Raw genomic sequence first — 70,996 nt, 5'->3', positions numbered from 1 at the left:
GGTACCAAGCCACGGTTTCCTTGCATCCCTGGGTGTTATTTTTTGACGGCTCAAGGACTAAAACATTAGCAGGGGCAGGGATTGTTCTGGAGAACCTAACGGGCGATCGTTTCTCTTACTCTTTCCAATTGGAGTTTAAGTGCACAAACAACTAGGCAGAATATGAGGCCCTTATTATTGGCCTAGAAGTCTTACTGGAATTGGGAGTGAGGGACATTCAGATCCGCGACGACTCTCTGCTCGTGATAAATCAACTTCAAGAGAAATACAGATGTGTAAGCTGGTTGCTCGTACCATATTTTAATCGCGCCATTGAGCTTCTGGATCAATTTGATGACGCAGATCTAGAGTACATCCCTCGCGAGCACAATTTCGCGGCCAATGAACTCGCTCAACTGGCTACAGGCATTACATTGAAGTATGGGGTTCGCGAGCGCATTCTGAAAGTCGAGCGTCGCACGCTGCCTTCATGGCTCGCGCGACCTGTCCCTCCGGATGATCCGGTCATTGCGGTCCTAGAACCTATTGACATCGATTGGCGCATTCCGTTGATTGATTACCTCAAACGACCATCCTACAGCAGACAGGAAGATTCGCTTTCTTGCCTTAAATTACTTCCTCAGGGGTGACGAGCTGCGACGACGTGGGGAAGATGGCATAGACTTCCGGTGTGTCTATGGCCGCGAAGCAAAGCGATTAATGCGCGAAGCACACACAGGAATATGCGGAGCCCATCAAGCGGGACCTAAAATGCGTTGGCTCATCAGGAGGCATGGTTATTATTGGCCCAGCATCTTAAAGGACTGTATCACATTTGCCAAAGGATGCCAAGACTGTCAGGCGCATGGTCCGGTCCAGCATATCCCCAATATTCCCATGCAACCGATTATTAAACCTTGGCCTGCACGAGGCTGGGTGTTACGCCCCGTATTCGATTTATCCTTTATCTGTGTCTAAGTGAATTACTTTATGTTTTACTGTCCTTGGTTTCAGTTTTTATCATTTAGGGGGGGTGCTAGAAGTTGACTTTTGATGGGTTAACAATTTGAGAAAATTTCCTTCACGAAAGTTGTAGGGGACGTTTAATCGAGTCCGTGGACATGTAGTATGCTTAAATCGGAGTTCGTATGTAAAAGTTATGGCTTAAAACGTGAAAGTTACTGTTCATGGTATATATATATATATATATATATATATATATATAGGGAAATTACTGTTGGTAGATTTCCATTTTCGGAAATCCACCCCAGCTCGGTAACTCTCTCTTCTTCCCCGAGCTCTCTCTTCCCTTCGGCCTCTCTTTGATTTCCGGCCAATCCCCTCTTTCCGGCCACCCAAACGACGAACCCAAGGCATAGGATGACCCTCCTCCTCCCCCTTAACACGCCTACGGTGGTGATTCACAACTAGTTGGCCGAGATTTCGCAAATCGGGCTTCCAAACTTTACTGTAGCAGTCGGCTTCAATCGTTGATTTCTTCCAATTCCGGCCATCTCCGGCCACAAAACCAGGCATAGTAGAAGCGCATCGAGCCATTTGTCATTTCCCCTCAAGCTTCTAGCTTCAATTTGTGGTGTAGAGAGCGAATCGAAGAATTTCAAATCCTAGGGTTCTTGAACTTTCTGGAAATTTTCACCCGCCAAATTGGAGCTCTTCAAGGTAAAATTGGAACTTGTTGTAGTTGAGAAAGAGGTTGGGTTTGTTGAGTAGGTAGTGCTGCCAAATTTTGGTGGCCATCGGAGGTGTTTTGCCGGCGGCGCGTGTAGCTCACGTGCCGCCACTGTGGACGGCGCGTGGTAGCACGTAGGGTGGAGTTTTGGTTTCTATTTTTAGCTAGTTAAAATGTACATGAGTTGTGGAGGTTGTAAATGTGACTTTGGTGTAGTTTGGATGGAATCTGAGGTGGATTGAAGGAGTTGGGTTTAAGAGGATGTTTAGAAATTCCATTATCTAATTATCGTAAATTTAAATTCCCGTCCCGTAATTATAATTTATGCGAGTGTTATTCGTACATGACGAGAGGAGTCTCCATACGAGGAGAATACTGATCGACGACAGGACTAGTTAATACTGTGAGTGGACTTTGTTTTAAATTTTGATGCATGCACTTATTTTCCGGAATGATGAATGATTGTCTTATTTTATTTATCATATTTCTTATCAAGTATAATATTCATTTTGGATCATAATTTTAGCATTGTTCCCGTATGGTTTTCGAATATGAATTGTCATGCTCAGACTTAAACTTTGAATTGTTTGGGGAACATGATTTGGTTTTTGGGAGATTGAATTTTAAATTATATGTTTTTCGCCGATTTTTAGTCATTTATTATCGCTCGGCTATTCTTTATGAAATTGAGAATATTTTTGGCATGCGGGGTCACATCATTGAAATATGTGGGGAAGCCTTACGGATTTACTGTTTTTGAATATTTTCCTCACCATACTCGGGTCATTCGATTAGGTCTCCTCCTCACTTACTTTGTGTTTGTGAGTGGCAGTTGAGGTAGCTTATTCTCCTCCTCACCTGGGTGGTAGTCGAGGTTATTAGTTCTCCTCCTCACACAATCTATGTGTGAGTGGCAGTCAAGGGTAGGTGGAGCCTGAGGGGCTTATTTACCCGTATGGTGAAATCTCTTCCCCATATTATCTATTTATTTTCCTTAGCCAGCGGGGCTGGATTCTTTTCCTTTTCTCACGCTCCTTTGAAGTTTATGAATTGATTAAAATTTCCAAACCTTGCATGCATCGGAAAGTTATTTTTTCCAAACTGAATTGTGGGAAAGTATCAACTCTTTAATTTCTTTTCTTATGATATATCTATTTAACTTTTTGTCCACTCACGCTAACGTGTTTTCAATACTTTCCCCCTGGGCCCTTCGGTTTCAAATGCCCAGTTTACAGCGTTGCTGCTCGGCGCTTAGGAGTGAGCCATAGTGACCGCACCGGCTTCCTTTATCTCATATAGTAGGTTATCTGTTAAACCTACTGAACCTTATATCACTTTCTATTTCTTTAGACTGCTCTGATTACTATGGGAATTGTGACCCAGACTTGTAATGAATTATATTTGAGGTCTATGACCTAACTTGGTGAATTGATGTATTTTTATTTATGGAGTTTCGTGGGACTTTAAACATTTGAATACCACTTTTATCTTTGAGTTCGAGTTGGTTGGTTTATGGGAGCAGGGCGGCTCCAGGAGGATACGGTTGGGTTATTAGAAGTGTACTTGGTTTCTTACAGGTTTGGGTTGCCCATTTTTAGGGGAGGTTCTGTCGAAATTTTTCGGTAAAATCTCCTTTAAAAGTGGGTCCCGCAGGGCCACTTCGGATCTCAGGGTGAAATCCGGGGCGGTCCCTGTCACTGGGCATTAGACTTGATTGGGATGATTCACCCCCCACTCCTCTCTCCAACACAAGTTCATCATCGTAGCTATTGATTTCTTCACCAAATGGGTCGAAGCCGAGCCTTTGAAAATGGCTTCAGGTGCCACCATTCACCAATTTATTTTTCATAACATCATCTGCAGGTTTGGTATCCCTGAAGTGCTCGTTTCGGACAGGGGGGCAGCATTCATGGGAGGTGAGGTCGAGAAACTCGTAGACGACTTGGGCATCCAGTTCATCCACAACACTCCGTATTATGCTCAGTCCAACGGTCAAGCGGAGGCCAGTAACAAGATTATTATTACCCTGCTAAAGAAGATGCTGGTTGAAAACCCTCGCCAGTGGCACGACACGTTGTATGAGACACTTTGGGCTTATCGCACCTCCAAGAGGAATCCCACTGCTACAACACCCTATGCACTAATGTTTGGCCATGATGCAGTTTTACCCTTGGAAATCAACGTTCAATCCTTGCGCGTACAAGATCAGCATCACTTGATCGGTGAAGATTATGTCCAGGCGATGTGGCAAGAACACGAAGACTTGAGCGAGTAGCGTTTAGCAGCTTTGGATAATTTAGTGATGGAAAAACAGCATATCGCCCGCGCCTATGATAAGAGGATGCATGGCCGTAGTTATAAAGAGGGGGACCTTGTTTGGAAGGTTGTTTTGGCTTTTGGCGAGAAATTGACCGGTCGCGGTAAGTGGACTCCGCGATGGGAAGGACCCTTTGTCGTCCACCGTATCCTGGAGCGTGGGGCTTTTCACCTCAAAGACTTGGATGGCGACATCCATCACAACCCTATCAACGGGCGTTTCCTGAAGAAATATTACCCTAGTGTTTGGGAGTTCGAGAATCCACCGGATCAACCTTCTTCCCAGACCGGGGGGCAACCATAGCCTTCATCAGCTCGCATCATCCATCTATATTCAGGCCTTTTCCAGTGGCCTTAGTCTCATGTATTCGCTTCACCTCCAAACACTAGGGGGCAACACTCTATACATCCAGGCCTTAGTTGAGGCTTTACTTTATAGCAGTTTCAATCAATTTTTGCCAGGCCTTAGTTAAGGCTTTACTTTATAGCAATTTCAATCAATTTTTGTCAATTTCAATCAATTTTTGTTTTGTGCAATTGTTATTCATCCTTGACAATGTGTGTTAAGAATATACATGATGGCCTATACATGAGGCTTTATTTCATATTTCATAATAGATTTTTGCATTATGCTCGAAGAAACATTCATTCATAAAGTGGCTTTGCGGCCAAAGGCAGTACAAAGTGCAGATCGAACCGGTTACACTTGAAATTATAAGGCCAAATGTGGCTTAAAAAATCACAAGGATTGCAGATCTTCTAAGAGTTTCTGGGTCTTGTGGCAAGGAGGCTGTGGTATGACCACTCGGGCTCTTCCTCTCTTCACCTACATCCTCCTCTGATCTGAGTCGCAGCTGCTATCGTCTGTATCAGAGGAAGAGGGAAGGAAATAATCCATCATAACCCTTCCAGGTGATTATCCTCCGGGATGAAGATGGTCTTCAGAGAGAGCACGACTCACAACCACATCTACCTCCAGGGGAAAAACGGAAGCCTCATAGTCAGACCCCGGAGGTAGACCGCGGAAGAAGAACGGTCGGCCTCAAAGTGGCCTTCCGCCTCTCTCCCTCCTGCTCCACGCGGACAATCTGAGGAGACAGATCCTTCATAATCTGGTTCCGCCGCGTTAGGAGCGTCGCATGTTCTTCAGTCTAATTGGAACCGGATTTCCAGAGACCAAAGACATGCCACTGGACTTGAGATTAGGCCATGAGGCCTACCCAGGTTTTGAGATTAAGCCATAAAGCCTAGGAATTTGAGGCTAAGGGTTAGATCGTGGGGAGAAGATTTTAGAAACTGAAGGAAGAGAAGTAAGGCCTGCGAAATTATCTCTGGAAAAGCCATATTTGCTGGTGTTTATCACTTCTCCAAAGTACAGGTATTTATAGCTCTAGTCGCAGTAGCCTCAACCGTGCGATGGGCAGTTGAAGGATTTTCAACGCCATCAATAAGAGTATCAATGGAATTGAATGCTATGATCTCGGAAATGAGGGAAGTTGAAAACACGTGGGAAGCGGGACAGTCTTCAAGAAGGTAACTGCCCCATTTAGAGAATATCTTTTCAACAGTTTCAATATCAATAAAGGTAAATTAGAATGCTGAATTACTTGGAATTTGAAGTAAGATTTGGGCCAAGCAAGGTGGGCTAAATATTTAACTTGTTAATAATAATATTGTTCATACAAAATGGGCCTAACACTAGAGGCCTAAAGTTTTCGGCCTGCATGGGTTAGACGAAGTAAATGTTCGTCCAAGCGAAAACTGGCATCAGCAGTAGCTCGCTCCGCCTGTCGGGCTGCTTCGCGAGCTTGATGAGCTAGGTTCTGGGATAATATTTCGGAGGCTGCTAGGGGTTGCTCCAGCAAGGGTTCCTCATGCTCAAGATGGGCCGTCACAGCAGTCAATTGGGCCTGAAGATCTTAGATTTGGGACCGGAGATGATTTTGCGTGATTCGCAAGTCTCTAACAAGGGTAGCCCTATCCCTTAGAAAGTCGCGTGAGGAGTCCATTTGTTGAGCAAGGCCCCGATAGTGGGCCTGGGCTTGCCTGGCTTGCGCAGTCGCGACCGCTCTTTCATTAATCCACCGGGAGAGATTCTGTAACAGTTCGTCGATATCAATGAACTCGTTCTCAGTAATGGCTCGCTTGCGATGAAGAACCCTCAAGTATTCTAGAGCCCTGACGGATGCACCAGGCAGCAAGATATCGGGACTTAAAAGACGGTGAAGTCCGTCCCTGGCTTCATCTATAATTCCGGGAGGAGTCACCTCAAGTACACGAGCTAGCCTTTCCAATCTGGAAGGAGGCACAGGCAGTGGATTTGGGGCAGCAGTGGCAGGAACTTTAAGAGGCTCCACAACAGGAACCGCTTCCAGCACCGGTTCGACATTTATACCTTCTCCTGCCTCAGGAGCATGGGGGGCAGGTTCTTGGTTAACTACATCTTCATCAGCTGGGTCAGCAGGATTGGCACCGAGTACTTCCGCAGCAGCAGCTACTTCCTCGACAGGACCAAGATTCTGGTTTTAAGGAGGAATCGTTAGAATGCCCAAAGAGTAAAACAAGAATCAAGACATCACGCTTATTAAAGAGAAACGTACCTCTGCGGTCGGAGGCTCGCGAAGGATTGCTATCGGTGCAGGTTCTTGAGCCACCTCGCCAGGAATTGGGTCAGGCGTTATCTGTGCTAGGACAGGTGCGGCGTTTGGTTCCTTATGAGGCACATCCGAAGGAGGCATTCTCTCTTCCACTTCAAGCGAGCTATTATCTATGACCTGCACTGGGATTGGGGCCAGTTGCATATCGCTCGCAACGCTGGCAGGAGGTGGAGGATTATCGGAACCAATGGGTGCTTGGGCCTGTGATACATATGTGCCTTCACCAGCAACTAAGGAGCCTTCCCTAGTTTGTCTTGAGGACATATGACGAACCTGCAAGCGAGGATTGTTATATGGTTGCACGGAACGAGAAATAGATTCCAATATACGCTTTTAGTTTCTTACCAGTCGATCAGCGATTGGTTCATCTTCCTCCCACGGATCAGTTCGAGGGTCAGAGCGACTGAGCTTGCGGGCCAAGACATCGGCAATCTACCAGGGTCAAAGGATTAGACTTGACTTGGGAAGAAAGCATTGTTTTAAAACAAGAAGGTTCTTACCGTCTGCGGATTATCATCGTCGGAAGAGGAATCTTCAACTTCAGGCTCCGTTATTACTGTCTTCTGCTTTCCTGACTGGCCAGTGACTAGAGAAGCATTATAACTGCACGACTACCAGAAGGTGGCACATTTCCCTGATGCAGCAAAGATTGAGTTAAAAGGGAAGAGTGAAGGAAGGAATAAAATATAAACCAAGATACTTACCTCTTGGGGGGGGCTCGCGAATTACGATACCAGCCTGGGCCTGGTGTGGGGCTCGCACCGGTTGCGTTGCCGGTTCGAGAGGAGGCAGAGATCGTGCAGCATCCTCAGAAAAGCGAGCAAGCAGCTCGATGTCAGTAGCATAGGGATTTTTCAGTTCCCCAAAGATGGTCGCGAAGAGTTCGTCATCCCGTTGACTCCAGCAATTGACGGAAACTTCTGCCCACCATTCCTCGTATCCTTCCTCAGTCCCATCCATGGCGTCGATGACCTTAGTCCAACGGGAAGATCAACCAGTGCGAGCATGCTTTGTACCGGCAAAGGCCCTGATGGGGGCCCGAATCTACGCCAAGAGGTGTTGTAATTCCAGGCATCATATAGTGGGAATGGCACTAATTGGACGAGGCCGAATTGGCGAGCGAAGTGGTTAGGAGCGTAAAGCTCATAACTAAGTTCTTCGGCGGCAATCCTAATGTCTGAACAAGAGATCGCGCGGCGAAAAGCCAAGCGCGCACGATCACTGTAGCGAGGAGTGCCAGGGAGGAATCCTTTTTCAAGCGGAGCTGGGAATCTTCTACCCAGTACTAAATCGCAGTAGGGCATCTCATCCAGAAGGTACAGATATGTGAAGCATTCGGAGTAAGGAGGAGATGAGTACCTTTCCTCGCGGCTGAACCATTGACCCAAGAGTTGGTCAGCCGGTGGAAGCAGCAGGATGTCATCGCGACGAAAAAATGGAAAATAAGTTTGGATCCAGAAGTCCAGGATCCAAAAGGGGCCAGAGATGCTAGTCTCAAAAGGATGCATAGTGGCCTGGTACAGAGTGCGATAAAGGGTTCCTAACACAGGTTGCCCAAGCTTGACACTGCGGCCGTTGTAGAGGGCTGTTGCCAGAAGAGTCCAAGCGCCAGTGGGCTTACAGGAGGAAGTACAGAAGATGAATTTACAGAGCTAGTTCTCCAAGAAAGCAATTCCGCCAGTCGCATTGTGCTCCCGGCTGTAATAAGATAGCCACCGTGGATAGGAGCCGCTGTGAGCGCTACGACCATGTTGGGCCATGGTCGAAGTGAAAGTGACAGAGTCGAATTGACCATGCAAGTAAGGCTCGCCATCAATGGGTAGGCCAGTGATGGTGAGAATATCCAGCAAGGTGATACTCATTTGGCCAAATTGAAAATCAAAGGTGTTTGTGGCGGTATTCCAAAAACAAAGAAAGGCAGCGAGCGGTGAACGATTGCCACCGCGTGGAAGACTAAAACAGAGATCAATAGTATGAGTGATACCTGCCGCGTTCCAGCGAGCCAGATCTCGTGCTCGTGCTTCGCGATACCAAGAGAGCTCCGCCGGACTGATAGAGGATGGCCAATGCCCTATTTTGGCTCAGTGATTCTGGGCACCCCAACTATTGAAGTCCCCAGGAGTCCTTCGGAGGACTGGAATGGGCCGACGAGCGGGCAAGCTGTAGAAAATGATGGCGTCAGCAGAGATAGAGTCTCGCGGCGCTGGGCCCAGTCCGACATGATGGTTTGGGAACTGGAGGAGTAGGGGTATATGGATAGTGGTGTGAAGACGAATGCGGGCACCAATACCGGTTCCCCAAGAGTGGGCAACCTGTTCGTTCAGTTCTTCTTCTTGATCGATGACTATTTTATTTGGGGGAGCCATTTCTGGGTTTCTGCAAGGAAGATGTTGGAAGTAAGGGGGTTTCTGGGTTTAGGAGACTAAAAGAGTTTCTGATGTGACATGTCCGAAGAGGCTGCAGGTTTAAATAAGAAATTTTGTGAGGGAAACGATGCGACAGAAAGGCGTTTTCGCAAGCGAAAGGACGCGACCCTCATTAATGATATCGTCTCAAGCAATCGACGCGTCGTTTTAGTCCCCTTTAATCAATTACATCTTCGCGGGCCTGGGGGGCAATGTTTGAGCCCAAAAGTAATTTTGGCAAGATCCTTTAGTGGATTTAGCATAGCGGGCCGATACCTGCGGCCCAAAAATAAGCCTACTTGGGTTTGGGGTGTAGCTTCGCCTATTCCGTAATCCGTAAGGAAAATGAAACCTTATTGGAATCAAGTAGCAGAGATTGAATAGGAAACCTCAATCAATAATCCTTCTACAGCAAGGAACAATCGAAACCCTAGGTGTATAAATAAAGAGTTTAAAGGACAAACGAAGGACCTCTCTCGAATCAATGAATCCCAGCGATTACAAAGCCTCCCCGGAGCAAACCTTCAACTTCGTTGAAACCCGGTGACCGTGCTTCCAGTCTTAGTCTTTCCAAGAGTCTACTGTCAGCATCACCAGATCAAGCCGACGACCGTGCTTCCAGTCCTAGCCTCTCCAAGAGCCGACTGCCAGTGCTACTGCCACCGACACCACCAGCGAAGCAAGGGTAACGCCCTCGCAACCCAGCGAAGCTAAAGTCACGCTTTAGCAAAACCCGTGCTTTTTCCAAACTTCCCAGTGATTGCTCTGCTCAGCCTACAACGTTGAGTATCGATTCGGTGACGCGAAAAGATCACATCCAAAGTCCTTATCTGTAAGGCAAAAGTCCTTTTTCAGAAGGCTAGAGAAGAACCTCGTGGCGAGGTTGGTGCTCTCCTCGTCCACAACGCTTGAAGAAGAAGTCAGGTTAATGGACTCCCCTGACGACTGCATCCCACGGTGCTGGCACGCCCGCGCACACGCTCAAAAGAGACAGTTTGCACGCCAACTGATTTTGGAGCCAAACAATAACATTTATAAATATTAGTTAAGATGGTTATATTCAATTAACTATCTCTCTAAATCTCCGAAAATTAATTGTTGTTTTAACAAAGGAAACAAAAATTAAAGAAAATAAATCTTAGGAAATCAATTACAAAAATAGATAAGTTGTATGTTATAGACTAAAGAAAAACATATTTAAAAAATAGAAGAAAAAAAATTATAGGGCTTAATTGGGGGGGCTTGGCCCTAAAGGGCTCAAACGGGCAGGGCCGTAGGGTAGAGTCGGGCTTCATTTGCATGACCCTTACCCTACCCTATTTGAGAAAGGGTAGGGCCGGGTAGGGCTTCGGCCCTACGGGCCGGGCTTAGGGCCAAAGGGCTAAATGATGAGGCCTAACCGGCTCAGGGCGCCTCAACTGACCCAATTTGGTGGTCGGAAATGGTCGGAGACGGCAGAATCGTCGGAAAAGCTCAAACTGCCCCCGTAGACTTCCTTGATTCGATTCGAGGTTTTCTGGCCAAATTGCCGAAATCCAAGGGCACCAGCGTGGAAAGGGGGAAGAGGCGACCTCGTGGTGGCCGGCTGTCCACCGGTTGATGGCCGGACAGCTGCAAATCGAAGGGGAGAAGGAACTGCCCGAAGAGGAAAAGGGGAGAGATCGAGGGAGAGGAGAGAGAAAGGTAGGTTTCTGGATTTGGAAACCTACCACAGTAAATTTTGAATATTTATACAATTTCCACCATAAACAGTAACTTTCTTAAATCACTCATAACTTTCGCATACGAACTCCGATTTAAGTGTACCAAATGTCTACGGACTCGGTTTAACGCCGCTTACAACTTTCATGAAGAAAAATTTCTCAAATTTTGACCCGAACAAAAAGTCAACTTCTAGCCCCCCTAAAAGGTAAAACTATAACTGCGAATGGTAAAACATACAGTAATTCATGTAACATAGTAAAAGGGGTAAATCGGATGTGGGGCGTAACAATTCACCCCCCCTTATAAAAAATTTCGCCCTCGAAATTTACATACCTGTTAGAACTGATGGGGGTACTGTCTTCTCATCAGGTCCTCAGATTCCCAAGTAGCTTCTTCCACCAAATGATTACTCCACAATACCTTAACCAAAGGTATGGTCTTGTTCCTAAGTACCTGCTCCCTTCTATCGAGTATCTGGATGGGTTTCTCCTCATAAGTCAAATCCTCCTTCAACTGAATAGGCTGCTTCTCTAAAACATGAGAAGGATCAGCAATATACTTACGGAGCATGGACAGGTGGAAGACATCATGAATTTTTGATAATCTTGGAGGTAGTGTTAACTTTTAAGCAACTGGGCCAACTCGCTCTTTTATCTTAAAAGGTCCAATATAACGAGGACTGAGCTTCCCTCGCTTACCAAATCTCACAACGCCCTTCCAAGGGGATAATTTTAAGAATACCCAATCACCTTTTTGAAACTCCAAGTCTTTCCTGCGATTGTCCGCATAACTCTTCTGTCTACTTCGAGCTGCCCTGAGTTTCTCCTTGATTAACTTAACTTTTTCAGTGGTAATCTGCACGATCTCTAGACCTATGAGCTTTCTTTCTCCTACTTCATTCCAACACAGAGGAGTACGACACTGTTTCCCATAGAGAGCTTCATAAGGAGCCATGCCAATACTGGAATGGTAACTATTATTGTAAGCAAACTCTATCAATGCCAAATGGTTATCCCAGCTTCCTTTGAACTGCATAACATAGGATCTCAACATGTTCTCCAAAGTTTGGATAGTTCTCTCTGATTGTCCATCAGTTTGAGGATGAAATGCAGTGCTAAAACTTAGTCCAGTACCCAATGCCTCATGAAGACTCCTCCAAAATTTTGAAGTGAAACGGGGATCTCGATCAAAGACAATAGAAACAGGTGGCCCATGCAGTTTTACTATTTCATTCACATAAAGTTCTGCCAACTTGTCCACCCTATAAGTCTTGTTGATTTGTAAGAAATGAGCTGACTTAGTGAGTCGTTCCACAATCACCCAAATACTATCATGACCATTACGAGATCGCAGAAGGCCAGAGACAAAATCCATGGTGACATGCTCCCACTTCCACTGCGGAATTGGCAACGGCTGCAGCAATCCCGAAGGCTTCTGTCTTTCGGCTTTTACCTGTTGGCACACCAAGCACCTACTCACATACGCTGCAATTTCCCTCTTCATATTTGGCCACCAATAGCATTCCCTTAAAGTTCGGTACATTTTTATTCCACCGGGATGCATGGCATAAGCGGAACTATGAGCCTCTTCTAAAATTTCCTGTTTAATATCATCAAAATTAGGAACACATATTCTATTCCCAGACATTAAGGCTCCATCCCTTCTGATATATATATATATATATATATATATAGTAAAATCCACTCTAGTGCCGCTACTCACTGCTTCTTTCAATTGGTTCAAGTATTCATAATCATCTTGTGCCTCCTGCACTCGGTCAATGAGAATCGGCCTCACATGGAAGCTAGCTATCAATGTTCCAGATCCTTTCTCAATTGCCAAATTAACCCCCGTAGATCGCAATTCATAAAGTAAGGGAACTCGAACTGCCTTCAAATGGGCTAAAGAGCTAAAGGGTTTTCGACTAAGTGCATCAGCTACCATATTGGCCCTTCCTGGATGATACTCAATAGTGCAATCATAATTTTTAAACTCCAACCACCTCCTTTGCCTTAAATTTAAGTCACTTTGAGTAAATAAATGTTGGAGACTTTTATGATCTGTGAAAATCTGGCATCGAGCCCCATAAAGATAGTGTCTCCACAACTTAAGTACAAGCACCACAGCAGCAAGCTCAAGGTCATGAGTCGGGTAGTTCATTTCAAGAGGTTTCAGCTGCCTAGATGCATAGGCAATCACATTTCCATGCTGCATCAACACACAACCTAAGCCTTGTCTGGAGGCATCACTGTAAATTACATCACTACTAGAAATTTGTTCATTTACATCACGTCATTTAAATCGGTCAGACTTGCACATAATGTAAAAAAGTAAGTTAACATCGTTTTAGAAAAATACCGATTTAAATGTATACCATTAACATCGGTTCTTAAAATGATCGGTGTTAAAAGTTTTGTTTGAAAATTTGCGGGAACCTCTTTTTCGTGGACGCGCTAAGTGTTTTAATGAATTCAAGTACGCGGGGAGAAAAACTTAAAATTTTCACACTTAGAAAAAGAAATTGCGCCCGACCCCAAAACTGAAACTTCTCGCTCGACTCCTTCATTCTGAACTCACCCCAAACTGGATCTCCTCCCAAACTCGACCTCCATTCTGGACCCTAAGCTCACTCGAACTCGCCGCCATTCTGAGGTCCTCACTCTAAATCCAACCCCCATTTTTCTTTTTCGCTCTTCGACGTTTTCTTCTAGTTGCTTTTATTCTATGGATTTGTGGGCTAGAGCCCGGCCTCACATATAAGGAGAATGAGTTATGGATCAGTCTTAGTTTCCTGCTCTTCTTCCACCATGATCGATAAAGCTGAATCGTCCGACCCGTAGTCCCTTAGATCCAATTCCTCTTCTTTTTGATTTTGACCTAACTTTTTTGGTTTTCTGAAATTTTTATTTTTTAGGGATTTTGATTTCTGATGCGATTGCTTTGAAAATTGTTGCAATAAGGGGACCAAGAGGGATTTCAGCACTGCGATTCTCGAGCGGAAGAAGGCAGTAAATGTCCTCGTCGTCGATGAGGCCATCTACGATGACAACTCCGTCGTCACTCTCCACCCTGAGACCATGGAGAAGCATTAGCTCTTTAGGGGCGACACAATCCTCATCAAGGTGCGATTTTGATGTGGTTTTGTTGGTTTATTTGGAATATTGTTGAAGAAAATTGATGGAATTTTGCTTAATTAGGTTTTGGGTAGTGAGTGAAGGATGGATTTATAGTTGGGTTGATGGGTTTTGTGTGTTTTGTTTGAGATCTGGTGACTGGGTGTATTTGGGTGTCCGGAAGTTGGGATTTTGATGTAAAGTTTTATGCTTTTCTGCTGGCTCTGAACCCCTATACTATTTTTTAATTGTCTTAATCACCTTGTTTAAGTTGCACTCTTGTGATTCCTAATTCTGACATTGCATTGGATGATAGAAAGATAGGGTGGACAGTCATTAATGGTAAAATGTGAATTATGCAGGATGTCTCAAAGAGTGTGACAAAACTTGCCGTGAGAGAATCACAAGCTCAGGATTTAAGGAATGAAATTCTCACCTCTAAAAAGTGACAAGGTTCTGAGCAAGAAGCCCCCTACTCCTCACCTGCGAGTTGTGCCTGATTATCTGTTGGATGCAACAACTAAAGAAGCCAACGAGAAAGTTAAGCTTGCGAGAGCTGCAATGGGTAACAACAACCCTGGTCGCCGTGGATTCAAGAAAGATAAGGACCCCCTTAAGTCACTCAGTGCTCAGGTATATTTTAGCTTCCTTTTTGGACTTATTTCTTCATGATTATACTTCATGTTGGTAGGCTGAGACCAGAAGTTGCTAATTGATTTGTTATAATCTAATGCCAGGGACCCAAGAAAGGAAGACGGGAAAGAAAAGATGGCAGTGACAACCATAAGCAAAAAAGGCAAAAGACTTAATTTATCTATTTATCTCATCCATGTGTTGTATAGACAGAGGGTTTATTAGCCACCTCCCAATTTGTTTCAATCTTTAGTGTTGGTATTTGGCTTTAAAGTAGCTCATGTATCATTCATTGATTAACAACAGAAACAAAGGTGAGATACAAAACAATGAGACAGAAATGATCATATCATCATCCTCATGTGGACGGACTACTTGCGTCAAATGGTGGCGGCAAGCAGAGAAGATTGGTATGTTAGTTGTATGATACTCATTTTTAGCTATTCAGTTTCTGTTCTTGTGTTTTACAAATTATGGTAATGAATTTATAGAAAAAAATTTTAGATACTCCGATCGTTTTTTTTTCCTGGCATTCACTTCTGGTCAGGATTTGTATTCAGGCACCATGAATGATAGACTAATTGGACTGTTTGTTTATGACTGGATGTTTTATCCTCTGGTTCAACAGTTCTAGTACTTGTGCCCCTTGGTTCAATTTCTACTAGTATATGCTATAACTTTCTAGTCACTAGCATTGTTTATAAACCCAAGTCCTGGTTTTGCCTTATTAAATTTATATGTTGCAAAAATTAAAGGCTAGAATTTTCTTTAAAAGAATTATTGGCACTGTTGTGCGATCTACGCAAGCGGATCAAAAGGAGCAAGGTTGGTATCTTTATGTTTTTCCTTAGAATAGAATACGTACTGCATATTTTTCTTGTAGAATTTGATCGTTTCTAATTTTTATACTTTTATAGCCAAGTTACTTGCATGCATCTAAAACAATCAAAATATGTTGTTGTATTATTAAATTTTCAGAGGATCATCATTATTTCATTTCTATATAATGAATTTCCATAGTCGTTTTATTCAGTTTATCTCCCTGATACTCTCTCTCTCTCTCTCTCTCTCTCTCTCTCTCTATATATATATATATATATATATATATATATATAACATGGTAGCAGAGGTGCAATCGTTAGAAGAGCTTCCAAAGCAGCTATTCCTGGAAATATATGAGCTTTCTCAAGCAAAGGTTTGTTTATATGCGTGTGTGTGTTTTTGGTGATATTGTTTAATTTCATGGAACTTAGCTGTCAGATATGCAGACGTTATCAATTCTGTTGTGCTTCAGGCAAGTTCTAATCTTTTCCTTTCAACTTTTGACTCAGTAGAAAGAACTTTTGCAATTAGTTTACATGACTGTGCAGCTTGCATGGCCTGACGTTATCAATTATGGAGAGGATACAGAATCGAACCAAGGAGAAGAAGTATTGCTTTGATCATGCATTCGATCCTGACTGTACTAATTTGGTAAATTGATTCTTGAAATTTAGCGTAAACCACAGAAGATGTAGTTTTTGATTTCTGGTAGCTGTGATTGGAGTTATTCGTCTGACTGTGTTTTATATATGTATACAGGATGTCTACACAAAATGCATATCGTCCATGATCTCTGGGGTTGTTCATGGTCTCAATGCAACTGTGTTTGCGTATGGTTCTACCGGAAGGTACTAAGAACATGTATTGTTGTGTTTCATTTTCATCTTTATGCTCTCCATATGAGCTGAGGTAGTTTGCGTTTATGCTCAAATAACTGTTCATGCATGTGTGACTAATTTACTTTTTAGGAGTGTTGTCTGAGTTCTGAGGTCAATGTCCAATGTGCAAGTATTCTTCTGATTTTGTGATTTCACCACGCTTTTTTGTCATTTGCATTGTCGATCACTTGATAAATATTCTCCATTATGTCTTACATCTTTGTCTTTCTGGTTTCAGTGGTAAAACATATACAATGGTGGGGACACAAAATGATCCCGGGCTCATGGTTCTCAGTTTGCATACAATATTTGATCTGATAAAAAAGGACAAGAGCTCTGATGAATTTGAAGTTACCTGCTCCTATCTTGAAGTCTATAACGAAGTGGGTCATGCAATGTGTTATGAAAATTTAATTTATTATGCTTTACCTCTATTCTCGTAGAAAAATGTGTAAATATTCTAATTTCATCAAATATAGGTTATCTATGATTTGCTTGAAAAGTCATCCGGCCATTTGGAACTTAGAGAGGATCCAGAGCAAGGAATCATTGTTGCTGGCCTCAGGTGTATAAAGGTCCACACTTGGCCACTTAGTTGCATCCCATTTAACTTTCCACAAGTGTTGTCAATCTGCCATTCTGCCTTATATATCAAATGTTTTTCTTAAAATAATTTGGTTTTTATATTACAGTAAGCAACAGTATGTGTTAATTCAAGGGCAACTATGTCTGTACTATGGGCAGAATTTTCGCTGATCCTTTATGACATGTGCCACTAATTCAGGTTCAGTCAGCTGATAAGATCCTTGAACTCTTAAACGTGGGGAACAGCCGACGGAAAACTGAAAGCACGGAGGCTAATGCAACATCTTCTCGGTAGGTACTATATACTCGTTACCTTTGGAAATATTGATGGTTACCTGCATCTAGGAGTATGAAATAAGAATTTGTAGGTGATGTTCATGCATTTTGGATTGAATATATAGCTGGTAATGCTTTGTAGAGTTAGGAAATTATATAGATTGCTGAGAATTTGATTATTAATGTTAGTGAGCCTTTGAATCATTTGGAACTTGCTTGTGGCTGAGAAGTTGAAACTTTGAACTGGGGGTATATTTGCTAATTAGCTATATTGTCGTGCTGATTAGCTTTCCTTTGATAGTTTAGTGGCATATGCATTATTATGAAGAACATTTTGGTTTAATTAAGTATTAGCTTGTTTAGCGCCATTGTGACTTATGTTCTTTAATACATTTCTAGTGGGCGGTAAAGACGCTCAAATCATATAGCCAATTTCAAATTGACGAGGTGCGCATTGAAGTGGCTGATTATATACAGAGTTGGGTGTAGGACTTGTGGCTACGAAGAAATTTTTGAGTAAGGCTAGCTAGTTTTTGCTTTGAAGGAAAGTTTGGTGTATATATGTAGAACTGATATAGTTGGTTGCTATTATGTTTATGGGCTAGCCTTTGTAGGTTTTGGGGTTTTATTTTGTGAATTATGTAGAATCATGAATGAAGATGAGAAAATTAATGGAAAGCCCCAATTTTTGGATGATGAGAAATGTATTTCTAGATCTTTTCCAACCACCACTAGCTAGATGATTATTTGCACATCATTCTTATATATATGAACTAATGTATATAAATGGGAAACAAAACACTAATGTCAAAGAAAACGATGTCAATTCAGAGATTACAAATCAGTACCTAAAACTGGACTGATGTCTCATGATTATGAACATATCGAAATGTCACCTAAAAATGATGTCTACAAAACTACTAGACATCGTTTCAACAAACGAAAAGCGATGTTCCTAGTAACATAAAACATCACTCTTAGTAGATTAACTGATGTTGCCTAAAAGTACATACATCGTTCTCAGGAGAATAAGACGGCAAGATGCACGTAAAAATAGACACGAACAAACAAAATTTTTCGAAGACTGATGTCTACGAGTGTATTAGACATCAATTCTGAAATTGTAATCGATTTAAATGTTCACTTAGGTATTGTTTGAGATATACTTTATAAAGCATAAAATGTGAAAATTTGAAGAATTAAATAAAGTTAACATATAAGATTATGATGATTATAATGATTATACATCGATTTGTTTTTTAGAATCGATGTTGGTTGTTGTTTGGGACATCAGTTAAAAACGCGCTTATACTGATGTCTATATCTTTTACATCAGCCACAAAGACATCGGTCAAAATTTAGTTTTACATCGGTTCTGGACTGATGTAAATGAACAGAATTCTAGTAGTGCATACTTCCCGCTATCATCAGGCAATGCCGGAACTGGGGCACTAGTTAAACGTCTTTTGAGTTCTTGGAAACTTTGTTCACAGTCCTCTGACCAAAAAAATTTAGCACCCTTCCTGGTCAATTTAGTGAGAGGAGCCGCAAGTCTAGAGAAATCCTGAACGAACCGCCGATAATAACCAGCTAAACCCAAGAAACTACGAATTTCTGTCACAGTGGTGGGTCTTTCCCAGTTCAAAACCGCTTCCACCTTTTGAGGATCCACACTAATACCTTCAACTGACACCACATGACCCAAGAATCCTATGCTGTTAAGCCAGAATTCACACTTACTCAACTTGGCATATAGCTTAGCCTCCCTCAAAGTCCGAAGCACTAGCTTCAAATGCTTAATATGAAGCTCATCACTCTCGGAGTAAACCAGAATGTCATCAATAAACACAATCACAAAACGGTCCAAGTATGGGCAGAATACTCGATTCCTGAGCTCCATAAAAGCTGCAGGAGCATTGATTAATCTGAAAGGCATCACCACAAACTAGTAGTGACCATAACGTGATCGGAAAGCAGTCTTGGGTACGTCGGACTCTCTTATCCGTAACTGGTGATAACCTGTCCTCAAATCAATCTTAGAAAAGACTTTGGCACCCCGCAATTGATCAAATAAATCATCAATTCGTGGTAATGGATAATTGTTCTTCACTGTGACCTTGTTCAATTTTCTATAATCAATTAATACACAATCTCAAGGTGCCATCCTTCTTCTTAACAAAAAGCACCGGAGCACCCCAAGGAGATACACTTGGCTGAATGAAACCTTTATCCAACAACTCCTGTAACTGAGTCTTTAACTCTTTTAATTCTGCTGGGGCCATTCTGTAAGGTGCCTGAGATATTGGTGTAGTACCAGGGAGCAATTCAATGGTGAAATCTATTTCTCTTACTGGAGGCAAACCAGGTAGTTCATCAGGAAACACATCCGGAAACTTCCTGACCACAGGAATATCCTCAATATTTAACACCTCCCTCTTTGTATCCACAATGTGTGCCAAATAAGCTTAACAACCTTTATTCAAAAGCTTTTCAGCTGTTATGGCCGAAATTAGGCAAGAGGAGAGAATATTCCGTTCACCACGGAAAGTAATTTCCGGTTTTCCTAGACTTCGAAACACAACTTCCTTACGGAAATATTCAACCAACGCACCGTGTGCCCCTAGAAAATCCATTCCTAGTATTACATCAAACTCAACCAGATTCAAAGGGATAAGGTTGGCCTCCAAGCAAAAACCATCAACCATTACACAATTATTGAAAACCCATTCTATCTTAAGGGCTTCTCCCGCAGGTAAGGAAACATATCACTCGCCTAAAAGAGGTGATGACGGTACATTTGCAAAACATGCGAATCTACTTGACATAAATGAGTGCGTAGTACCAGGATCAATTAAGGTTAAAGCAGGTTGATTAAAAATAAACAACGTACCAACGATAACCTTCGGTGAATCACGGCCCTCCTGCTGTGTCATGGCGTGCAGTCTAGCATGTGTCACCGAACAACCTCGCTGACCCCTGCCCTGCTGAGAACCAGGTCGGCCTACCGAACTAGTACGGCCACCACTAGTAGAACCGCCAGCAGAGGACTGGCCAACAGTCTGAGTGGGGGTAGATCTGGCTCCCTGAGTCAAAAGAGGGCAGTCCTTCCTGAAGTGATCCTGCTGACCACACATGAAACACCCCACTGTCTGGTACTGCCCAAACTGAGCTGACTGACTAGTAGAAGCCCACTCAAACCACTATGATAACTCTTGGACTTCTCAAGTTGTCCAGACGATTGTCCACTAAACTGACCGCGAGATAATCTCCTGTCACGTCCCCTGAATCTAGTACAGGACCACGAACTGGAACCACTGCTCTTTCCATTACCCACGGAAGATCCAGAACCGGATGTGGAAGTAGCCTTCTTAGATGGACCCTGGCTAGGGCCACCAGGATCCCTAGGGTGAAAACCGGCAGGTGAGTCCGACTCAATGTCCATGGCATAAGATACTGCCTCACCAAAACTCCGGTACGGTGTGCCTAACATCTTATCCTTAATCTTTCCTCCAAGTCCCTGGACAAATCTACGAATCTTACTCTGCTCAGTACAAACCAAATCAGGCACGTGGTGAGCCAAGGAGAGAAACTCTTGCTCAAACTCCAACACTGACTGATCATCTCTCTTCTCCAAACTCAAGAACTGATCCTACATCCGATTAAGGTGGGCATCACTAAAGTACCGTCCATAGAAATGGGCCTTAAACATATCCCAGGTCATTGGGCCAGCATTTGTAGGGTCATTGACAACACCAGTACACCAATGCCTGGCGGTATCCTCGAGGAACTGTACTGCCAAATTCACTTTCCTGTCCTCTGGAAGCTCCATCTGGGAGAAAACTCTCTCCATCCTATCAAGCCACCGCTGAGCCTCTATAGTTGAGGCGGCGGAAGTAAAAGTCTGAGCCCCGTGCCTCCTACACTATGCCAAAAAAGAATCAGACGACAGTTTTTCACTGTCGTCTGATAGTGAAAATTACTGTTGTTAATACTCCTGCCATCTGATGCAGGTATCAGACGACATCGCGAAACTGTTGTCTGAATCCAATTTAGACAAGCGCTAGCATTAATATGCATGTTGTCTGAATACCAGAAAGGACGACATACGGCTGTGTAGAGTCCGTTGTGCAAGTCATATTAAGTCGGCAGCAATCTCATGGAAAGTAACTTTTGAAGCAAAGTTCGACAAGATCAGTTGTGTAGAAACGGTTGTCTCTTTAAATGTTCTACATCATTTACTGAATGGAGTACCAATTTACCAAAGGCATTCGATGATGCAGATTTAGTCGGTTAATTTTCTCAAATGAATGCCTATGTCCAGAATGGAGTACCAATCATAATCTAGCACTACAGAGTTCAGTTTGTTCAGTCACAACATAAGTTAGTGGCTTGGTCTCTTTATCTGCGACATTACTTTCCTTTCTATTTGTTCCTTGTTCTAATCCTCTCTGTGAAGAATGTTTGTCGAAGCTATTCTTACACCCTGACATTCAGAATTGTATTCATGATAAAGAAACTATCTTCTATATCATGTTGTACTAAAGAGTAGTTTTGAGCCGAACCTATATTTATATCATGCCATCTCTTATATTTATATCATGCTGTACTAAAACCATCTTTAAGAGCTGTATACCTTAGAGCTGGTTTATCATATGTGTCCATGTCTTCTCTTTGTAGTATGATTGTGCTTAATTTGCTAAGAAAATCTGAATATTATTGTTTTTTTTTCCCTAGTCATTTCCTAGATTTGATAGCCTTAAATCAAAACCAGGCATCTACTGCTACATTGTGATTCAGATATATACATCCATCTCTATTGAATGAAGCCAATTAGGGTTGCCTTTATATCTGTCCAATTTCACTAATAGGAATTATAGAGTCGATGGCATTCATTAGAGCAACTATTTTTTGTATCATCCTGTACTGAAAGTTGTTCATTATAGCAACGTAAGGGTTAGAAATGTCATTTTGTACCGATGAAAGGAATGCTGAACCTCCACCTCGATTCCCTTCATATTCTCATAGAAGCATTGCAGACCCATCGACCATGGCTGCAGTGCTTTAGCTGAGTCCTTTGGTCTAGCCACCCCAAGTTTCATAGCTCCCGCTAATCAAAACGAACCCAAATCCATAGCCAAGGACACATCCCCAACTGGGTCACTCAAAAACTGTAAAACCATAAACCAAATGAAGCAACTTCACTGTCACATCACTAAGAAAGGCCTCAGCCAGAGACCCTCTAATGTCACCAAGCTTATTAGCACATGCGCCAAAACGGGCACCTTCGAAAGCTTAGACTATGCCCGAAAGAAGAAGAAGAAGAAGAAACAAAGGGTGTATTGTTCATGTACAATTCTCTGATAAAATGGTTACTCTGGTCCTGGGCTTAGTTACGAGGCTATTGGGCTTTATGTTCAGATATTGCATTGAGCGCGTGCTTGAAGATTGTGGCTTTCTATGAAGGGGTTCAGCTCCATTATGGGTTCGGAGGAAGATGTGTTTATTGGGAATTCTTTGATTCATTTCTATGCAGAATGTGGGGACTTGGATTATGCCCGGAAGTTGTTTAATGAACAGTTTGCAGTGGTCTAGTGGGGTGGTTGATCAACAGTTTGCAGCAGACGTAGCCATAGGCAAGTGGCATTTCATACATCACCTTCAAAACCGAACAGTTTCAGAGCAGCCAAAGTTTGTGTATCCTATACCTTGTTTTACTCCTACACTCTCCATCTGACCAAAGCTAAGCTCTACGAAAACAAATGGGTTTGGGAAGCGAGGTGAAAACGTCGTCGTTCAAGAGCGATTTTCTGGAGAAGTGCAGTGGCTGTGCCGTTCTGGACGGCGGGTTTGCGACGGAGCTGGAACGACATGGAGCTGATCTCAATGATCCTCTCTGGAGTGCCAAATGCCTCGTCAGTTCTCACCTCGTCCGAAGGGTACGTACGTAACTTCAGTGATTTCTTTACTCAATCTAATCTCTAAGATTTAGAGTTCTCTACATGTCCAAACAGATTATTCCTATTCTTTTGCTGGCTATATATGAACCCAGAAAGGTGAAGATCTTGAAGAGAATAAGAAAAATGGTCAAAAAAAAAGCTTTAACTTTGAATATGTATGAATGAAAACAAGGCGATTTATGGGGTGAATTCATTGCATTTTCTTGGGGTATAATATGGACAAAAATGCTAAACTGGAAGTTACAGGGATTTTCATTGACACCTGTCTTTTTCATGCAACAATGAACTAGAAAATAGTAGGGTTGTGCAGCGGCAAATGGGCCTTCTGAGTGTCCAAATCTGCTGAAGAAATGGTTGGGCCCAATAGCAGAGCATGAATGAGACAATTTTTATTTTATTTTTGATTTTGATATAGGTACATTTAGACTACCTTGATGCTGGAGCAAACATCATAATAACCGCATCTTATCAGGTAATTAATTTTGTTCATGGTTCATTACACCCTTTTTTGTTTATGATTTGGTGATTTACTATCAGTTTTCTTGAGGATGTTAAACTGTTAACCTTGTTGTTCTGTCTGATATAGGCCACAATTCAGGGTTTTGGGGCCAAAGGTTTCTCTAAAGAAGAGGCCAAACCTCTGGTCAGGAAAAGTGTAGAAATTGCAATCGAGGCACGAGAAATTTACTATGACAAATGCACCAAAGGTTCTTGGGCTTTTGTGGACACAGGAAAGCCTTCAAGACATCCAGTTCTAGTTGCAGCATCTGTGGGAAGCTATGAAGCCTATTTGGCTGATGGTTCCGAGTATAGGTGAGTTAACTCAACATATGACATGTGTATGTTTATTGTATATGATTTGGAAATGGAACAAGAAAATGGTGACATCTCTGCATATTAATTTCTTGTACATTGTTTATAACTTTATACGAGCATCATTGATACTCGGGTTCTGATTCTTTGTGGGTTATTTCCTTTGTAGTGGCAACTATGGCGATGCAGTGACTCTAGAAACGTTGAAAGATTTCCACAGGGAAAGGGTTCAGATTCTGGCCAACTCTGGTGCTGATCTAATTGCATTTGTGACGACACCGAATAAGCTAGAGGCCAAGGTAATATGCTTTATTCGCCTTAATGTGTAAGGCCTTTATGCACTATAATGGACATGGATTAAGCAAATGGAATGAAGTTCATTGCCTTAGGCAGAATCTTCCTAGCATATATGACAGATATGATTCACATGCCATGTGCATCAGAAAGTGTTAGGACTATACAAAATAGTGTCAGAAATTCTAGGATGAGGGTGTTTCAGTCATCTTCTTTAGATTAATTGTGCCAACAAATTCCACTCTGGCTTCCACTCTGGCTCTGGCTAAATACCTTGCTTAAATGTGATGCTGCAGGCATATGCTGAACTTCTTGAGGAAGAAGCAATAGATATTCCAGCATGGTTTACTTTTGCTTCTAAAGATGGAATCAATGTGGTGAGTGGTGATTCCATCTTTGAGTGTGCCTCTATTGCTAATGCATGCAAGCAAGTTGTTGCTGTTGGAATCAACTGCACACCACCTAGATTTATCCAGGGGTTGATTTCATCTATTCGGAAGGTTCGATCTTTGGTTAATTGGAATAAATTAGCATATGTAACTTAGCCCCTTAACATTTTCGTATAATTGATATTCCCTTGCCTATCAAATTTGCAGGTAACAAGCAAACCAATAGTGATATACCCCAACAGTGGTGAGACCTATGATGGTCAGAGCAAGCAATGGATTGTAAGTGTCCTCCTATATGAATACACAGTGCTTGTTGCCCTACTCTTTCAGCCATAGCCTCTGGATTTAGATCATTATAATTCACAAAGTAATGTTCTTTTTTTTGGATATAATGTTATATTACCAAATGGTGAATCTTCTACCATTTGTTGGTAAAAATACGAAACCAATCTTCCTTGAATTGTATATAATACTGTTCCATGGATGATGAAAATGTTGAATTAGCATGTTTATGAAAAAGCCTTGACTGCATGTGCTTTCCATTGCAGCCATCGAGTGTGCGGGTTGATGAAGAGTTTGCAGAAATAGTCATAGAGAAGTGGCGTGAGGCAGGGGCTTCTCTGTTTGGAGGCTGCTGCAGAATAACTCCAAATACCATAAGGGCAATATCTAAGGCTCTTTCTAACAAGTCTTTTGCGGTTAACATCGCTTAGTGTAGTTCTGAAAATGAGATGTAAATATTTGTAATCTGATGCTAAGAATAACGCATGTGTCATTTCCTTGTTTAATTTGTAACTCCAAGGAAGTAGCAAATTACTATCACCATGGTGCTGCTGCTGTATGGTGACTGGAGAGGTCGTTTCACATTGAATAACAGTGTTTTTGTTACCTTTTGAAGTTACATTTTACTAGCATTCCGTAGTGTCCTTGAGATTAAATGCGATCTCTTCCATAGAAAATACATGGAACCCAAACAAAGTGCACACAGTAGACTAGATAATTTCCTTGTTCCAGCAAGCATTGAACTAATGACTTTCAAGTCGTTAAAGTCATCGCCTCTGAAAAAAGAAAAAGAAACAAAGAGTCTTCCACGAAATTTTCGTCCAAGTCTCAAAAGAAAAAGTGGAAGGACAAACTCCTTGGCAAGTGCGCCTCGTGGGTGTACAGTAAAAGAGAAACTGCAAAGAAGGAACAAGGTAGGGCTGGGCATTTTAGCCCCAAAGCCCGAAAACCCGGACCGAATCGATCCGGACCGTCAGGTCCGGGCCGGGCTTTGAAGAAAAAAAAACACACAAAAAAAAAAGCCCGGACCATTTATGTATAAATGGGCCAGTCCCGGGCCCTGGTGTCCATAATCCCCAAAGCCTGAAGATAAGCCTGATTAATATAACCCTTTAAAGCCTGTCTTTGTGGTGACTTCAGTCAACATTCAGACGCAAACTTTCGCAGCCATCCTTGAGACCTCGACCCTTTCCCAAACACGAGTCTTGTCGGCTTGACCTCAGTTCTTCGAACCCAGTCGAATCTAGTCGAACCCAATCGCAATCAGTCGAACCCAGTCGATCCCAGTCGAAGCCTCAAAGTCTCGAACCCAGTCGAAGCCTCGAAGTCTCGAACCCAGTCGAAGCCTCGAACCTAGTCGTAATCAGTCGAACCCAGTCGAAGCTTCGAAGTCTCGAACCCAGTTGCAATCAGTCGATCCCAGTCGAAGCTTCGAAGTCTCGAACCCAATCGAAGCCTCGAACCCAGTCGCAATCAGTCGAACCCAGTCGATCCCAATCGAAGCCTCGAACCCAGTCGCAATCAATCGATCCCAGTCGAATCCCTCATCAGTCAATCGATTTCTACTCCTTCTAGCTTTCCAGATTTCGAAATCTATTGAGAAATCTAATTTTCATAAACCCAGCAACAATCCATTCTGCCTTCCTTCGATAACCCAGCAACAATCCATTCAGCAACAATCAAATCCGTGTCAATCGACAATTCTCTAGTATGGTGGTACCTCCCCGAAAGTCTCAGTAAGTCTCTCTCTCTCTCAAACTAGGTAGCTTCTGATCTGGGTCGTAATTGATTTGGCCATTTGGGGTTATCTGATTCCAATTTGTTTCTAGGTACAAGGATTCTAGAATCGATTTTGATAATGCCCGAAGTAGCAATGGAACCCGAAGCAGCTGCAGTTACATGCACGCATCTTTTTCAAACTATAGTATGGAAGCTGCCTTCATTTTACATACATTTTTATTTTACCATGGAACAGGTTCCAGTATCAATAGCTGATCTTGGTGGTACGGAGATCGACCTAAGATTATTGTGATCTGTTGTATTGAAATGGAACTTTTAATGTGATCAGCTAGCTAGTTTTTCTGCCAAAAACTTCTTCTATTGTAAGCTTTTAATGTGATGTGTGTTGTAAACTAATAATGTGATCTGCATAATGTGAAATGGTTGTAGGATGACATGGTTTGCTGGACACCATTTGATGGCAGTAGCAGGAGGCTTGGAAGCAAATTATTGTGGTTTGAAACTGCTAGTTTACTAGGTCCGTACTATTTTTTGACTATTTGGTTTGGAATTTTATTTGGTCTGTAACTTTGATATGTTTGAAACTTCAATTCTTCATTTGTTTGTACTTTGTAACTTCATTTGTTTGTACTTTGTTTACCTTCATTTTTCTTCAAATTGAAACTTCATTTGTTCGTACTTTGTAACTTTGAAGAAGCTATGAATGGATGTTATTCTCTTCGTTTGGGCCCGAAAACCCGGCAGGACCGGCCCTGGCCTATTTGGTCCGGTCCTTTACGGTCCCTATAACTGAAAATCTTTATTTGAGCCCGGCCCGAAATAAATGGGCTTGGTCCCGGGCCTAGCTAATTGACACGCAGTCCCGGCCCGTGCCCAGGCCTAGAACAAGGTTCATAGAGGTTTTGATTTAATCATTTTCAACCTCACATTCACCATTCACATTGCAGCAGGCACCAAGAAACTATCTACTTGAGAGTTGAGAGTTGAGAGTTGAGTTCCACGAAATTTTCGTCGAAGTCTAAAAAGAAAAGGTGAAAGGTGAAACTCCTTGGCAAGTGCGCCTCGTGAGTGTACAGTAAAAGTGAAATTGCAAAGAAAGAACAGGGCTCACCGAGGCTCTGATTCAGTCATTTCCAACCTCACATTCACCATTCACATTGCAGCAGGCACCAAGAAACTATCTACTTAGAGGGTTGAGATCTCAGATCTACAATACAAAAGCACTCCAGGAAGGCAACATTCAACAGATCGGGCAAAAGCAAATCAAAGCAAAATATGGCTTCTCCGATTAATGCAGAAGCCAGTTCTTCATCCTCTTCTCTCCCACGTTCTTCTACTGATCACCAAAGTCATTACACATACGACGTCTTCCTGAGTTTTCGAGGCAAGGATACGCGCTATAATTTTACAGATCATTTGTACAAGGCTTTGTGTGAGAGGGGAATTGAGACCTTCAGAGATGATAAGCTGACCAGAGGAGAAGACATATCACAAGAGCTCCTCAATGCAATTGAGGAGTCCAGAATTTCAATCATCGTCTTCTCTCAAAATTATGCTTCCTCAAGGTGGTGCTTAGATGAACTGGCCAAGATACTTGAATGCAGAGAAAAAGGCCAGGAGTTTAGAGCTGTTTTCTATAAGGTGGCTCCCTCAGATGTACGGCACCAAACAGGTGATTTCGGTGACGCATTTGCTGAAATTGATGAATGCAAATACGAGGATGGCATCGGCAAATGGAGGAAGGCTCTTGAGAAAGCAGCAAATTTGTCTGGATGGACTTTCGAGGAGGGCCGGTATGTTTTTAACCCAACACCACTAGCTAGTTGATTAGTTAGCCTATTTTTTATTTATATTTGAAAATCCGTAATTAATCTTCTACTTTATTCGATTTCCTAAATATGCTTTTAAATTCATAGGTACGAGACTGAATTTATCAATGGAATTGTTGAGGATTTGTTCGCCGAAGTAATAAACTCTTCATGTGAGCTGCACGTTACTGATCATCCAATTGGCTTAGAGTCTTGTAGAGAAGAGGTCAACAAACTTTTAGATGCCGAGGAGAATAACATGGTTGGCATATGGGGGCCCGGTGGAATAGGAAAGACCACAATTGCAAAAGCTGTGTTTAATTCAATTCGCCGTAAGTTTGAAGGTAGCTGTTTCTTGGCGGATGTTAGAGCAAAAAGCATAACCCAACTGCAAGAGACATTTTTGTTTAATATTTTAGGGAAAAATTTGAAGGTGAACAGTGTTGATGAAGGGGTCGGTTTGATAAAGACAATGATGCGACGTAAAAAGGTCTCGTAATCCTCGATGACGTGAGTGATTCTAGCCAATTAAAGAAGTTAGTTCCATCCCTTGATTGTTTAGGTCGGGCAGTAGAATTCTCATAACAACAAGAGATAAACGTTGGCTAATTGCTCATGCAGTTAATGAAGTATATGAGGTCAAGATGTTAGATGATTGTCATGCTTTGAAGTTGTTTAGCTTGCATGCATTCAAAAGAAATGGACCTCCAAGCGATTATCTGGAACTTGCAAGCCGTGCAGTAAGCTATGCCAGAGGCCTTCCATTAGCTTTGACAGTTTTAGGCTCTCATCTATTTGGTAGAAGTAGAGAGGAGTGGGAAGCTACATTAGATAGTTGTAGGGGAGAAGATCCCCACAGAGAGATAAGAGACATTCTCAAAATAAGTTATGATGCTCTGAGAGGAGATTTACAAGGATATTTTCTTGATATCGCTTGTTTCTTTAAAGGGGAGCTTTTAGACAATGTGAAACCAATACTAGAAGCTTGCTACGACCTAAAATCAGTGATTGGTATTGCACAACTCCAAGAAAAGGCCTTAATAAGAATTGACAATCAGAATTACTATGGTGGTAGGATTTGGATGCATGATTTGATAGAGGAAATGGGTAAAGACATAGTGCATCAAGAGTCACCTGAGGAACCCGGGAAACGCAGAAGAGTGTGGAGTGAAGAAGGTGTCGACGACGTTCTAACAAATAATACAGTAAGTATATTAATGATGTTTTGTGTTTATCAATCTGGAAATCATTTTATATTGAAGATAATTTCTTATTTAAATCTTGAAGAAAGCTGTATTGAAACAGTCCTTGTGCTTCCAATCGAAATTGCTATGTTGTTTTGTTTCTTTGTTTGGTCTAAATAGAAATTACAACTATAAATGTTGCTAGATTATTAATTTGCTTGCCTTCTTTTAATGTAGGGAACAGATAAAGTGATAGGCATCCGGGTCTCGAGGCGATCTTCTACTTTATCTTTGAAAAGCTTTTCAAAGATGAAGAGGCTTAGATATATTTCTATGAGCAGAATGATGAAATATGAATCCTTTTCTGGAGACATTGATTATCTCTCACACCAGTTGAGGTGGCTTGATTGGCCAGAATGTCCGTTGCAGTCTTTTCCATCCGATTTTTACGCAAACAGACTTGTAAAGTTCAATATTCCTAACAGCCGCAAAATCACACAATTGTGGGAGGGACGTAAGGTACTTTTATCTAATAATCTATTTTATTTAAAGACTTATTTGATTAAATAATAAGGAATATATAACTGTGTTGTAAATTACTACCTCCACTTGGTTGATCTTTTTCTTTTTCTTTTGCCATACAGAATTTTTCAAGGCTAACATGTATGAATTTAAGGGGTTGTGAATCTCTAGCAGAACTCCCAGACTTCAGTGGAATGCCCAACTTGAAAGAGTTGGATCTATCTGACTGCACTAGTTTAGTTAAGGTTCCTGATTCCCTTGGATTGCTTGATAAGCTTGTTACCTTGAAAGTTGACCACTGCAGGAACCTTATTATGTTTCCAAGAAAACTCAACTTGAAATCTGTTGAAATAATCTCTATTAGGTATTGCAAGCTTGAGGAATTTTCAGAAGTTGGGGAAGAGATGGGTTCATTGATAAAATTGGATCTATCAGGTACTTGCATTAAAGAATTGCATCCGTCCATTACAAGGCTTATTAGGCTGGAAAAGTTGGACCTAGCGAACAATCAAAATCTTACAACCCTGCCGTATAATATTTATGAGTTGCACGATCTAAAGACTCTTGATGCGAGAGGATGCTCAAAACTGGCTACATTTCCAAAAATTCCAGTAAAGATGGATTCCTTGAGACAACTCTTTCTTAAAGGCAGTGACATAAGAGAATTGGATGAGTCAATTGGAAATCTCATTGGGCTTGAAGAGTTGGATCTTAGTTATTGCAAAAATCTCACAACTCTACCGTGCAGCATTTATGGGTTGCAAAATTTAAGGGTCCTTCATCTTGGTGAATGCTCAAAACTTGTCAGATTTCCGACAAATACCAAAATTTTGAATGTCGATGGTTGCTCACTATCACTTCCCAAGCTACAAGCGTTCAGTATCGCAGGATGCAGTTTATTATCAGATTGTGATTTCCTCATGACTCTTGATTGCTGGGAAACATTAGAGGCGCTTGATCTGTCAAGAAACAATTTTGTTAGACTTCCTGCTTGCCTCACCAAATTTGTCAACTTGGGGATGCTTGACTTGGTGGGTTGCTGGAGACTCCGAGGAGTTCCGCCAAGAGTTGCTGACCTAAGGGTGGATTCCTTGAGACGATTCTATCTTGAAGGCAGTGACATAAGAGAATTGGAATTGGATGAGTCAATTGAAGATCTCATTGGGCTGGAAAAGATGGATCTATGGAATTGTGAAAATCTTACAACTCTGCCGTATAATATTTATGAGTTGCACAGTCTAGAAAGTCTTGAAGTGATTGGATGCTCAAAACTGGCTACATTTCCAAAAATTCCAGTAAAGATGGATTCTTTGAGACAACTCTCTCTTAAAGGCAGTGACATAAGAGAATTGGATGAGTCAATTGGAAATCTCATTGGGCTTGAAGAGTTGGATCTTAGTTATTGCAAAAATCTCACAACTCTACCGTGCAGCATTTATGGGTTGCACAATCTAAAGCTTTATGCGAGTGGATGCTCAAAACTGGTTACATTGCCAAAAATTCCAGTAAAGATGGATTCCTTGAGACGATTCTCTCTTGAGGGCAGTGACATAAGAGAATTGGATGAGTCAATTGAAAATCTCATTGGGCTTGAAGAGTTGGACCTGACTGATTGCAAAAATCTCACAACTCTACCGTGCAGCATTTATAGGTTGCACAATCTAAAAAGTCTTGAAGCGAGTGGATGCTCAAAACTGGCTACATTTCCAAAAATTCCAGTAAACATGGATTCCTTGAGACGACTCTCTCTTAAAGGCAGTGACATAAGAGAATTGGATGAGTCAATTGGAAATCTCATTGGGCTTGAAGAGTTGGATCTTAGTGATTGCAAAAATCTCACAACTCTACCGTGCAGCATTTATGGGTTGCAACATTTAGCGTGGCTTTATCTTGATGAATGCTCAAAACTTGTCAGATTTCCAACAAATACCAAAATTTTGAATCTTGATGAATGCTCACTATCACTTCCCAAGCTACAGTACTTGACTATCGCAGGATGCAGTTTATTATCAGATTGTGATTTCCTGATGACTCTTGATTGCTGGGAAACATTAAAGCGGCTTGATCTGTCAAGAAACAATTTTGTTAGTCTTCCTGGCCTCACCAAATTTGTCAAGTTGGGGGCGCTTAACTTGCGGGATTGCAAGAGACTCCGAGGAATTCCGGAGCTTCCACCAAACGTTTCAATTAGTCTGCAGTTTCAACCAACAGTGGAACAACTAACTGAGTTGTTAAGGCCTTCTCTGTCTTCAAAACCAACAGTGGCTTTCTTTGAACTCTAAAGCATCCACTTCAGAGTTTAGACAATAATATCATTTAGTTGAGACACAGAGGGTTTGAAATCCCACCTCCTATTTAGAAAGATTTAAACATTTCTCAGATTTGGGTATGGCCCTGTTTTGAGGCTGTCTTCATCTGCTATTTACTCATCAATCTGTAAGTTCATATATCCATCTTTTTCTTTTAGCGCAGATCTATCTTGTTTGTTACTGCATTAGAATTTCGGACTTTGTAACCATGTGCATCATGTACAATTAACTGTGGCCTATTTTGACTTGCAACTGTTATTCCAGAATTGAACAAATGGCCCAGTCAAGTTACTCACTATAAGCACTACATGGTACATTCAAAGTGATGTATGCATTGGCAGTCAGAAATATGTATAGTCCATGCACTCTTTTTAGGCAGTAACTAGTGGTTACAGCACACGAAGCACTGACATTGATTTTGATACTCTGAAACTGTGAATATAAGAAAAGAGAGGACAATGCATCACTTTAAGAAAAATCTTCCTAGTATATTTGCATGCCACAATCACGTTAAATCTTCCTCTACAGATTACAACTTGAAATTTCATAAATAAGTATTGCCAATAATTTTGCCAAACTCATATACAACAATTTTTTGGTATCAGGAGTTCTAGCCTGGCTTTGTCTAAGTATCTTGCTTCAAGGTGATGCGGCAGGTGTGTGCTGACCTTCTTGAGGAAAATGAAATTGGTTTTCATTATTTCTAAGGATGGAATTGATACTGTTAGAGTGGTATGCCGATTCGAATTCCGAGCAATAAGCTACCGAAAGGCAGGCATTTAATTGGGGATAGCATGGTTTACGATGCGGGTGTTTGGTTGCCCGGGGAGTTTCAGCCGCAGCTAGAAGTTACGCCCATAGCTAAGTATGGTTCGGATCCTTAGCTGGTGTTGGGCTGCCAAATTGCGGTGAATAAGTCATATATATGCTATGGATTGAAGCAGGGGAATAGTCGGGTTTTGAATATACACACTGCATTGAGATCGTTGTTTCGAGCTCATACACAGGTAAATGGAATATTCTATATATATGCACTCTGTTTGGATTAGCAAAATGCAGTGTGATGATCACTAATGTAATTTGACTCAATCATAGCGATGTAGGTGCTGATGCTTTGATTAGTTTCTTAATAAAAAGTTATAATGCACTTTATTGATGGCTGCAAAATTTAGTAGAGTTTTTGCTTTATCTCGTGTATACTCCTAAGCGATGTCTTGTTCTGTCAGAGGGTCACAGACATGGCTTTCTTTGCCGAGGATGTTCACCTTTTGGCTAGGCAGCTCTTTTTCATTCCATGCTTAATACTTTTCTTCCTCTGGTTTGTTTTTGCAATATCTGACATCATTTTCTGCAGTGTCAGTGTAGAAGGACGGCTTTTTGTGTGGAAAATTTCTGAAGGTCCAGATGAAGAAGGTACGCCACAAATCACAGGAAAGATTGTTAGTGTCATTCAAATAATTGGTGAGGGGGAAGCTGTTCATCCACGAGTTTGTTGGCACTGTATAAACAAGTAAATGATTCTGTTAATACTATTTTCACTATTTTCAGTCGAAGAGTTATATCTAAATGCTTTTGATGTCCATGATCGTTGTCTGTTATTCTTGAAGTGGTTGATTGATCTATCTTTTGCTTGTATACTCTCAGAAGGTTTTGGCTGTTGGGGTTGGGAAGTGTGTACTACGAATTGATACTACTAAAGTTGCAAAGGGTGAAGTCCCTTCTGCTAAGGATCCTATTAAGTGTCCTGTTGAAAAGCTTATTGATGGGCTCCAATTTGTTGGTAAAAATGATGGAGAGGTGACAGATTTATCAATGTGCCAATGGATGACCACCTGGCTGGTTTCTGCTTCTATGGATGGAACTGTAAGTATGTTCACGATTTTGCTGACTTTGTTACATATTTCCTTTTAGTGGAATAAGTAGTGAAACTTAAAGTGCATTTTCATCAGGGTTGGTGGGAACACTTTGGCTCCAGCTTGACCTTCTACATCTTCATAGATTTTTTTCCCTTTTCTTTTGGTGAATTAAAATAATGTTTTGGTTACAAAAAAAAATCTGTTGGCTATTCCTGCTTCAGGGAATTTTGTATGAATTAGGATAAATTATTGTTCTTGGTCCCGCCGAAGCCCTTTTATATGATACAGCACAAGAACTGGATATGGCAGATGAACTTTATTTTGCTAAAGTATAAGGAAAAATCACCAGTGCTGAAAGAGATTGTAAGAGTGTAAGCTGTACTATATTTAAGGAGATTGGCAATTTTTCTAAACTTAGTACATAGTATGATACTATTAGGAATGGAATAGTGGTTCATGCAATTTCAAATTCATTCAAGAGGCCATCTTCTTTATGAACAATACAAATATTGTTTCTGAACAAGGTTAAGTAGGTGATCAACTAGTTTATGATTCCTAATTGACTGTGAGTTATATGGATTTAGTATAGGTTTGAATAAGATTTTTATATACATGTGAAACTTTTCTTCCTAATTTCTTGTGGCCAAGTTCTGCCAATTGACACCTTTTGGGTAAACGTGTTGTGTTTCTACAAAATTTGGGTTTGTAAAATCATTTCCTGCACCATAGCATTTTGAGTTCTTCGAAGGTAATACATCATTTATGGGGCAACTAGGGTGCCTGTTATATTTAATTTTAATTTTGTTAGAGTTGGTCATGGGTTCTAATACATGAGCATGTTATGGCACGTATATTTTATTTATACACAATATGCATAAACATTTTTTCCCAATATTCTTGATTGATATAAGTTTTGTGACTCATACATTTGGTCATATCCTGATACAGATAAAGATCTGGGAAGATTGCAAGTCACAACCACTTGTAGTACTGAGACCCTATGATGGCCTTCCTGTTTATTCGTCTATATTTGTATCGTAAGGTTCTGTCTGTGATTCTGTTGCCTAATGATGATGGCTATGCATGTCCTAGTGCATTGAAGTGTAATTGCATGAATCCATTTTACAGGGCCCACTTAATCGGGAAGTGAAGATCTGGTCCTCAGCGAGTGAAGAAGGCGGGCTGCTTCCCAGTGATGCTGAGTCATGGAAGTGTACCCAGACCTTAGATTTAAAGAGCTCTGCTCAATCTCGAGTTGAGGATGCATTCTTTAATCAAGTCATAGCATTGTCACAAGCTGGCCTTCTTTTACTTGCAAATGCTAAGAAGAATGCTATATATGCCATGCACTTAGACTTTGGTGGTGAGCCAGCATTTACAATGCCTATTATGAGGTTTACTGGGACAAATATATTACCTCATGGTGAAATCGTTCAGGTTTGTTGTGTCCAAACACAAGCCATTCAACGGTATGCTTTGGACTTATCCAAGTGGTTACCTCCCCCATTGGAGAATTCAGGTTTAGAAAAGTCAGATTCCAGTGTTTCACATGATGCAACTGAGGCGGTGTCAACTAATTCAGCATCGGAACCAACCATACAAGCTACTAGTTTTGAGGGTGCAGTTGCGTTGAGGTATCCTGTGTGCACTGGTTCGGTTGGTGCTGCCAATTCAAAAGATATTAGCATTTCGTCTATGGAATCAAAACCTGTTGCATCGCCACCGGAGACTAGTGATGCTGATGCTGGAGAGGAAGACCACTAGCCCAGGTGATGGTGATGGTGCCAGCATGTCAGAACCACTAGCCCTGCCTCTTTCTGGAGAGGAAGACCAGGATCCCTCTACAAAAGATGTATCAGGGTCAGCTACTGCCAGAACCACGTCACAACTACAAAGACCAAATGCAAAGTCGAGAAAACAGAAATGGAAAAATATGCAAGCATCAGGTCCATCTTCCCCATCACCAGGTGTGCTCAACTCAATGGAGCCCTCCAATGAAGCAGGTGGCACTGTGGCAGTTCAAGTCCCCACTCCGGAGAAGCTGCATACCTGCATTTCCTCAAATTATAGCCAGGCAGGATATGATGAATCAGGTGAGTGCTGAAGAATTTGGAAATTCAATTAACTTGCATGTCTATGACGTACCAAGTATTTTCAGCTTAGCCTTAGTAAAGCAGGCTTAGTAGCCTTTCCAAAGTTAAGCTACTACCATTTGAGTCCGTCTTCAAGTCTTTTATTATTTGGTGAAACGGCATATTAATATGAATTTTCTTGTTCCATTTCACCTGTCTATATCTTGGCAAGAGCAAAAGGTTCTATGTTTGTGTATGTTATGGTTGTGTTTTGTGCAATCAAACTTGTTTTTATGTCCATTATCCTTTCTATTAAGTATGGCTTTTGGTTTATGCGCAGCTAATGACTATGCAAAAAGATTTGCAAAAGCATGATCAGGATCGGGGGTTATGAAGGCTGCCTCTAATGCCTAACTTCATTGTCCAAGACATCATTGATGATGCTAATGGCCTTGTAAGGCCTAGAGCTGTTGCCACAGCTATTTCTTAGTTTCTTTCTGTTTTTTGCTTTCCTTTCTGGGTCTTTGACCCCCATTGTACCAAAAAAAAAAAGATTTGCAAAAGCAGATGACAATGATGGTTACCGTCCCAATTACAAAGGAAGGCAAACAAATACAGGCGGCTCTCGGTCAGAGTATGGAGAAGGCTGTAAAGGCCAATAATGTTGCTCTGTGGGCTCAGTTTCAAGAAGAGAATGCAAAGAATGAGAAATTATTGCGAGACTTAGTCGTTTGATCAATAACTTTGTGAACAAGGACTTTCTGGTCATGTTAGAGAAAATCGTGAAAAAAAATTATAGCTGCTGTTGGACCAGCTGTTGTTCGTGCAATCACTCCAGCTATGGAGAAAACAATACCTTTGGCTATATCTGATTGGTTTCAGGTAAGAATTTTGATGATCTGGCTTGTTCCTTTTATAAAGCTGGCTTTTGTTATCTAATTGATGCTTTTGCTGCAGAGAGAAGTGGGAGATAAAGCAGTTAATCAATTGGAAAAATCAGTTAATTCAAAACTTGAAGATACTGTATCCAGTCAAATCGAGGCGCAGTTTCAAACATTGGGTAAACAAGCTCTTCAGGTATGTCTAAATGTCATAGTGACTTAATTTCTTTGCATTTCTGATTTGAATATCTAATAATGTTTGATTTCCAATGCTTAATCAATTGGAAAAATCAGTTAATTCAAAACTTGAAGACACTGTATCCAGGCAAATCAAGGCACAGTTTCAAACATCTGGTAAACAAGCTCTTCGGGTATGTCTAAATGTCATAGTGATTGATTTCTTTGCATTTGTGATTTGAATATCTAACAATGTTTGATTTGCTTCAGTAAACCTTTTAACTAATGATATATATGACCTTTTCACATAGGATGCTCTCAAGTCTAGCATGGAAGCTTCAGTGGTACCTGCCTTTGAGAAGTCATGTAAATCCATGTTTGAGCAAGTAGATGCCACGTTCCAGAAAGGAATGGTGGCTCAGCAGCATTTTGTGTCTGCACATTCGCCATTGGCCCATGCTTTAAGGGTGTGTGTGCTTGTACTCTGTCCAGCTTCTTCTCTTTTAATAATTTATTTATTGACAAATTTTCTTTGCTTATGCTTTCAAGAATTATAATGTTTGTGGTCTTTGATTCTATATGAGAAAATGGGGAATGAAGATTGGTAGCTCATTAGGAATTATTATCTGCTCACAATGACTGTAGAACTTCTTGTGGGGTGCGCTAGTATTTATGTAACTGGTTATAGGTTGATACAGCAGAACTTGAATGTGTAATGCTGTTTCACTAGTGTTTATGTTTTGAATCTCAAAAGATTAATGTTCTCCACCTGCAAGAGTAGTATTTTTGAGTTGATGACTGAAAGGATGAGTCTGTGATGGGTTCCAGAGACAAGGTTTTCTTTTGGTCGGTCAAGATCCCACTGGTTGATATCTTTCTAGGAATGAGAAATTTGTTGGCTTTGCTTTTGCTTTCGTATGTGGGTCTTCTGGGTTCACTATGGTGTACAGTTACATCTGCATGTATTTATGTTTGACTCTGCATTGTGATGTTAATTGCAGGAAGCTATTAGCTCTGCATCATCAGTGACTCAAACCCTAAGCGGAGAACTGGCTGATGGTCAACGTAAGTTAGTAGCTCTTGCAGCTGCACGGGGAAACTCAAGTGCAGTAAATCCTGATTGTTGTTTCACCCTGTATAATGCATTGTTGTAGTCAGCATTCATATCAGAATAGGGCAATCTATATGGACTGTTACTGCATTAGAATCTGACACCTTGTTACTCCCATGCATTACGATGTAATGTCATGTGCATACAATCTACTCTGGTCTATTTTGAGGTGCATTAGCAGAAGCAAATTTCACTGAGATGTATTCTTTTAGAGTGGTTCAAAGCAACAACTTGAAACGATGCTGCTCAACTTCAAGTTTCAAACTGTTAGAATCAAGAGTTTTTATGAGTATTCCTTCCTTCAAGATATTCCAATTTAGGGTTTTTCTCTTTGTTCTGAAAATTGCAGTAGTAAGCATATTAGGGTTGACATTTCTAGACATAAGTTTTTCCTCCCCTTCTTTCTGTGCCATTTGTTTTCATTCATGTACTGAAGGACAAACATTCTCATGTTAATCTTTTCACTATTTTAATTTTCAAACCTAAGGCTTGTATTATATAATTAGTGTACTTGCAAGCAGTGAAGAATATGCTAAAAGTTCTAGTCTGACTTGGCTAAATTCCGCTTCAAGGTGATGTGGCGGGCATGTGCTGACCCTTCTTGAGGGAAGAAGGTTTTCTTTGTTTCTAATGATGGGGTTGATGCTTTCGGTAGTTATTGCTTGTTGGAGTTTGCCGATGTTGTAGATTCCTGCAAGCAAGTTGTTGCTGTTGAAATCAACAGAACACGACCTAGATTCCTTCACTGGTAGATTTTACCTATTTAAAAGGTACAATCTCTAGTTAAGTACTTTAAATTAAACATGCATGATTAGCTCTTAAACCTTTCCGTATAATGTTCCTTTGCTTATGTAGTTGGAAGGTTACCAGCAAACATGCACTGATATACCTTGATAGTGGCGAGACTCTTCTGATGGTCAGAGCAAGCAAGGGATGGTGAGTCCCCTGCTTTATATAAATGATATTCTGTTCATTCTTTTCCTCCAACACGCTTCTGCCGAAATAAGATACGATTCAAATGAATGCATTGTACTTTGAGCACATGAAAACAGAAGGTAATGGCAATTTAGATTTCTCATCTGTTCTTAAAAAAGTCTGACTGCATGTCTTTTGCATTGCACTGATAGTGATCTAATGGGGTGGTTGATCAAGAGTTCGCGCCAAAGGTAGCCATAGGAAGTGGCATGATGCTGGAGCTATAAGCATATATGGTGCTGGTGTTGTATGCTGAGGTTATTTCAGAATAGCAGTGCTTATTAAGGTTTGTTCAAGCATATTAAATTTTTCTCTATAGGTTACAACTTGAAATTTCAATATTTCATAAGTATGACCAATAATTTTTCAAACTCATATGCAACAATTTTTTGGTATCAGAAGTTCTAGCCTGGCTTTGGCAAAGTATCGTGCTTCAAGGTGATGCGGCAGGTGTGCTGAACTTCTTGAGGAAGAAGGAATTGGTTTCCATTGTTTCTAAGGATGGAATTGATGCTGTGAGTAGTTACTCCTTCTTGGAGTGTGGCAGTTTGCCTCTGTTGTAGATTCATGCAAGCAAGCATTTATCTGCATCAATTCAGCAGCACATATTTAGTAGCTAGAGCCAATCTGGATTACTATTCACAAGGTCTAGTGGCACCGTAAGAAAGAGAAACAACTACTACTTAGTACTTCTATTATGAAAAACTTGGATCTTAATATACGGTTGCATTAACTGATGGCAATTTTGTGTTCTTCAAACAGTCTTGACTGCCTGTGTCCCAATGTAGCGATCTTATGTAGTGGTTGATGAGGGTTTTCAGAGTCATAGGCAAGTGGCGTGAGTGTATTTAGAGGCTGCTGCAGGATCAAGCTCTCTCCAACAAGTATATCTATTCATCAAAACAGATCAATGAGTACGTGTATATGAGTAATCCTCTTAGAATAAATACCTTTCCTTTTTCATTTTTTTGTAAGTTAGAGGAAGTATAAAAACTATTCAGTTTCAGATTAATAGTGTATACATGTTAAGCTTTGTATTTAGGTTTTTAATTGAACATAATTTTGCAATCAGAAACCGGTTTAATGAAATGAACAGAACATTGGACGAATAGCTCATTTTCTTAGGTTAACTGGAATAAATTAGCATTTGTAACTTAGCCCCTTTAACATTTTCATCTAATTAATGTTCCTTGCCGATCAAATCTGCAGGTAACAAGTGAACCAATAGTGATATACACCAACAGTGGTGAGACCATTTGTTGGTCAGAGCAAGCAATGGGTGGTAAGTCTCCTTCTATATGAATGCACAGTGCTTGCCCTACTCTTTCAGCTATAGCATCCGGGTTTGGATCATTTTATTCATGGTATAATTGTTCTTTTGTCAGATTTAATGTTTTATTACCAGATGGTGAATCTTGTACCATTTGTTGGTAAAAATATGAAACCGATCTTCCTTATATATGATGAACTATTCCATGGATGATGAAAATGTTGAATTAACATGTTTGTGAAAAAGTCTTGACTGCATGTGCTTTCCATTGCAGCCATCGAGTGGGCAGGTTGATGAAGAATTTGCAGACATAGTCATAGACAAGTGGCGTGAGGCTGGGGCTTCCCTCTTTGGAGGCTGCTACAGAACAACTCCAAATACCATCACGGCAATATCTAAGGCTCTTTCTAACAAGCTGGTCTTTTGCAGTTAACAACGCTTAGTTGAGTTATGAAAATGAGATGTAAATATTTGTAATCCCGATGTAAATATTTGTGATCCGATGCTAAGAATAAGGCCACATGTCTTTTTCATTTCCTTGTTTTGTAACTCAGAGGAAGTATAGTGCTGCTGCTGTATGATGACAGGTGAGGTTGTTTCATATCCAATAACAGTGCTTGTTACCTTTCAAAATGAAATATTACTAACATTCCGTCGTATGTACTAAACGAGCCTCCGAAATCAGATTGGCAACCCACTAGTCACATTGACAGAAAATCTTGAAAAGTTAGCTCAGTTTTCACGTCCAATAACAGGGCTTGTATCTTTTGCTTTATATGTTTCATAATGTTTGAAAGCAACAGATGTGTTGCTGCAGTGTTTTCCTTTACCTATAGAAAATGAAGCGAATTAGCATTGCCTTGATATCTATCAAGCTCAATGGACTCACATTTTGAACTGTAATTCATGATATAGAAAACCATCTTTTGTGAGGCACTTGGAGGTTAGAAATGTCATTTTGCACCTCAACTCTCATTTCCACTCAAATGTTACTCCCCTCTAATTCGTAAAACAGAGTAGGGAAAAACAGAGTGTATTGTTCATGTACAATTCTTTGATTAGTGACGAGGCTATTGTTCAGATGTTTCATTGAGCGCGTGCTCGAAGATTGTGGCTTTCTGTGAAGGGGTTCAGCTCCATGGTTCGCTTGTGAAGATGGGTTTGGAGGAGCACGTGTTTATTGGGAACTGGATCATGCCCGGAAGGTGTTTGATGAAATGCCTGAGAGAAATACTGTGTCGTGGACTAGTTCGTTTTGTGCTTATGGTGACTATGGTGTCTGTCATTTCTTCTTGTGCAAAGTTGAAGGATGTTGCGTTGAGTGACAGGGTGTGTGCTTGCATCGGGAAGTCTGGACTGAAGAGTAATATGCTTATGGTGAATTCACTTGTTGATGTGTTTATGAAATTTGGGGATACTAGTGCTGCAAAGTGGCTTTTTGATGAATGTGTGGATAAAAACTTGCGTTTTTACAGTGCGGTTTTGTCAAATTATGTGCGCCAGGGACTGGCTGGTGAAGCAGTTTCGGTGATGGGTGAAATGCTACAACAGGGCCTAAGACCAGACAAGGTTACCATGTTATCTGCAATCTCAGCTTGCGCACAACTGAGTGATTCTCTCACTGGAAAGTGTTGCCATGGTTATGTTCTAAGGAATGGACTAGAAGGTTGGGATACCATTTGCAATGCCATGATTGACATGTACATGAAGTGCGGCCTACAAGAGATGGCCTGAAGAAATTTTGACAATATGTCGAATAAGAGGGTAGTATCATGGAACTCGTTGATTTCTGGTTTCAAAAGAAGTGGTGATGTGAAGTCAGCTTGGAAAGTGTTCAATGAGATGCCAAAGAGTTGATCTTGTCTCTTGGAAGTTGGAACACTATGATTGGTGCTCTGTTCCAAGAGAGCAAGTTTGGGGAAGCAATTGAACTTTTCCGGGTGATGCTTAAAAGGAGATAGGGTGACCATAGTGGAGGTTGCTTGTGCCTGCGGATATCTAGGAGCTCTTGATCTTGCAAAGTGGACTCATGCTTATATTGAAGAAAATGAAATTAACTGTGACATGCAGCTTGGGACAGCTTTAGTTGACATGTTTGCTAGATGTGGCGACCCTCAAAGTGCAATGAAGGTGTTCGATAACATGGCAAGAAGAGATGTTTCTGCTTGGACAACAGCCATTGGAGCAATGGCCGTGCAAAGAAATGGGGAGTGAGCTCTAGAGCTTTTCAATGACATGCTTAAGCAAGGGGTGAAACCAGATTAAGTAGTCTTTGTGGCAGTACTAACAGCATGCAGCCATGTTGGTCTTTTGGAACAAGGGCGGAACATTTTCATGTCAATGCTCGGTCCATGGCAGTTCCCCTCATATCGTTCATTACGGTTGCATGGTTGATCTACTTGGCCAAGCAGGGCGCTTGGAAGAAGCTGTTGATCTGATAAAGCACATGTCCATGGAACCCAATGATGTCATTTGGGGTAGTCTCTTGGCTGAGTGTCGAACACACAAAAACATCGAAGTGGCAGCATATGCAGCTGAACAGATATCAAAGTTGACTACTTAGAGGACTGGTATTCATCTGCTTATATCGAACATATATGCATCAGCTGGGAAATGGGCATACATTGCAAAAGTGAGGCTACAATTGAAAGAGAAAGGGATTCAGAAGGTACCGGATCCAGTTCCATTGAAACTAATGGAGTGATTCATGAGTTTATCTCCGGTGGTGATACTGATTTTTTTTTTTTTTTTTAAATGGGGCTGGTGCGGCTGCTCTCAAACCTTGATTAATGAAACTGCAGAATACAGGGGGGGGGACGTAAAGCCTGAACCCCAAATTACAATAAGCATAGAGAGAACATCCTGAAATAAGACCAAGAGTCCCTACAAAATCTATGTATTCTAACATGCACCAACTAGCAAAGAGTGCACGAATGGCTACTCTATTTGCTTTGACATAGCGGTGACATACCGGAAAGATAACTCTATGACGAAGAAGCATCAGTACAAATAGCACAGCTTTCCCACTATGTTGCCGCACGGAAACAAATCGGACGACACTTCGTTTCATTCTGCAACTAGGAGGTTGCGTCCATTTGATTAAACAAATAGCTAGCCACCTCCCTAGGCCTGACAAGACACACTGAGTGTGCATACCGGGACAAAGCCCATATCGCCCTACCCAAAAGAGATAGGGAATTATTGCTGGCATTGAGCCATAGCTAATTAAATTTAGGGGCCGTGACCACTTACCCAATTTCAACTCAAAAATTGCCCACTTACTCCACTAAGAGTTTTTTTAACTCCATTTACCCAATCTAATATCTATTGACAATTTTGCCCCTATTAATTAACTCTCTCTCTCTCTCTCTCTCTCTCTCTCTCTCTCTCTCTCTCGGATCTGGATTGGAAATTTTCGGCAGCGAAACCCCAAATACTCAGCAGAAAACCTCTCCATTTCCTCACCTCCTCTCTCCCTACACCACCCCCTCCTCCATCTTCGCCACGACGTCGTTCCAGTAGTCCCTCCCAAACCCGCCGCCGCACCCACCCCAGAACCCCTCCACGTCTTCCTGAACAATCGCGTCCACGATCTCCTGCAGCCCCACGATCCGACGACTCACCTTCCTCCTTGCCTCCCTCATCGTGGGGTCCACCCCGGGCACAGAGTCCAAACTCAGTAGCAACTTCATCAGCGCCTCGTTCATCCTCAGCTTCTCCCACACGCTGCTCCTCACGGCGTCGACCGTCTCCTGTCGTTGGATCAGGCGCTGGAACTCGTCGGCCTCGGAATGGACGGCCGCGATTGTCTTGTAGAGGTCGCAAACCATTTCACTTGGGGTTTCACTTGATGTTGAAATGGTTTGTGCTGAGTATTTAGGGTTTCAGTTGGACGACGAAGAGAGTAGCATTTTTTGTCTGTAGCCGGAGTTGATGAAATGACATTCTCCACAGTTTTTTTTTTTTTGCCTGAGTCCCAATTACGTTCTCCACTGCCATTCTCTATCTCTCTCTCACTCTCTCTTTCTCTTTGAGGCGGAGTTCAATATGGGATGTTACTAGGGGCAATAATATGTCTATTGCCCCCCAATAGACCAACATAGTACACTACATTTCCACATTATAAACACAAATAAACGTATCAGCTATCAAAAACATAATTCTCACAAATAATAACATAGAGTCAATAGATTATTGGGGGAATAACATAGAGTCAATAGATTATCGGGGGGCAATAATATGTCTATTGCCCCCAATAGACCAACATAGTTGTGACGACCTGAATTTTTAATTTTTAATTTTTAAAGTCGAAAGTTATTATTGAGAAATTTTTTCGATTTTACTAATTTTAAAGCTCTTGAAAAATATGTGAATTTTGAAATTGGTCAAATTTTATTTTTAAGGTTGAAAGTGGAAAGTAGTGGTCTCCACGAGTTCACAGCATTTTTCGATGAATTTTTCGGATCCTCCAACTATTTTTAATGATTTTTTGAAGTTATATGAAATTAATTAGATTTAGTGACGTGTTGCAATATTACTAACTTAGGAGACATTTGGCAGTGATCTAATCGTGGTTCATGGCCAAAGTGGCTGCTGGTCTCTTTAATAGGTTGACAAGTGGCTGCAATAGTGCAATGAATTTGTTATTGATTTGCTTGCCAACACGTGTCCAACACTTGTCATAATTTTGTTAGTAACTTGCACATGTTGCTAGACCACTTGTTCACACTTTACAGCCGACCCAATTGCGTCGGTTATTCAGCCCTATAAATAGGACCCAACCAGATTAGGGGTCGTCAACGGGTCGGGCCCGGCCCGGCCCGGCCCATTCATAGCGGACTTGGGCCGGGCCTTGCTATATTTTTAAATAATTGCGGGCCGGGCCGGGCCGGGCTTTATTAAAAATCAAAGGATCCAAGCCCGTCCATATAAAGCGGGCCTTGCGGGCTTTTTCGGGCCGGGCCGGGCTTGGCCTTGCGGGCTTTTTTGGGCCGGGCCTTGAGGGCTTTATTTATAAATAAATATTTAAAGACACAAGTATTTTTTTTTTAATCAAGCTTTGGAAATTCAATGGATAATGATCAAATACAACCAAAGATAACATATCTATATAACTATATTGTACCCAAAAAATCTATATTTATATATAGATACTAATTTATTGATAAATAAATTTTTAAAGACACTAATTTTTTATAAATCTATATTTATATATCATACACTCCAAAGAGCAACCCCTATCAATTCAAAGAAAATGAAAAACCGACCGTTGGATGAGTTTATTACAATAAATTATGAGTGTGGTAAAAAATTTAGCCAATTTCACCATATTTTCGAATCCGATCGGATTAGTCAACCGTAGACACTTATATGCTTTATTGGTTGACCGATGCCGTGACAACCTCGAAACGTGCTTATTTTTTCACATCACATTTGTATATATTCCATCAATGGATGTGCGTGGACATAAGATAAAAAAAAAAAAAATTTAATTACAAACACATTGGTCTATACCAATTTTCCTCCTAAAGTTGTATGACATATTCATTGTATTTAAATTGTTTAGGTTCATTCTAAAGCAATCATGAAGTGGAAAATGAATTCAGAGAAACCAACCGCTCGATTGAGAGATTGTAATGTTTTATGGTGGTTGTAGAAAATCCAGCCAATTTGGTTATCGTTTCGAATTCGATCAACTAGGTCAAACTTAGTTACTCTTATAAACCTATATTTATATATCATATACTCCAAAGAGCAACCCATATCAATTCAAAGAAAATGGAAAAACCGACCGTTGGATGAGTTTATTACAATAAATTATGAGTGTGGTACAAAATTTAGCCAATTTCACCATATTTTCGAATCCGATCGGATTAGTCAACCGTAGACACTTATATGTTTTATTGGTTGACCGATGCCGTGACAACCTCGAAACGTGCTTATTTTTTCACATCACGTTTGTATATATTCCATCAATGGATGTGCGTGGACATAAGATAAAAAAAATTAATTTTAATTACAAACACATTGGTCTATACCAATTTTTCTCCTAAAGTAGTATGATATATTCATTGTATTTAAATTGTTTAGGTTCATTCTAAAGCAATCATGAAGTGGAAAATGAATTCAGAGAAACCAACCGCTCGATTGAGAGATTGTAATGTTTTATGGTGGTTGTAGAAAATCCAGCCAATTTGGTTATCGTTTCGAATTCGATCAACTAGGTCAAACTTAGTTACTCTTATAAACCTATATTTATATATCATATACTCCAAAGAGCAACCCATATCAATTCAAAGAAAATGGAAAAACCGACCGTTGGATGAGTTTATTACAATAAATTATGAGTGTGGTACAAAATTTAGCCAATTTCACCATATTTTCGAATCCGATCGGATTAGTCAACCGTAGACACTTATATGTTTTATTGGTTGACCGATGCCGTGACAACCTCGAAACGTGCTTATTTTTTCACATCACGTTTGTATATATTCCATCAATGGATGTGCGTGGACATAAGATAAAAAAAATTAATTTTAATTACAAACACATTGGTCTATACCAATTTTTCTCCTAAAGTTGTATGATATATTCATTGTATTTAAATTGTTTAGGTTCATTCTAAAGCAATCATGAAGTGGAAAATGAATTCAGAGAAACCAACCGCTCGATTGAGAGATTGTAATGTTTTATGGTGGTTGTAGAAAATCCAGCCAATTTGGTTATCGTTTCGAATTCGATCAACTAGGTCAAACTTAGTTACTCTTATAAACCTATATTTATATATCATATACTCCAAAGAGCAACCCATATCAATTCAAAGAAAATGGAAAAACCGACCGTTGGATGAGTTTATTACAATAAATTATGAGTGTGGTACAAAATTTAGCCAATTTCACCATATTTTCGAATCCGATCGAATTGGTCAACCGATATGTAGAATATATATATATGCACATATTCTATATAGAATAATAGAAGTATAAGAACTTCCACACACACACATATATATATATATATATAAACACACACACACACACATATATATATATATATATATATCTATATATATATATATAAACACACACACACACACACACACACACACATATATATATATATATATCTATATATATAATTATATATATATATATATATATATAAACACACACACACACACATATAAATATATATACATATATATAAACACACACACACATATAATATATATCTATATATATATATATTTATTATGCGGTAATGCATATATATCTTTTCTATATATATAACACACACACACACACACACATATCTACACACACACACACACACATATATATATATATATATAAAATATTTTACGGGCTTTTACGGGCCGGGCCTAGCGGGCTTTTAAGGGCCGGCCCTAGCGGGCCTTTGGCGGGCCGGGCCTACGGGCCGGGCCGGGTTTTTGCGGGCTTTTGGCGGGCCGGCCCTTCGCCCACCGAGGCGGGCTTTTGCGGGTTTTTTGAAGGGCCGGGCCGGGCTAAAAGCCCTCAGGGCCGGCAGGCCTCCATCGGCCCACTTGATCCGCGGGCTTTTTGATGAGGCCTAAACCAGATCATTATTTCCCCACAATTTTCGGAGTTTCTCTCTCCTACATTTCTCTCTCTCTCTAAAATTTGTTTTTGGCATAACTTTTGAACCGTAAGTCAGATTCAGGATCCGCGAAAAGCTACGGATTCGTCTTGACGAGCTCTTTTTATTGGTGGAAAGAAAATTCAGATTTGGTGAAACTATTTTTTGACGACCTAGGAGGCTTGATTTTATTTTGTATTGTCCACGATTATCAGAAATAAGGTAGGGGGATCTTGGGGAAACTTTTTATGATTGGATGTTGATTTTATGTGCTTCGTGTATATGTTATTCTTGTTAATATTATTTTTGAATGATTTCTTTGATAGTATTTGAATTACATGTATTAAATATACGTTGATCGATGTATGTGCATGTTTTCATGGAGGTTGTTATTTATCAAGTGTAAGGAGTTGGGGGAAAATTATGGCTATTTGGTGATTGTGGGAATTATCTTTTGTGTAGTTGAATCTAAACATTGTAGGGATCAAGCTCAGGCGAGCCCGTGTGCACAATTAGGTTTAGAATATCGGCGGTATAATTGTTGATATATTTGGGTGATTTGGGCTTGGAGATCAATGTTTCGGACAAGATGACTAGCAAAAGGGGTTTTGGGGGATTTGATTGAGTCAGAGGATTAATTTATATGTTTGGATATTCAAGTCACAGTTGCAAAACTGTAAAGTACACAGTATGGGACGTGTAGGCTTGCGTATTCTGGTATATGAATTAACGGGTATATAAATGGATTTGGATTGCATTATTGTTTGATATGCATGTTATAATTGAAATACATGATTATGTTATTTTTGGTCAATTATCCATGAAGAGGTTTTATGTCCCTATACTGAGCCGCGGGTTGAGCTCACCCCTTAACAGATTTTGCAGGTATGGAATCAAGATACTAGAGCAAGAAGTTCCGATATGTATATAATGTCAAATGGGTTGTGAAATTTGTGTTTTCTTTATGTTTGTTTGGAATAAAGAATGAGTACTAGTGTACTATGTGATAAAGACTATGTAATATATGCTTCTGCTGGAATTTTGAGATCTTGTTATCTAGTTGTTAGTCCACAATTTATTTATTTATTTATTGTCACATTTTGATTATAGAGATTTTAGTTCTATAATTAAGATGTGATTCACACCTTAACTCGAGATTATAAGAATAGCTCGAGTCAGGGCGTGACAATAGTACACTACAATTCCACTCTATAAACACAAATAAACGTATTAGCTATCAAAAACATAATTCCCACAAATAATAACAGAGTCAATAGATTATTGGGGGGCAATAATCTGTCTATTGGGGGCAATAATATAATTACTTGGGGGCAATAATATGGTTACTGAGTATTATTGAGGAGCAATAAATTCATACGCCGGAATCCTGACATCAGTCCTGTAGCCGGATTCCGGTCACCAGTCGCCGGATTCAGGTCAACGGTCGGCGGCCGGCCACTGGTCACCGGAGTCGGGCAAGGTGGAGGATGATTTCTCCCTCTAAGTGAGAAACAAGGAGAGGGCAAAAAAGTCCCAAAAATTAATAAAAAATAATTAATTGGGTATTAGGGAAATAATCCCTTAGAGTGTTTTAGGTAAACGAGGTTAAAAAACAGTTAGTGGAGCAAGTGGGCAATTTTTAAGCAGAAATTGGGTAAATGATCATTTCCCCTTAAATTTAAATGAAAATAAGACAAAACAAAACATATAACCGGGTCAAGGGTCAAAGCCCAGACCCACAGTCCAACAGGCCCAAGTCGAAAATGGGTGCAGAAATCACGAAGCCTCCATCCCGCCGGCGCCACCCATGCAGTCCCAACCCCGGTAGCATCGCCACCGCAACCTTCCTCGAGCCATCTAGCCTCGCCGCCCCTCCTCAGATCAGCGCCAAACCACCCAAACCAAATTGGGTCAGACCGATCCGATCTGAACCCAGTGGCTCCTGTCGCGCGGCCATCTCCAGTACCTCGCATTTGAACTGAACCCGCGGATCTCCGGAAACACGCCAGCAATTCGAATCCATCAGGTCGTTCGCGCTCCTCCCTAGGGCAAGGCGACGTCGACCTTGCCTTCCAGTCATCACCCTGCCTCGGTCCTTCGCCGTCAAAACTGTTGGCGTTAGTTTGTTAGTTTCCTGTTTTCTTGTTTCCTAAGTTTTCGTTCAACAGGTTTGTTAATAAAGCCCTATTCTTTAGGGATTTGCAGATAGGGTTTAGACTTCTTCTTTTAATTAGCCACCACGTTGTAGGCCGTGAAAAACGTGGTTCTTTTACTGATTTGTTTTCCTCGTATTGTAAGGCTATAAAGCCAACAGCTTGTTTTGAATTCAATAAGTGATTCCTTCAGTAAATCAGTTTTGTGTGTGATAGTGTCTCTGGAGTTCAACAATTGGTATCAGAGCCCCGAATAGGGGCCTGATAAGGAGTGTGCAAGAGGTGTTTGAGTGAAACACTAGAGATTGAGAGGGAGAGAGACATAGAGTGATTGTGTGTGCAAAACGTGGTAGAGTTTTGAAATGTCGACCTCATCAACAGAGAAGTTTGTGCAGGCATCCATTCCTAGATTTGATGGTCATTATGACCATTGGTCTATGTTAATGGAAAATTTCTTAAGGAGCAAGGAGTATTGGAGCCTGGTAGATGAGGGAATTCCAGCGCTAGCTCGAGGGGCAACAGCAACTGAGGCACAACGAAAAATAGTGGATGAAGCAAAGCTAAAAGACTTGAAGGTCAAGAATTTTCTGTTCCAAGCAATCGACAGAGAGATTATGGAGACTATTCTTGACAAAGAAACATCCAAAGCCATCTGGGAGTCAATGAGACAGAAGTATTAAGGTTCAACAAAGGTGAGAAGAGCGCAGCTACAGGCTTTAAGAAGGGAGTTCGAGCTACTAGGCATGAAAGAGGGTGAGAAGGTGGACAACTATGTCTCAAGAACCTTAACCGTGGTGAACAAAATGAAGGTACATGGAGAACGAATGGAGCAGAATGTGGTGGTTGAAAAAATCCTGAGGTCTATGACATCCAAATTTAATTATGTTGTGTGTTCGATAGAAGAGTCAAATGATCTTAGCACCATGAGCATTGATGAACTTCATGGGAGTCTGTTAGTTCATGAACAACGGATGCAAGGGTATCAAGAGGAAGAGCAGGCGTTGAAGATCACCTATGAAGATAAGGCAGGAAGAGGAAGGGGTACATCAGTGTTTAGAGGAGGTCGAGGCAGAGGAATGGGAAGACAGCCCTTGAATAAGGCTATCATCGAATGCTTCAAGTGTCATAAGTTGGGACACTATCAGTATGAGTGTCCGGACTAGGAGAAAAAGGCTAACTATGCTGAGTTAAATGATGAAGAAGAGCTCTTACTAATGTCCTATGTCGAGCTGCATCAAACTAAGAGGGAAGAAGTTTGGTTTCTCGATTCGGGCTGCAGCAATCACATGACAGGAAATAGAGAATGGTTCTCGGAGCTAACTACGGGCTTTCGGCAGACAGTAAAACTCGGCAATGACACCAGAATGGCTGTTGTGGGAAAAGGAAGCATTCGCTTGCAAGTAAATGGTTTCACTCAGGTAATATCAGATGTTTATTATATTCCTGAGCTTAAGAACAACTTGTTGAGCATAGGACAACTTCAAGAAAAAGGGTTAGCCATTCTGATTCAACATGGAACTTGCAAAGTATATCATCCTAGGAGAGGATTAATTATGCACATTGATATGAGTGGGAATAGAATGTTTTATTTGTTAGCTTCTATGGCACCAAAAGCTTCTGCATGTTTTCAAGCTGAGACAGAAAATGAGTCATACCTTTGGCACTGTCGATTTGGGCATTTGAATTATAAGTGTTAATGTCTAAAAGTCTAGCGGTAGCAGGACTTTAGCTAACGCTGATCCGATGGGCGGATCGATACTTGTGTTGTTGTAGTTCCCGTTACCTGTCAAGTGAAATACAAAGGGGCGTCAGAGGGAGACCGCGCTGGGCGGTCTTCAGCTCTCCGATGCCTAAGTTAGTCGATGTATTTATGTTGACAAAGTAACCGTAAGCAAGTATTGAATGCGTAATAAATGAGGAGAGAGGAGAGGACCTTTTATAGGTGAGGAAGAGGATGATCTTCTCCTTGTTTTCGATGTGGGACTGATGTGCTTCAGTTCCCAGTTTCAGTAGCTTCTGATGCTAACTTGACACGGCGCGTGGCGGCGCGTCTGCGGTGCTTTGGGGTTGCTCCGGGGCTCAGGCGGTAACCTGGCTAGCTGTCTTTACGCCAGTCACTTATATGGTGGGCGTTGGTACCCCTGGCGGTACAATGAGCGTGGCTCATTATAGCTAATTATGCTTGCAAATGCACATATATGTACAAGTCCCCCAAATCCCCAGTCAAGGAGGGCAATCTTGGTTGGGGAGTTGATCGGCGGTTTGAATCGTTTCTCCCGCTAGACTTTGCAGAAGCATAATTAGCGTCAGTGCGTCGTCAACCATGGATTTACTGAGCAAATGCTTTGTGCCCTTTCGGGTGGGCCCCTGCTAGGCCCCCCAGGGAGTCCCCCACTCCCCGGCTAAGATGGACCTCCGGATGGTCGTTATTATTGTTTGTTGAGGGGGAGCTGCATGGAGCAGCGCTGCACGGAGCAGAGGGTGTTGGGTTGCGAGCCCAATCTTAGCACCCAAGTGACGGGGGTCAACGTACCTGATCAGGGCTGTCGTAGACTGTTGACTAGTCCCCGTGTCCCGTAGGGACATTCTGACCGTAACTCCGCGTGGCGGCGTTGTCAGAGAGGCGTGGCCTCGGGATCCGCCGCTGGCGGAAGTCCCCCTGCTAGATGTAGCAGGAAGCAGCGTCAAGTAGACGTGCTTGGTGGTATTTTATTGAGCGGTATTGCGCTGAATAAAGTACGCAGCTTGTCAGATGAGAAAGGGGGTCCGCTAGCGGTGTGCTGTGTAGCGGAGGACGCCCCGTTTACCGAATGACGAAGGAAGTTCCGGTGGAGACTTCGATGGTGACAAGAAAAGTTCCGCTGGCGGGGTGTCGCTCAGTGGACTGTCACCTGAGATGACAAGTGAGAAAATCCTCTGGCGGGGTTTCGCTCAGCGGAGACTCCGTCACTTGGAGAATGGCAAGTGAAGGTCCGCTGGCGGGGTTTCGCTCAGCGGAGACTCCGTCACTTGGAGAATGGCAAGTGAAGGTCCGCTGGCGGGGTTTCGCTCAGCGGGGACTCCGTCACTTGGAGAATGGCAAGTGAAGGTCCGCTGGCGGGGTTTCGCTCAGCGGAGACTCCGTCACTTGGAGAATGGCAAGTGAAGGTCCGCTGACGGGGTTTCGCTCAGCGGAGACTCCGTCACTTGGAGAATGGCAAGTGAAGGTCCGCTGGCGGGGTTTCGCTCAGCGGGGACTCCGTCACTTGGAGAATGGCAAGTGAAGGTCCGCTGGCGGGGTTTCGCTCAGCGGAGACTCCGTCACTTGGAGAATGGCAAGTGAAGGTCCGCTGGCAGGGTTTCGCTCAGCGGGGACTCCGTCACTTGGAGAATGGCAAGTGAAGGTCCGCTGGCGGGGTTTCGCTCAGCGGGGACTCCGTCACTTGGAGTTTCTTCTCAAGTGGTGACTTCCCTTGGAAGCTGAAGAAGACGACGGTTGACACGTGGCCAACTCCTAGAGGGTTAGCGTGTGGAGGTTTGTCTGCTAAGCCTAGCCGTCTTCTCGTCATTAATGTGAGTAATGATGGATTTCGTAACCGAGGCGACACCTCGGCTAATCCAGGGAGTTAGTGAAGACGTGGGACACGTGTACGGTTGCTACGTGATGTCGTTTTGTAGCGGACGGCTCCGGATTACTTGATGTTGACATAAAAAGGGGGGAACTGAGCGAGTTTCGACACTTCTGGAAAATCTTCAAATCTGAGTTGCCTCCTTCGAGCCTTGTTCGTCTGCGAATTGCGAAGGAGATCCCCGGGTTTGCGTGGAGTAGTCGGACTGGAGAGGACGAAATCTGTCAGTGAAGACGAGCTGCACTCCAAAGTCTTCGGCGTGAGGTTGGTATTTCGGATCCTTTTCCTGTTTCATTGAATCTGCAATGGTGGTTTCTGGGTTTTGGTATTTCTGTTAATGGTATGATATTGCTTCTGTGTTATTCTCGGAGGGTGTAGGGAGAGATTTGAGGGAGGTTACGGTGTTTGACAGAAAGTTGGGGTTTTGGGTTTTGCTAGACGGTCCAATCTGGGTTGAGTGCGTGGTTGTTTTTGTTTTGGTATTTTTGTGGGTAATTGTTCTTGACATCTTTGGCTATATCTGATGTGAGAGTAGGTTAGATCTGTATTTGTGCTGACTGATGTGGCTTTTAGGGTTTGGGATGGCCAACGTCATAGAGATTTCGAGCAGTGAGGATTCCGGGTCTGACGTGTCGTTCAGCGTGGCGGATATGACTTTTATTGACTCGTTGCGTCCGTCTGCCCATGCAGGAACCTCACTGCCAGAACCGCTTGAAGTTGAGCCACTTCAGACCATCCCCTGGGAAGTAGCTATGGATCGTGGTTCGCGTCCAGAGAGCTCTAGGGCGGGTGAGGTTGCTGGGCGCGACGAGCGTTTGGCGAGCAATAGCGCTGCTAGCGGCTCCGCTGGTGAAGGGGAAGTGCCGGGCCATAATGTCGAGTCGGCGTGGTACCTCTCAAACGGCACCGCCTTCGACGAGGCAGGTGGGCGGATGGATGCCGCCGCTGTTAACCGGATGAAGCGGACGTTCCGGTTGCCGGGCTCGGTGAAGCTGCGCCCGCCGACAGCGGATGAGAAGGCCTCGATGCTCTCAGCGGGATGTGCTGCTGTGCACGAGGCTATATTCCGCCAAGGAGTGACATTCCCGCTGGTGCCCAATCTCCAAATTCTTGTGTGCGAGTTTGGCCTTGCCTTTGGTCAGATCTGTCCCAACATGTGGCGGTTGATGTTGGCGATGAACTCCTTGTGGCGCTTGTCGGGGTGCGAGGGGCCTACCGTGGCGGAAGTGCTTCATTTCTACGAGCTAGTGTATGTGAAGCGCCGAGGTTGCAGAGGGTGTGTGAACCTGAGCCGCCGCCAGGGAGCGCCCAAGTTGATTGAGAATCTAAGGGACTCAATGTCCTACTGGCGGGGGACCTTCTGCGTCGCCACAGATGGCTGGGAATACCACACCAGGTCGAATGTGGAGGGGCCGACGTTTAAGACTAAGTCGGAATTCCAGCCCATCCGAGGTTGGCAACTGGTTTCCGCTAAAAATAACTGGCGGGTTCAAACTTTTGCAAACCTGCGCTTTTTGTTAATGACTATTGTGTTTGTGCAGCGGGACTGAGGTACATTTTGACGCGCGAAGAGGAGTGTCGCGTGGCGAGGATCCGTGGCTGCTGGCGGAACCGCAATTTGCTTGACTTCCGTCTTCTGACCGGTTGGGAATTGCTGGTCGACCTGCGGCTAACTCGTTCTATTGGTGAGAACATTTCCGCCACACCTCTCTTTTTTTTGTAAGTGATCCGGACTGACGGGTGTTTGTGTTTTTCTTTGCAAAAACCCCGCCCGGTAACAAATCTAGTCGCGACGCTTTCGAAAAAGCAATGGATCGTGCCGAGATAGAAAATTTTCTGGAGGCTATGTATGCCGAGGGGCTGGCGGCCCAGCAGACGGTGGTGAACCCGGAGACGCTGGTGCTGAGCCAGTCCGAGGTTGCGGTGGAGCTGCCGATGCCGCACCACTCCCATCTGGGTGAGGATGGTCTGCCGGTAGTACAGGCGGATACTCAAGCGGGCGGCGGGGATAGGGGATTGTTGCTACCGGGCCGCGGGAGCGGATGCCTACCACCCGGCGCGGTCCTCAAAAGAAGACGGTGCAGCCGACGGAGACTGCCACCGAGTCCAGGGGTGAGCCGCCGGTGCGGGTGACGAGGACCGCTGCTGGGACACAAAGGGCGCTGGAGAAAAAACGCCGGCAGCCTGACTCCCCCGTCGAGGAAGAGGAAGAAGGGGTGGTGATCGGAGTCCGCCAACAAAAGAAGGCCCGGCAAGCTGCGTCGAAGGTTGCAGTGGCGGAGGGAGAGTCGGCAGCCGCCAGTGATCTGGACTCCTTCGCCGAGTATGCGCCATTCATGACAGAAGGGGAGCGGGCGTTCCTTTTCCATTTGTGCGAGCGGCTGGGGTTCGGGGGTCTGGCGGGCCTATCGCGCCCGACGGCAATTGACCAATCGCCCTTCAGCTCGGCGTTTGGTCAAATATCTGCGGGATTACATGGTATGTTCGAGGCGGCGTCTAAGCAGCCCCGGATTGAGGAAGAGCTCAGGGGAGAAATCGGAGGTCTCCAGAGGGAGTTGGCGGAGGCCAAGGAGAGACTGGCGGAGGTCGAGCGGGGACTGGTCAAGGCGGAGTGTGATTATGCGGACGCTCGTGGCAAGCTTAATGCGGCCATCCGGCGGGATCTGGAGAGGAATGAGCGCGTCTCCAAGTTGGAGCAGGAGATCGCGCTGCTGCAGGAGCGGATAGCCGCTAAAGATAAGAAGCTCATTATTGTGCAGCGGGAGTCTGCCGCCAGACTGGATGAGGTGCAGCGGCTGGACGGAGAGGTTAACCGCCTGAAAAATGAACAGAGTTCCTCTGCGGCCGCCGCCGTTGAAGCGTTCAAGCTGTCGGCGGAGTATAAAAGACATTGACCGAAGCGGCGAAGTCTGGGGCCCGGGCCAATATAGACATGTTGACGCGGAAGGGCGCCATTGACTTTGCAAAGGCGTCACAGCCCGACGTGCCGGTGGTCGAGAGTGTCCCGCCGGAGACAGAAGTCGTGCCTGACCCTGCGGCGGGTACTCATTCGGGCAGCGGGGAAAGTGGCTCCCATCCGCCGGAAAGGTCCCGGCAGACTCCCCAGCAGACCCCGTCGGAGGTGTCACGTGCCGGTTTTCTGGAGGCACACACCCGGGCGGATGGTACTATAGAGACTCCCAGTCCGACAGCTCGAGGGTCCGATCAGGCGAGCCGATCGGTCGTGCCGCCGCCTGTTGAAGCCGTAGAAGCTGAAGACAACCGCTGAAGCTAGCTGAGACTTCCATAGTTTTTTTTTTTTTTTTTTTTTTTTTGACACTTTGTAATAATGAACTACTTTGGGTGGGGAGTCCCAGCCCTGAAATGAAATTTCAGAGTTTGACGTTTGTCATGATGTGCTTGTACCGCTAGAGTTTTGACGTAGAGATTTTTCTTTTGCCAAGCAATGAAACATTAAAGGAATTAAAATTGGTCCAAGTGCACCACGTAGCGGACGTGGTCCGCTGACGATTCCTGGCGTTGCCAGTTGCCCTCAGTGCTAGACTTGGTAACAATGGTTTGAATAATTCCTCGTTTCATTGATAGCTGACTGATCAGCGTTTACAAAAGAGGGGTAGTACCCGTTGGGTAGCTTCCCTTAGCTAAATATTGAACAAAAATTTAGCTAAGTCAAGATGCTCTTGGGTAGCGGTATGACTATTTGTAATAATACCGAAGGTGTTTGGTATTCCAAGGGTGGGTCGTTGTGACGCCATCCTTGTCCATTAAGTAGAAGGTGCCTGGGCTAACGACTTCCACAATTTTGTATGGACCTTCCCAAGTTGGGCGAAGCTTTGTTGGCGGTGGAATGACTTCCTTCATTACCCAGTCCCCCAGTTGGAGGTTCCGGGCCTTGACTCTGGCGTTGTAGAAACGCGATACCCGCTGCTTGTTTTGCAGGTTGCATAGGTGGGCCTTGTGTCGCTTTTCCTCCAGGAGGTCCTTGTCCAGGTTGATGCCGTCAGTGTTGGTCTCTGGGCGGTAGCCCTCGACTCTGGCGGTAGGTTGAGAGACCTCAATAGGCAGGACAGCCTCCGTTCCGAACATCATGCAAAAAGGAGTTTCACCAGTTGCGGAAGTTGGGGTTGTTCTGATGGCCCATAGAACTTCCGGGAGTTTCTCCGCCCATAGACCCTTTGCTTTGTCGAGTTTTTTCTTCAGCAGCTTTTTGATTATCTTGTTTGCTGCTTCGACCTGACCGTTGGTTTGGGGGTGGGCGACAGATGCAAAACTCATCTTAGTACCCAAGTTGGCGGTGAAAGAGATGAGCTCCTGGTTGTTGAATTGTGTGCCATTGTCGGTGATTATCGTGTGTGGGACACCGTAACGGCAGTAGATGTTCTTCCAGAGGAAGTGAATTACCTTGGCGGTAGTTATTGCTGTTAGTGGTTCCGCCTCTATCCACTTGCTGTCGTAGTCGATAGCCACTATGATGTACTTGAACTGGCCCTTGGCGGTTTGAAATTTTCCCATCAGATCCAGGCCCCAAGTTGAGTGGATCCATGGAGCGACGATGACTGATAGTGGCTCCGCCGGTGCATGCGGGATGTCAGCAAATTGTTGGCACTTGTGGCATGATCTTGATACCTGGCGGGCATCGTCGCCAAGAGTAGGCCAAAAATAGCCTTGTCGCATTGTGCGATTGGCTAAGGATCTGGCGCCTGAGTGGTTTCCGCATTCTCCGCTATGAATTGCTGCCAGAACGACCTTTCCCTCCTCTGGGGTTAGGCAGCGGAGGTTGGGATGGGTGAATCCCTGGCGGTACAGCTTGCCGTTCTGGATGTTGTAGCGGGTTGCCCTCCGCTGGAGTTGTCGCGCCTTAACTTTGTCTTCCGGCAATGTGCCGTTGCGCTTGTACTCAATGACTTCGTCCATCCAGCTGGTATTGACCTCAATGTTGAAGATCTCCGCCAGGGTTTTTGTGATACTTGGCTTGTCAAGACACTCCACTCTTGTGTCCGCTGGACTCTGATGTGGCTGGGCGGTTGCCAGTCTTGCCAGTGAATCAGCCTTGGTGTTCTTTTCCCTGGGGATTTGTGTGATGTTATGAAATTTGAATTTCTTGAGGAGTGTCTTAACGTACCCCAAGTATGCCGCTAACTGTTGGTCCTTGGCCTGGAAGCTGTCATTGACCTGGTTAACGACCAACTGGGAATCACTGAAGATGTTGACACTGTCAGCCCCTGAATCGATGGCGAGGAGTAAGCCGGCAATGAGTGCTTCGTACTCCGCCATATTGTTGGAGGCTTTGAAGTTGAATTTTAGCGCGTATTCCACATTCAGCCCCCCAGGTCCTGTGAGGATGACTCCGGCGCCGCTGGCCTTGGCGCTGGCGGAGCCGTCCACATGCAGGTTCCAATCTGATTGTAGGGGAGCTGGCTCCTTAGCGGTGACCATTTCCGTCCCGGGCTCATTCTCCGTGCTGGGATTGGGCTGACGCTCAGTGAGCTCGGCGATGAAGTCCGCTACCGCCTGGCCCTTCATGGCGGTTCTTGGCTTGTAATCTATGTCAAATTCACTGAGCTCGATGGCCCACTTGCTGAGGCGCCCTGAATGTTCAGGGTTCTGCATCACCTGTTTTAGTGGTTGATTGGTCAGCACGTGGATTGTGTGCGCTTGAAAATACTGGCGGAGGCGTCTGGCGGCAACGATGAGTGCAAGAGCTAGCTGTTCTAAGGGTGGATACCTTATTTCTGCCCCGTTCATGCCTCTGCCGGCGTAGAAAACTGGGAGCTCGTCCTGTCCCTCCCGCCGGACAATGGCGCAACTCACCGCTGATACCGATACCGCTAGGTATATGAACAGCGTCTCTCCTTGCACAGGGATAGAGAGTAGTGGGACTGCCGCTAGGTAATCCTTCAAGCCCTGAAACGCCGTCTGACACTCTGGGTTCCAGTTGATGACTTTCTTGTGAGTCGTTTTGAGGAGCTTGAAAAATGGGGCACACCTGTCAGAGAGCCTGGAGATGAATCGAGAAAGGGCGGTTAACTTGCCCTGGAGGCACTGGACGTGTATCTTATACTCAGGGTCCGCCAGGTCGAGTATGGCCTGTACCTTGTCCGGGTTAGCCTCGATTCCTCGTTCACTGACAATATAACCCAGAAATTTGCTGGCGGTGACGCCAAAGAAGCATTTTTCTGGGTTGAGGCGCATGCCATAGGCCAGGAGGATGGTAACTATGATCTTGAGATTTGCCACATGTCCGCTGGCCTTTATACTCTTGACCAACATGTCGTCCACGTAGACCTCGATTATCTTGCCCAAATGTTCAGCGAACATAGCATTCATCAACCGCTGATAAGTTGCACCGGCGTTCTTCAGACCGAAAGGCATAACATTGTAGCAGTACAGGCCTTTGTCGGTGGTGAAGGTGGTACACTCCTGATCGCTAGGATGCATCTGGATCTGATTGTAGCCGGAGAAAGCGTCCATCATGCTGAGGAGTTCATGCCCGGCGGTTGCGTCAACCAGCTGATCAATGCGTGGCAGAGGGAAACTGTCCTTTGGGCATGCCTTGTTGAGATTTTTGAAGTCGACACACATCCGCCATTTGCCGCTAGGTTTCTTGACCATGACCAGGTTGGAGATCCACTGGGGATAAACTACCTGGCGGATGAATCCAATGCCCTGGAGCTTGGCGACCTCCTCTCCTATGGCGCGGTACTTCTCCTCGTCAAAGGCCCTTCGCTTCTGCTTGATGGGATAGAAGGATGGCTTGATGGTTAGCTTGTGTGTGATGATTTCAGGAGAGATACCTGGCATGTCTGCATATGACCATGCGAAGACGGCGGCGTTGTCCCGTAGGAATTGAGTGAGTTCTGCCGCCACCTCTGGGTCTAGCTGAGCTCCTATGCGGACTGTCCGCTCTGGGTGCTCGTCAGAGATGCTGATAACCTTCAACGATGTTTCCGGATTGACCGGTTCCTTCTTCACATATTTCTTCTCCTCATCCCTAGGATCTTCGAAGATATCTGGTGGCGGTGCCTGATTTCCTACCGTTAGGATTTCGTGGTGGCGGGTTGACCGCGCAATGGTGGTTGAATAGCACTCTCGTGCCAATTGCTGACTTCCCCTGACACAGCCCGTGCCGTTGGGTGTGGGGAACTTCATGAGAAGCATGTATCCGGCGATGATGCATTTGAACTTGTTGAGTGACGGCCGTCCTATGATGGCGTTGTACGAACTGAAACAAGCCACAATTATAAATTCAGTATGTACCTCCGCCATACAGGGACTGGAGCCGATGGTTAACCGCATGTAGTCAGAACCCAGCGGTTGAGTGATATCGCCGGAGAAGCTAAGCAATGGCTCATGGTCTTGTAGTAGTTTCTTGTTCCGCTTAAGGTTGTTGTAACAACCGCTGAATATGACATTGACAGCAGATCCGCTATCCACCAGGATTCTTCCTACTGACCATCTGTCGAGAATGGCATCGATCAGAAATGGGTCGTCATGGGGTAGATGTACTCCGCGCTCCTCCTCCTCTGAGAAGGTGATGGGCTCCCAACCAGACTTTGGGAGTTTGGCGGATCTCTCGTAGCGGATGTTACAGACTTCCTTTGGGTGATTGGCGCGTGCGTAACGCTTTCTTGCCCTGTGAGACATGTTGGTGATTGGAGCCCCGCCATCGATGGTGTTGATGCGGCCCAGTGGCTCAATGTTGGCAATCACAGGTGGCGGTTGGCGCACTTTGAACTGATCCATCTTGCCGTCACGGTACAGGGTCTCAATGGCCGTTTTGAGAGCGTTGCAACTGTTGGTATTGTGACCGCTGTCCTCGTGGTACTTGCACCACATGCCGGTGTTTCTTGGCTTGCCCTTTTTGGGGAATTTCGGTGAGGGTGGCGGTGGTATCTGATCCTTACACTGATTGTAAATTTCCTCGTACGAGGCTGTGAGGACCGTGAATACCGCATACCGCTGAGAGGACTCCGTCAGCTTGTTGCGATTGTCCCCATGGGATGGGCGGTTGCCCTTGTAGTGGTTGTCTTTCTGCCTCTTGCTTTGATAACTGCCTTGTTGCCACTCCCTCTTCTTGTCAGCTGGCGGTGCAGTGGGGGCCTTGCTGGCGGTCTCCTGATGGCTGGAGGAGGGCTGAGATGATTTTGTTGGTGTTGCTGGTGGCGGTGGGGTTTCTCCATATGTGATAAACTCTGCCTGGGCATGAATGACCGCCTCACTCATGAGGTGATCATACGCCGCGTTTGGATGATTGTAGTTGAGGTGATAGAGGAATGGTCCCTTGAGGAGTCCCTGCTTCAAAGCCGCCGAAGCCATTGTTTTGTCGAGATCGCGGCACTGAGATGCTGCCGCCCGCCATCTTGTGACGAATGCCTTCAATGATTCGTCCTCTCCCTGCCGGACGCCAAACAACTGGCTCGTATTGTGATGACCGGCGGACAACAAGATGAATCGAGAGAGGAAAGCATGAGATAATGCCTGGAATGAGCCGATGGACCCTGGCGGACACTCGAAAAACCAACTCATTGCCTCACTATCCAGCGTTTCGCTGAACAAGTGGCACAGGGTGGCGTCATCAAATCCCTTGTTGTTGGTGACCTTCTTGAACGTGTCCATGTGGACGAAGGGATCGGTCTTACCGCTATAATGTGACATTTTTGGGGTCTTTGCAAACGCTGGTCTGACGGCTTGCAAAATTGTAGCGGTGAATGGTCCTGGCCTGGACGCGAAGAGTGGGTTTGGGGCTGGCGCCGGGGTGCCTGCCTCCGCCAGGATTAGCCTCTCTTCTAACTGTTGTATCCTTTCCAAAATTTGGGCGGTTGTGCTGCCAGCGGGGCCTGCTCGAGCGCTCCGCGGAACTGACCCCCGCCCGGGAATGGGTAGATTGCCCTCAGTGCCTGCTCTAGTCCTCGAGGGGTGGGTGCGCAGCGATGACTCCGCCTCCTGCTCCAACAGTTGGGGGACAGGGGGTGGTCCCATTCCTGCCAGCTCAGGTGGGTTTAGCGGTACCTGCATTTGCACAATGGGTCCCATACCAGCGGTAGGCCGGCTGTGCCTGGTGCTGTGTGACTGCTCACTTCGTGCTGGGTTGGCGTTTGCGTCCAGCGCCCGCTTTAGCTCGTCGAAACGTGTCATCAGCGTGGCCACCTGCTCTTGGGCCTCAGCCTTTTCCTTGCGTTCCCGCTCGCGCTCTCTGTTTGCTTTGTGGAGGTCCGCCAGCGCCAGCTCATACAAGGCGGTGAGGTCCTGACCTGGGGGACGGCTGCTACTTGGATTTGTTTCACCGCCTGGGTTGACCGGGGTGTTGAATAGTGCGCGGTTGATGTTTACCGCTGGGTGGGCGGGTTGGGGAACGGCGGACTGGTCTGCCTGCTCCTCGACATTTCCCCCGCTACCGTTAGTCATGGTAATTGTGATGGGATGACCTTCTGTTCAAGGATTCCCACAGACGGCGCCAATGTTAATGTCTAAAAGTCTAGCGGTAGCAGGACTTTAGCTAACGCTGATCCGATGGGCGGATCGATACTTGTGTTGTTGTAGTTCCCGTTACCTGTCAAGTGAAATACAAAGGGGCGTCAGAGGGAGACCGCGCTGGGCGGTCTTCAGCTCTCCGATGCCTAAGTTAGTCGATGTATTTATGTTGACAAAGTAACCGTAAGCAAGTATTGAATGCGTAATAAATGAGGAGAGAGGAGAGGACCTTTTATAGGTGAGGAAGAGGATGATCTTCTCCTTGTTTTCGATGTGGGACTGATGTGCTTCAGTTCCCAGTTTCAGTAGCTTCTGATGCTAACTTGACACGGCGCGTGGCGGCGCGTCTGCGGTGCTTTGGGGTTGCTCCGGGGCTCAGGCGGTAACCTGGCTAGCTGTCTTTACGCCAGTCACTTATATGGTGGGCGTTGGTACCCCTGGCGGTACAATGAGCGTGGCTCATTATAGCTAATTATGCTTGCAAATGCACATGTATGTACAATAAGGGACTGAGAACACTCTTTTATAAGAAGATGGTCGATGGATTGCCTCTCCTCAAGACACAAGAAAAACTATGCACTGATTGCTTAACCGGCAAGCAACACAGACGAACCATGCCGAAAAAGAGTTTGTGGAGAGCATCAAATAGGCTTCAACTTGTGCACGCAGACATATGTGGGCCTATCAAACCATCTTCAAACAGTGACAAGAGGTATATCTTAAGTTTTATCGATGACTTTACTCGTAAAACTTGGATTTACTTCTTACATGAAAAATCAGAGGCATTTGCTATGTTTAAAAGTTTTAAAGTTTGTGTTGAAAAAGAAATTGGTGTGTATATAACCTGCCTGAGAACATATAGAGGTGGTGAGTTTACCTCAAACGAGTTTGGAGAGTTTTGCAAGGCTCAAGGCATATGTAGACAGTTGACTACAACTTACACTCCTCAGCAAAACGGAGTTACTGAGAGGAAGAACAGGACGATAATGAACATGGTACAATCTATGTTGGCTGAGAAGCAGGTTCCCAAAGTGTTTTGGCCTGAAGCTGTGAAATGGAGCGTGCATGTCCTTAATAGGTGTCCTACAGTAGCTGTGCAAAACAAAACCCCAGAAGAAGCATGGAGTGGTGTGAAAGCAACAGTGGAGTACTTTCAAGTATTCGGATGCGTAGCCTATGTCCACGTACCAGATCAAAAAAGGATCAAGTTGGATGACAAGAGCAAGAAGTGTGTTTTGTTGGGAGTAAGCGCTGAATCGAAGGCTTATAGACTATTTGATCCGATCTCCAAGAAAGTCATTGCTAGCAAAGACGTGGTGTTTGAAGAATGAGAAAGCTGGAATTGGGGCAGAACCGAAGAAGAATGCAAGTTGGATATTTTAGAATGGGGAGATGACGAAGATGAGAGTAACGCCGAGCCGGAGGTAGAGCAAAATGAAGAAGAGTACAATGATGCAGACCCAAACAATTCAAGTAACAACTCAGGCGAAGCTGGTAATTCACCTCTAAATGAGCCAAATGATAATGTTCAAGAGGCTTTAGTTGAAGGGAGGGTAAGAAGAAATACAAGAGAACCAGTCTGGATGGAAGATTACGAAACCGGAGAAGGTTTGTCTGATGAAGAAGGCTTGAATGCAATGATGATGGTGACCGAGAATGATCCACTTACATTTGAGGAAGCTGTCAAGAGCAAGAAATGGAGGGATGCAATGATGGCAGAAATTGAATCTATAGAGAAGAACAAGACATGGGAGTTGACTGATTTGCCAAATGGATTTGACTGATTTGCCAAATGGAGTTGACTGATTTGCCAAATGGTGACCGAGAATGATCCACTTACATTTGAGGAAGCTGTCAAGAGCAAGAAATGGAGGGATGCAATGATGGCAGAAATTGAATCTATAGAGAAGAACAAGGCATGGGAGTTGACTGATTTGCCAAATGGAGTAAAGCCAATTGGGGTTAAATGGGTTTTCAAGACAAACTTAACGAGAATGGAGAGATAGACAAGTTCAAAGCAAGGTTAGTGGCAAAAGGATATGCACAACAATACGGAGTTGATTACACTGAAGTATTTGCTCCGGTGGCAAGACTTGATACGATTCGTTTAATACTTGCTATGGCAGCTCAGTATGGTTGGGATGTTTTTCAGTTAGACGTGAAGAGCGCATTTCTTCACGGTGAGCTTAATGAGGAGGTATTTATACAGCAACCTGTTGGTTTTGTGAAGAAAGGTGAAGAGGGCAGAGTTTACAAGTTAAGAAAGGCTTTGTATGGCCTTAAGCAAGCGCCGAGAGCATGGTTCAGCAAGATAGAGGCTTACTTTGTTCGAGAAGGCTTTGAAAGGTGTTCTTGTGAACACACACTGTTTACAAAGTCAAAGGAAGGAGGTAAAATTTTAATAGTGAGTCTTTATGTTGATGATTTGATATATACTGGGAATGATAGGAGCATGTGTGATGAGTTTAAAAGTTCAATGATGTTGGAATTTGATATGTCTGATTTGGGGAGAATGAGATACTTCCTCGGGATTGAGGTTGTGTAAAGCTCAAGTGGAATTTTCATATGTCAAAGAAGATATGCTCGTGAAGTTCTAGCAAGGTTTGGCATGGAAAACAGTAATGCAGTGAAAAACCCCATTGTTCCAGGCACGAAATTGACGAAAGATAAGGCGGGGGTCAAAGTTGATTCAACCATGTTCAAACAAGTAGTTGGCAGCCTCATGTATTTGACTGCTACTCGGCCTGACCTGATGTATGGAGTAAGCCTGATCAGTAGGTTTATGTCATGTCCAACAATGTCTCATTGGCTTGCAGCAAAGCGAATATTGAGGTATGTGAGAGGGACAACGGAGCTGGGTATTTTCTACAAGAAAGGAGGAAGAACAGATCTTGTGGCATATATTGATAGTGACTTTGCCAGCGACTTGGATGACCGGAGAAGCACCTCTGGTTTTGTGTTCTCGCTTGGTTTTGGAGCAGTTTCGTGGTCCTCTAAGAAGCAGCATGTAGTGACATTATCCACCACCGAGGCTGAGTACATAGCAGTTGCATTTTGTGCTTGTCAGTGTGTTTGGCTTAGAAGAGTGTTAGAAAAGCTTGGTCTTAAGGAAAAGAAGAGCATTGTGATTCAATGTGACAACAACTCTACCATTCAATTGTCCAAGAACCCGGTCTTCCATGGCAGATGCAAACATATTAACGTGAGGTTCCATTTCTTAAGGGACTTAGTGAAAGATGGAGTTGTTAAGTTAAGCAACTGTAATTCGCAGATTCAAGTTGCATACATAATGACAAAACCACTCAAATTGGAGCAGTTCTTAAGACTTCGGAGCATGCTGGGAATGATTGAAGCTTCAGAAGTAAAATAAATGCTGGTGCATCTAGTTTAAGGGAGGGAATGTTGGCATTAGTTTGTTAGTTTCCTGTTTTCTTGTTTCCTAAGTTTTCGTTCAACAGGTTTGTTAATAAAGCCCTATTCTTCAGGGATTTGCAGATAGGGTTTAGACTTCTTCTTTTAATTAGCCACCACGTTGTAGGCCGTGAAAAACATGGTTCTTGTTACTGATTTGTTTTCCTCGTATTGTAAGGCTATAAAGCCAACAACTTGTTTTGAATTCAATAAGTGATTCCTTCAGCAAATCAGTTTTGTGTGTGATAGTGTCTTTGGAGTTCAACAAAAACCTCCAACCACCCGGGACAGCAACGTCATCATCCTGCAACCAAAACTTCGACCAGACCAAATAACACCGGACACAGGGTCCCTTCTAGCCCGTCCGACGCCGCCGCCGCAAGGGCGTGCCGTCGGACCGGGCATCGAAACTCGCCGAACGACTAGATGCGGCTCCTGGTTTTTGAGAGAAAAGTCTTAGGGTATTAGATAATTACTTATCGAAGAAATATCAACCCTAGATGCTCAAACACTAGCTCCGGTGGTGATACTGATACACGCACAGAGAAGAGCCACATTGCGTTGATGTTGCAAGAAATAAAAAGCAGACTCAGAGATGCTGGTCACCTTCCTGATTTGGACAATGTCATGCTTGATGTTGATGAGAAGGAGAAAGAGTTCTTGCTAAGTCAACATACTGAGAAAGTGGCCATAGCTTCTAGGCTTATAGGTACGAGGCAAGGAGTGCCAATTCGCGTGGTGAAGAATCTGAGAATGTGTTCTGATTGTCACTCTTTTGCCAAATTAGTGTCAAGAATATACGACAGGGAAATTATTAGGGGCTGTGACCACTTACCCATTTTTAGTCTCAAAATTGCCCACTTACTCCACTAAGAGTTTTTTAACCTCATCTACCCAATTTAATATTTAAGTACAGTTTTGCCTTTAACTCAATTATTTAATTACATATGCATCTCATTGTCTCTCTCATCCCCCATTCTCCGATCTCTCTCTCTCTCTCCCCCTCTCTGTGGCAGCTTGCTGGGCGTGCGCAGGCGGGGTGGCGCTGGGCTGCGCAGGCGGCGGGGCAGGCCTGCCGGATTCTGCAGCGATCTGCGTTGGGATCTGCGCTGTGGGCTGCACGGGTTGGCCGGCGCGGGTGTGCGATGGGATGCTGCTATGCGAGCAGGAGAGGGACTAGGCGCGGGTGGAGGCTAGATCAAAGGTTGGGAGGCTCCGGTGAGGAGGCTGGATTGAAGGCCGGAATGCAGGCGGTTGGGATCGGTGCTGCAGGTGGTTGGTGCTGCAAATGACTCCGGTGAAGGGGAGGCGGTGTTGCAGTTCCTTATGGGCTGGCGGAGACGAAGGACGATGGGGTTTGTTTGATGGTCTATTGGGGGCAGTAGACACATTATTGGCCCCCAGTAGACTTTGAAATGAGGGACAGGGATCACTATAGTGTGGTGTTTTGATAAGTGACATGTTGTTTTCTGTGTATTAAAGTCAAATTATCTGTGAATCCTACAAAATGGTGCATTTTTGGTGGTCTATTGGGGGGCAGTAGAGACATTGGACTTTGTATTGGAGGCCAATGATCTACTATCTGATCAACAATGCAATAATATGATTCTTGGGGGGCAATAATATGCATATTAATTGATCAATTGTGCTTGTAGTGTATTCATTTTGGTTTTGAGAGATTATGCAATTCACTGAGAGGGCAATAATATGATTACTGGGGGGCAATAATATGATTACTGGGGGGTAATAATATGGTTACTAGGTATTATTAGGGGGCAATAAATTCAGACGCCGGAATCCGGTCAACAGTACGGTGGCCGGATTCTGGATTCCGGTCATCGGTCGCCGGAGTCCGGTCACCAGCCACTGGTCACCGGAGCATAGCAAGGTGGAGGATGACTTTTCTCTCTAAGTGAGAAAGAAGGAGAGGGCAAAAAAGTCCCAAAAATAAATAAAAAGAATAAAAAAAGAATTAATTGGGTAAATGGGAAATAATCTCTTAGAGTGTTTTGGGTAAATGGGGTTAAAAAACTGTTAGTGGAGCAAGTGGGCAAATTTTAAGCTAAAATTGGGTAAATGATCATTTCCCCAAATTATTATTCGAGGTTTTTTTTTATTTTTTATTTTTATAATTTTTTTTACTACTTTTTTAAAAAGAGGATCAAAGAGTTTCACTCCTGTCCCCAAGGTGACTCGAACCCATACAACAGGTTCAATTTCTTTAGCCACGGCTTTGCTTTTGCAGTGATTACTGGTAATAGAATTATGATTTGAAGAGAACTCTAGCCAACTATTGTTCTCCTTTAGTCTGCTCTCCCATTATCTATTGCTTTTGATCTGCACTGCCATCACCATATTATTACCCCAATATGATGAGGGTTGTTCGCCTCGCTGCCACCTCCCCATGTTTGTCTATGTCTTAACTGATTTCTCCTTGATTTGAAGTTTTTTTTTTTTTTTTTAATTGTAATTTATTGTTTATTAGCATTAATTGAATTGATCATGTTTCTCAGTTAATGTGAATGAGGTGGAAGCATTGGGTGAGTTGTTCAGCAAGTTGAGTAGTTCGATTCTAGATGATGGGTTAATTCACAAGGTTAGTCGAATCAGGTGTGTTTATATGCACTATCTGTTTTCTGTTACTCGAATTGTCGTTTATCATTATAATTTGGTTATGCATTCTTCATTTATCTACCTTAGTTTGTAATTTGTCAGGAGGAGCTTAGGTTGGCTCTGTTCAAAATTCAAGCAGGCGAAAATCTTTTTCTCGATAGGGTAAGTTCATTGAGAAATTTTTTGCCTAATTTATATTGAATCATTGATTTATAGTAAACTTTTCTATTTGACATTCTAGCTCAACTTGATTGCTTCAAGGAATTTAGGATTGCCAATGTTAGACTGATCTGTTTATGGGTAGTTGAAGTTATAGTCTTTATAACATAACCATCTCTTCGATGCTGCTGTTTTTGTTGGTCTAACTTGAAAGTGCAATGTTTTCACTGAGACAAATCGTGTCTAATTCTAAATTAAATTAGGTAAAGTAAAACTCTTTGTCTGATATTCTTGGTCCTTAATTGCTTGATGGGATTTAGGATTGCCAATGTGAGTATGTGACAAATTTCTTTCTGACATACTTTCTTCTTGCTGCTAGTTGTTCATATTTCTCGAATTATACATGTTGATGATTTAATGGATTTTGGAGATATTGTATTCTTTTGATTGCTTGATGGGATTTAGGATTGCCATAGTGACTGTGAACGAATCTCTTTCTGGGTACTTCAAATATATTCTTTCTTTCCGAACTTTATGTTTTGAAGCTTTAATGGAATTTGGAGATATTCTAGTCCCCTGATTGCTTGATAGGGGTTAGGATTGCTGATATAGTATGTGCTTAAATCCTCTTTTTGGGTACTTAAAGTTATAGCCTCTATGCAATAGCCTTCTCTTTGTTGCTGGGTTTCTGTTTAACTTTAATTTTATGGGATTTGGAAATATTCTGTAGCTGTAATACCAAATTCATGTGACTGACTAAACGGCACCTATGTTTAAGCTCAATATGTGCTGAACGGGTGATCATGGAACATGGATGACACCCAAGACATAATTTGTTGGATTAAATTCAGTTTACCCCCCAAGCTTTCCAATTTCAATCAGCTGTGTCCAATTTCTACTATTCTGTTCAATTTGGACCGTTAAGTCTGACTTTTGAGGGCTAAAATGGTCATTTCAAGACAAAAAAAAACTATAAAAAAAAAGGAATTTTTTTTTCTTTTTTTCGTTTTTTTTTTTTTAAATTTCTGTTTTTTTTTTTCATTAAAATTTTTTATTTTTCATTTTTATATAAATTTTGTCTTCAACCTATACACCACAAATTATAATAGGTTTATAAAAACAAAAAGATACTCTAGGTGGTTGAAAGTCTCTCGCTGATCTACAATATTTATGATATATCTCCGATAAAGAGAAGAATTTTAGGATATATCCCCAATAAAGTGAAGAAATTTCTGTGTAAAATTGTTTTTTACAGATATTTACAAA

At 43.1% G+C, this 70,996-nt stretch overlaps 5 protein-coding genes and 2 pseudogenes across 5 annotated transcripts; 5 read left to right on the top strand and 2 right to left on the bottom strand.

The window, feature by feature from the left end:
* The first annotated feature begins 14,276 nt into the window (after positions 1–14,276).
* LOC112197764 (kinesin-like protein KIN-8B) lies at positions 14,277–17,077 on the top strand. Its single transcript, XM_024338596.2, has 8 exons — positions 14,277–14,497; positions 14,602–14,660; positions 14,804–14,907; positions 15,625–15,692; positions 16,079–16,167; positions 16,436–16,580; positions 16,677–16,772; positions 16,982–17,077. Exons 1-8 carry the CDS (start codon positions 14,288–14,290, stop codon positions 17,075–17,077), a joined length of 867 nt encoding a protein of 288 aa, XP_024194364.2. The 5' UTR covers positions 14,277–14,287.
* A 1,083-nt stretch (positions 17,078–18,160) lies between these two features.
* Positions 18,161–22,157, bottom strand: LOC121052704. The gene is made up of 7 exons (XM_040518152.1): positions 22,033–22,157; positions 20,759–20,975; positions 20,358–20,707; positions 19,959–20,235; positions 19,207–19,493; positions 18,474–18,983; positions 18,161–18,173 (listed from the first exon to the last, which is right to left on the bottom strand). Exons 1-7 carry the CDS (start codon positions 22,155–22,157, stop codon positions 18,161–18,163), a joined length of 1,779 nt encoding a protein of 592 aa, XP_040374086.1.
* Positions 22,158–22,817: 660 nt separating this feature from the next.
* On the top strand, positions 22,818–41,201 carry LOC112198595 (homocysteine S-methyltransferase 3). The gene is made up of 7 exons (XM_040518151.1): positions 22,818–22,994; positions 23,431–23,487; positions 23,602–23,828; positions 23,998–24,127; positions 24,419–24,622; positions 24,719–24,790; positions 40,973–41,201. The coding sequence occupies exons 1-7, from the start codon at positions 22,818–22,820 to the stop codon at positions 41,129–41,131; spliced, it is 1,026 nt and encodes a 341-aa protein (XP_040374085.1). The 3' UTR covers positions 41,132–41,201.
* Positions 35,976–40,021, top strand: LOC112198596 (annotated as a pseudogene).
* A 1,758-nt stretch (positions 41,202–42,959) lies between the features above and the next one.
* LOC112197284 lies at positions 42,960–44,528 on the bottom strand (annotated as a pseudogene).
* A 6,683-nt stretch (positions 44,529–51,211) lies between these two features.
* LOC112197283 lies at positions 51,212–51,631 on the top strand. Its single transcript, XM_024337904.1, has one exon. It carries the CDS (start codon positions 51,212–51,214, stop codon positions 51,629–51,631), a length of 420 nt encoding a protein of 139 aa, XP_024193672.1.
* Positions 51,632–66,155: 14,524 nt separating this feature from the next.
* On the top strand, positions 66,156–66,917 carry LOC121052703 (secreted RxLR effector protein 161-like). Its single transcript, XM_040518150.1, has one exon. The coding sequence runs from the start codon at positions 66,156–66,158 to the stop codon at positions 66,915–66,917; it is 762 nt and encodes a 253-aa protein (XP_040374084.1).
* Positions 66,918–70,996: the final 4,079 nt, after the last annotated feature.

This window comes from Rosa chinensis, chromosome 4 (genome assembly GCF_002994745.2).
Source record: "Rosa chinensis cultivar Old Blush chromosome 4, RchiOBHm-V2, whole genome shotgun sequence".
NCBI lineage: Eukaryota > Viridiplantae > Streptophyta > Magnoliopsida > Rosales > Rosaceae > Rosa > Rosa chinensis.
The sequence above is the reverse complement of the archived record's forward strand: the minus strand, read 5'-3'. Positions and strand labels throughout refer to the sequence as shown.

Coding starts and splice junctions, on each gene's coding strand:
- LOC112197764 (XM_024338596.2), top strand. CDS start 14,288: ATGAAATTCTCACCTCTAAAAAGTGACAAGGTTCTGAGCAAGAAGCCC. Junction 14,661..14,803: donor GACAACCATAAGCAAAAAAG/GCAAAAGACTTA, acceptor GATTAACAACAG/AAACAAAGGTGAGATACAAA. Junction 16,581..16,676: donor ATCTTGAAGTCTATAACGAA/GTGGGTCATGCA, acceptor CATCAAATATAG/GTTATCTATGATTTGCTTGA.
- LOC121052704 (XM_040518152.1), bottom strand. CDS start 22,157: ATGAAACTTGGGGTGGCTAGACCAAAGGACTCAGCTAAAGCACTGCAG. Junction 20,976..22,032: donor GTTCAGCATTCCTTTCATCG/GTACAAAATGAC, acceptor GGCATAGTGTAG/GAGGCACGGGGCTCAGACTT. Junction 20,708..20,758: donor TGACCTGGGATATGTTTAAG/GCCCATTTCTAT, acceptor AATCGGATGTAG/GATCAGTTCTTGAGTTTGGA.
- LOC112198595 (XM_040518151.1), top strand. CDS start 22,818: ATGGGTTTGGGAAGCGAGGTGAAAACGTCGTCGTTCAAGAGCGATTTT. Junction 23,488..23,601: donor TAATAACCGCATCTTATCAG/GTAATTAATTTT, acceptor TGTCTGATATAG/GCCACAATTCAGGGTTTTGG. Junction 24,623..24,718: donor TGATTTCATCTATTCGGAAG/GTTCGATCTTTG, acceptor TCAAATTTGCAG/GTAACAAGCAAACCAATAGT.
- LOC112197283 (XM_024337904.1), top strand. CDS start 51,212: ATGAAAGAGGGTGAGAAGGTGGACAACTATGTCTCAAGAACCTTAACC.
- LOC121052703 (XM_040518150.1), top strand. CDS start 66,156: ATGGAAAACAGTAATGCAGTGAAAAACCCCATTGTTCCAGGCACGAAA.